Source organism: Nelumbo nucifera, chromosome 6 (genome assembly GCF_055504915.1).
Source record: "Nelumbo nucifera cultivar China Antique chromosome 6, China Antique-T2T, whole genome shotgun sequence".
NCBI lineage: Eukaryota > Viridiplantae > Streptophyta > Magnoliopsida > Proteales > Nelumbonaceae > Nelumbo > Nelumbo nucifera.
The window spans coordinates 26,962,560-27,034,648 of record NC_142654.1 but is presented as its reverse complement, the minus strand read 5'-3'; the positions used below and the strand labels follow the sequence as shown (position 1 = coordinate 27,034,648).

Here is a 72,089-nt window from a genome sequence, read left to right as displayed (position 1 = left end):
ATATTAAAAGAGCATGAAATTTTATAGGCTTTGAATTTAAATATTAAAAGAGCAAAAATTGGTCGAAATCCCTATATTTCTATGTCTCCCAAAAGCCTAGTTGTCTTTTTTTTTTTCACTAATCAGTTTCTATGAGATTTAATCTTGGTTAATTTTTGTGATTTGCTGCTGCCAACTTGGAACATGGATGGGAGACTTTAGTACATTGATACTACATATGGCAAAGGATTCAAATATTTTAACTACTAAAAGAAGCATAATCCAATGAGAACCGTTTTCCCTTCTTTGTCAAATAAGGCAATATATATCTACTATGCTGGAAAGGTATGAGACGGGAAGAATTTTGACCAATGAAACTTTTCATTAATTTTGATGAATAACGGCTGATTGGTTACTACTTTAATGTGATACGGATTTATTGGTTATAAGCTTTTTTTTTTTTTTTGAATAAGCCTTTTTGGTATCATAGTGGGACTTGCCAAGAAATTTAGCGTGGAACCTGCATCAAATTTTCTTTTATATTTTAAGTGTTTTAGCCTGAAGAATTGGTCACATTTGATAGATAGATGGAAGGAGAACTCCCTACAACTTGGTCAAAGAATAATTGTACTAGCGAGACATGAAATGAAATAACGCAAAGGATGTCAAAATCGTACAAACTATCCTAGAGATGACTTATAAATCTAGATTTGGTATTTTTGTTGCTTCATTTAAATCATTATTATCATCATCTAAGCCGTGTCAGCTACATATAAACCCTTATTTGTGTCATTCCTTTTGTTCAGGGTCATCTTCATTGTTAAATTATGAGAGCTTTTAAATCATTTAATTTCTTGTTACTTCAACCCACGTCCTTTTCAATCTATCCTTTGTTCTTTTAGGCCTTTCATATGTAATAATGGGTCAATTCTTATAGGTATTATGTTACTTTTGATCTATCAGAAATTAAAAATTAATTAATATTAACAAACCCCTGCCCATGGTGATTCACAATACCCTATTTACATAACCAAAAACTATATGTTTGTTATGTAGTTTTAATCTATTGAAGCAGAACTTTAGGAAAACTAATTCTAACTGCAACCTCGCAAACAATAGATAAGAGATTTCAAACCCATTTGACATATCACGACCAAGATGAGAGAGAGAGAGAGTCGGGCAGCTCAATGGGGGAGAGAGAGAGAGAACAATTTCAAACCCATTTGATTTTTGTAACCTAGCTAGGGACTCTCTCTTCTATATCTTATACAGTTTTCACTCCTTTTCTAATTATAAAAGGATTCATCCAACAAATCCTTATAATTGAAATTAGGACCCTAATTATTATAATTGCATCCCTCTACTAAGACTCTGCTTAATGAGTACACCCTCCTCCACACTTTGTTTGCATTTTGCCCCTTATTGTCTGTGGTCTCTTAGATTCAACACTATTAGGTAGTGGCTAATAATACCAAACTCCTACAATATCCTATATAGACCTCCTTCTAGTTGAATTAAATTAAAACTCTTTTAATTCTCTATTGAATGTAGGGGTGTAAATGATTCGAATTCGAATCAAATCAAGCAATATTCGAATTCGAACCCGATTAAAAAATTTGATATCCAAATTCGATTTGATATCTGATGGATATTGAAAATTAATATTTGAATTTGACTCCGATTAAATATTCGAATATTCGATTCAATTTGAATTTGACTAATTAATTATTTTAAGTAATTAATAAATGTTTTATTTATATAAATATATAAATTATTTATATATTTTAATTATTATATACATAAATTATATAAAACATTTAAATATTTTATATATTATATATAATAATTAAACAATTGATCGAATTCAGATATTTATCGAATCAAATCAGGTCATATCCGAATTTGAAATCGGATTTTCGAATACTGTTAACACCCCTGATTGAATGTGAATAATCAACCATTATTCACAAGGGTAAAACAAACTATAAGTGACACCTACCGGTATGTCATACAATTGAGTCTTTCTATCATACAATGTCTTAAGAGAGAGGAGGGTCATGGTGGATAATCTAATCATATTGGGCCAATTGTATGTCCCGTTGAATTGGTGACACTTGAACTCTTTCCATATACCATTATACTTTGGCCAAGGACTTTGTGAGTGTCATCAATTTCAGTCACATAGGACATTCTCTCTCTTCATGGAGAGTGATAGATTCTATGAGTGCATTCACATAACTTCATGTATGAGACACTATAGCTAATATGTACAAGCCTAAATCCATACTGGTTAGGGCATAAGTAATTGCACCATTAAACTATAATGCCTCATACAGAAAATATCCATGATCCTCAAGTCTAAGGATTATCTATATGATTGGAATAATACAATAGTTATTGACTAATGATTACATGTAACACGTTCTCTAACAGTCACCCACATATTTGCTTAGTATTTCTACACAAATGACTTGAGATTCATCACCCCATAACGCAATCATAATATTGCTAGTCAGTTTGGACCATCAAAGACCTCTTCATAGTCCTTTGACTATGAAAAATTTTAGGATCTTTGTATCAATTGAAACATTTATATCTTATAATTACTAACATACTTAGGAATATGTTTACTTAAACAAAGAAAGTATAGGCCATTCATATGAAAGTAAAAGTTACAAATATGAATGATAAAAATGTCATGTGAATAGTACAAAATTACCCCTCTACTGTGTCACATAGTTGGTTTTAGGGCATACGACTAACAGTACGTTTAATATTTTCTACACGTAATCAAACCATATCAGACTATTCAATTTATCACCTATCTGAGCTACTCCCAAGGTTACTTCAAATAACTTCATGTTTTTTACTCTGCCCTTTATTGTTTTACACCAGTCCTTCTCAATATTTGCATTGTTTTACACCTTTAGGCTGTGCTTGGTTGAAACCCTTTCTTTTCTTTCAAATCATACACAACCTTAATTTGATTCAATTTATCTCTTATTGTTTTATTGGTGGTCTCTATTTTTTATATTTTTCAAAATCTTAAAAACCAGATATTGCTTATATGACTCTACCTAGAAAATATTTTGATGACTGAGATGCAATTAAAAAAGAGACATATTTAAGACTTTGTGGGTGATTGTATACTTCATTTTGAGGCCTTGTTCATTTTTCAAAAGGTTATTTACCGAGGTAAGTGCACTTTCCTAAGTAAACGATTCTTGGTAAACACTCACCTGGGTAAGTTCACTTATCCATGTTCTTTGGATTGCCAAGTACAGTTATATAATGACATTTTTATCTATAAAAAACAAATGTGAGAATAGACAAATTTGTCCCATTATGTTTTGTAAATTTCCCCCCTCTCATTTAGGCACCTGGTGGATGGATGGATATTATTTAACTGGATAAGTAGTACCCAGAAAAAATAACTTTACTACAAGGCCCGGTGCTTACTGAAAAAAGAACACTGTAACAAAATTTCCACCCTCTTATTTCCCGAAAAAACAAACAGGGCCTGAGAAGGTAAAACACCTTTTTCAAGTATCAATGGCTAAAAGCGTGTTTCCCAAATGAAGTTTATGTTCATATCATTGGGGATGCCTTTTTGAGTCTTTCTGTGTGAGTGAAAGGCCTTCCATTCCATAGTCCATACAGACATCAGAAATGTATGCAAAAGAAAATAATGGCAAGTGATGGCAGGCAGGCAGGCCAATATAGAATCTATTTCGAGACACCCAGTTTTGTATTTGCAATGGATGTAGGAAATGATGGACGTCTACAGCCTAACTTGGCTGAGCCACCTCCAATTTATGCCTGGGCTGGGCTGGCAAAGTCCTACGCCTAACCTATCAGTAAAATCCAAATCTGCACTTAACCATCAAGCCCCTCAGTTTGTCACTTTCTCCCAAGCCAATCCCTGCTCATAGTTGTTATTGAATCCTAACTAACATGCATCTTAACCTCTTAACCATTAATAACCACCGCTACCCAATGCATACATACTAAATATAGTATTTGTGGGCTGGGCAGGACGTGTAGATGGGCCCGGTCAATTGACAAATAGTTTATACCCATGTGCTCAATTCCAGATAGAAGGTTATTTATTTATTTATTTATTCTTTTCTCTGGAGGCGAAAGCCAAATTCCTTTCAACCATCCAACATCCAAAGAATGTAATTACAGCGCTTGGGGAGGTAAGGTCAATAGACAAGTAGTCGGCCCACAAAGAAAACGGGAATGTTGGGCCACATAATGGGCCACACCAAGATAGAGTCTCAATTGCATCAGGCTCGGGCCCATTCAAAATTATATTTGACAAAAGCTCAACCCAATCCAACGCAAGTTGCAAACGGGACAGATAGATGGGTGGGTTGAAATTTGAAAATCGAGAAATTGTTGCACATGGCACCGTGCTGTTTGTGTATTAAATGGCAATTGATTGTCTCTCTGCTGTCCCTGCTCTTCTCGCTTCTCAAAGTGCCCACATTTCAAGTTATTTAAATGTTCATGTTCTCCGTAGGAGCTTCTTTATCCATAGACCATAGCTATCATATTAATATGGCTGGCTGTGGATTAATCACTTGCCCACCTTTACCTCTGACCATATAGCATGTTATTTCTCGGAACCATCCCCACCCCCATAAGCTTCCTTAAATTTCACATTTGAAAGTTGGCCAAACGGATGACTCGGTAGTTCAGTTGGTCAAATTTATAAAAATTTAGGTTTTAGGGGTTTTCAGGGTCCGATTTGGTTTGGTTTGAAGAAGATTTTAGACCAAATCAATTAATTATAGTATTGAAATATTCTCAAACCATTTTAATATAAATATAAAATCTAATACGGTTTGATCTGGTTTTTAATATGGGTGGAATTTAGAAAGTTATTATATTATATATTAATATATATTTTGGTTTACAGATTGGTTTGGTTTTTAAATTTCGGAAAACTGAATTAAAATCGTAAATTGGATTTTGAAATTATCCCAAACTAAACCAAACCATTTCTAAGTTGAGGCTAGACTAAACCACCAATTTCAGTTTGGTTCAGTTTGGTGTTTGGCGGTTGGGACCATATGATGAACACTCCTAACTGGCTCTCTACCTAGTTAATGCTAGTAGGAATGCAAATAGATCGGATTGGATTTGAATCAGGGTATATCCGAATCGGATCTGATACTATTCATGTTGGGTTCAATCCGATTCGAAGATCTGACCGGATTTGATAGGACTCTATCTGAATTTGAATTCTATCGGATCTTTGGATTTTCGGATTTGATTTGATCCGACTTATTTCTTTAAAAATTAATAAATTAAAAAAAAATAAAATATACCAATTTAAATAAAGAAAAAACAAAAAATATAAGTATTTTTTAATTATTTTCATCATATATATACATGTTTTTTATAAAAATAAATAAATAATATAACAAATTTATAAAAATACAATATAAATAATATATTTATATTTATAAATATATAACACATTGAATTGGATCTTCTCGAATCGGATAAGGGGGCTGGTGATCCGAATCCAATCCAAAGATCCATCAAGGTGTGGTCCGAATTCAAGCATGATCCGATCCATTTGCACCCTAATGCGTATCCTACCATAATCACATCTGCGCCACACAGACGCTCAACATGCACATCTCAGCGGGCATTGGAAACATTTCTCGAATCTATCAATAAGAGATATTCCCAATACACGGTCGGTTGGGATATGTTGTAGGGCACAGATGTGAATTCCACTAACCCGCTAATTGAGTCTAGGGTAAGACACCACACCCCTCCTTGTGGGGGTCAAAGCTGCATCACATGTGCCCAAAACAAATTGTCAAAATATGTGGACTTTTGAAAATGCTGATTAACTCATTCAAATCTGCATCACATGAAGCTTGGCCTCTCCAATCTCACACATGTGAAATATTTATTTTTTAAAATTAAAAAGTATAAATATTAATAATACTGATCTCATCAATTCCTCTAATTATTAAAACCTGTCTTTATACTTCCTAGCTCCATTCACCTCTAGCGTTACTCTCTAATTAACCTATTCTCTATCTCTCTCTCTCTCTAGGTTATTACTTATTTGTTATATATGTCAAATTTATATTTAAGTCATGCATTTAATGGGTCCCCACGATAGTAAACATATTTTAGATATCACCATCAAATACGCTATATTTATAAAAAAATCAGCCATATAACTGGTTACTGCCATTTATTTTCCTTTTAAATATTTACTGTAAGTACAATATGACAACGAAAACAATAAAATTTGGCTTGTTTTAGTCTTTGTTATCTCTTTCTCAATGGGCCTACCTTCCTGGTCTGGAAAAGGTAATCTGTCCTACATCCATACCATACCATCAATAATATGGTTCTGCTGATACTTCCATTTTTCTTCTGAAAAATCAATACCCAATAAGGTTGGATGGTGGTTGGTTCAGACCATGGATTGGTCGAGATTTAGAGAAAAATAATGACAAGCATATGGATTAGTCTAGACTCTAGACTCTAGAGGGATGCTTAATTATGTTGCTACTTGCTACCTCCATCATTAATGGAGTCAGGATCTGCTACCCACATGAGGAACATCTCAGTAGTCATATTCATGAGAAATATTCTCAATGCACCGCTGTAGTGCATGTCTTATGGATATGCATGTACTTAGCGTCTTTGTGGGTAGCAAATTTGAACTATCAATGTCCATTTGTTTATTTAGACTCTTTCTTTTCTTGTTTAAAAAGTGATGAATTTTCTCATCTCCCTCTTTATAAATATATCCTGATATCATATAATTAATGTGAATGTGCTTCACAAATTCTACTATGCATATATAGGCAAGAGGTAGACGAGATTCCTTGCTTGCTAACCAGCAAGTTCACTTTACTCTTTAGGATCCACATTGATGTTATGAGGTTATTAATTGATTCTCGACCCCTTTTTCTTCTCCATTGACAACATCACCACAATTTACTGTTTGAGAACAAAAAGGACATCGTGTACATTGCTTGTTAACGATTGTTAGACATGGTTTAAAGCATATCATATTTTTTGAAAATGATATGATCTGAAACGCCTGTTTTGGAATTTTAACTTTTTTAAATTAAAAAAACATGATTTTAACTTCCCAAAAAACCAAACTTAAAAAAAAAAACTAAAAAAAAAATATAATTTTAGGTGTTTCTAAGTATCGATATGACACTGTCGAAACGCATATCATATCAATACTTTGAACCTTGTTGCTAGAATGTTAGATTATATTTGTTTTCTGATCCAACAAGAAATTAGGACAGACCCTGAATTGTTCTTCTTTCTATTTCTTGTTTTCCAAACTCCAATGTTGCTGTATATGAGTTAGCAATATTTGTCAGGTGTAACCATTTGCTTAATATTTATTTTTATTCTCCAAAGAAAACTTTGGCATTTCTACTCCTGTTCCTTGTTCACTTCATGCATTTTCAATAGTTGAATGAGATAAAGTACTTTTGGAGTCATCATAGGGAAGGTATTTGTAATTTCAATTTTATCTTTATTGGAGAGATAGAGAGATGATACCAGGTATCAACGGGCCAGGTTTGGCATTGTTTGCCTCAACCCTAGCCCAACTCTCCAATGTTTTGATCCAACCAAGTTACATGCAATTTCAGAACCCAACCTGACCGCAGCCTTTCAATTATAATTTTTATAATACATTTTGAAAATCTAAAAACCATTTATTTAAATTAGAATTTAATTAACTTATAGGTTTTAAGGTATCACTTTCTCTATTACTAAAAGGAGAAAAAACAAAATAAACATGAAAAAAAATTCCTAGCTTTTAATGCTATAAAGTTAGAAACTAGCAAATTATAAGAATCTCAATATATATGTAAGGGTATCATGACCCAGCGGGGTGGATTAGTCAAAACCCAAACCCGATTCAAGATAAAAGAATCAAAACCCCAACCTGACCCTAACACAACCCTATATGGTCAGGTAAAGGTAAAGCTCGGTTTACCATTTAACCTAACTCATTGACATCCTTAGGTATTAAAAAGTTGGTTTTGGGAAAAAAAAAACTTATACATATAAACTTGTGTCATTTTCTGTTCTCTTTTATAGAATTTTATTGTGAAGAATAACATTGTCCAATCAATATATATATGATATATAATATTTGGATTTAAATTTTTATAATGACTGTAGACCAAGCCAAACCAGGTATATCAACCTAACTTTAAGGGCCCGTTCTATCTTTTTTCTAGATTTTGAGAGGGGGGAAAGTTGGTCACTAGAATTTTGGTTCCCATTGACTAAAATACTCATGTTCTTTTTTTAGATTTATGTGGGGTCCATGAAAAATTTATTTTTCACTTGGTGGAAAGTTGCCAACATTTAGATAGAATAAAATTAAATAATCTTTTCCTTATTTACCTGGGACCCAGATAAATTCATTTAGGCGGTGTTCGACACCATGTTCATTTTGGTCTCGCTCAAAGGATGAACACCCATTTTGTAGATTGTGGACGGGACCGGTCCCGTCCACACCCCAATTTCTCATCCATGGAAAATTCTCGTGGTTAGGGACCGTCCACACTTGATTTTTGATCCCCTACTTCACACTTCCCCTGAAAGGTTGAAACCCTATTGTCCGTTTCACATTTTAATATTTTTGTCAATAAAATATTAATTATTTTATTTAATTTATTTAATTTTAATGTTTTATCAATAAAATAATATTTAAAATATATTTTTTAAGTTTTTAATTATTTTACTATTTTTTTATAAAAGAATTGATATTTATTGGTTAATATTAATTCATTGATGCATTTTTCAATATTTATCATATAAAATGTAAAAATTAAATGTTTATGATTAACCGTGTAGATCAAGGTTTTTGAGCTATCGTTGACCCAGGCTGTCAGACCGTTCGGCTCAGGAACCATCCAGGCAAGCGATTCCGTTTTACCGTAAACCTGGTTTTTGGCCAAAAACCGTTGAAAAAGTCAACAACCCATTGACCCAAGCAATTGAACCGTCGACCCGTTCAACAATTTTTTACCGTTTTTTATTTTTAATTATTATTTATATTTCTTAATTTGTTTGTCAGAACGGACCGTTCGTTCGAACCGAACGGTCGGACTGTCAACTTGGAAACCAGTGGTCAGAGCGGTTCCATTTCCCGGTTGCTTTTTAAAATGTTAGTGTAGATCATTCATAAATGTATATGAGATACATGGAAACAAAAGGTATGGTGTGGACCGGTCCACACCACGCCTACAGAACGCTATTGTGGGTGTGGACTAGTCCAGTCCATACAATTTGTTCATAGTTTAAAACAATTGTGGACTATGGTATAGTGGGGATTAGTCCCTACTATAGGGTGTAGTGTAAACCAATCCACACCCACCAATTTCTCATACATACTACCCCTTAATAGGATAAATAACTTTTAAAAAGCGAATATGACCTAAAAGATAAAGCTCTATTATTTATATAAACAAGTTTCTGAAGGGAATTTTCATTTGCTGTAAAGAGCCATGTACCGAACGAAACCTCGATCGATTGATCCTATTCTTGAGAAAATACCGATTGGGTTCATTAATAACTGAATGACAAACCGGAAGCCGACGCAGCAATGGGTTAGTTTACGCTTGTTTGGTGGAGGATTGAGGATAATACATGTGGTATTATAACATAATTAATTATGTTTTGACTGATTAATCTGGAAGTTGTAACGTGTCTCCCTTCAAAGTAATATCGTTACTAGATGAATGAGATGATATTAATCTGACTAAATTAAAGGATTTTAATAAAAAAATTTATTTATTCAGCTAAATATAATCCATGAATCAAGAGGTTGAACCGTCACGTATACACACTGGGGAGTGGAGGAGACACATTAACTAATACCTTATCTCTTATTAATGTTGACTTTGAGTAAACCAATGAAATCAATATATATATATATATATATATATATATTGACATGCATGGAACGAGTCTTCACTCTTCAGCAGAACGCAAATCAAGGGTCCATGAACGATGGAACCAAGACATGCAGATTCTGGGAGAGATGGATTGCTGCTGATACGGATTTGTCAGTGTTAATAAAACAATTCCTGGACAAGTTGTCTGGGTGTGTTCCCTCAAACTTTTGTGGGGTATCATACTATCATTAATGGAAGAAGAACGGTCCATCGTCATTGATTGCTCCTTTTTTGTTTGTTTGTCTAGTGATCGATATCAGAGTCCAGAATATCATTTACAATTAAGCAAAGCATTATTTATTTCGTTTAGATTTAATAATAATGATGATGATCATAAAAGATGTAGCAAGTGAAGACAGCATGATTTGAGTTCTTGGAGTATAAATTTGTGGACAGAAGAAAGTTTAATTGCACAGGACTCAAGCCTTTGTCTTCATGTACATGGAATCTCCATTGTGTTTTTTTCGGTTTAAGCTAAGGAGGAGCCCAGCGTAGAGCACGATTCATATTATGCTTTATACTTATACATGAAAGCAACCAAGGGGACAAAAACCAAGAAAAAGAAAAAGATTTATGACCGTCTAGTTTAAATAATGGATGATATAATTAAGCATTGGAGTTGAGGGTGTGGATGGAGTTTGGCAGTGGCAGGCATCTGTGCTTAATCACTGGTTATTGGTATTAACTTTAAGAAGATTTTCAGGGGGAGGTAGCAGCCTGCAGGGAGAAAGGTTCTCAAGGTCAGGAACATTCCAGGAAACCGCGACAGATCCTCGTCAATATTTTTGAAAATCACTATTATGTGGAAGTCACAACAGTGCTAGTGCTAGAGGAATCAACCATAAAATCAAGAGGGAGAATAACGGCTCAGCCCAGGGTCAGAATTCTTCAAATAGGCTTTTTTTCAAGGATCAACATTTTTTGGTGGTTTCATAATTTCTAGCTGATTTCAATTTTTTGAGGATGACAAGGCATACAATAATAACTCCAATGCAAACGTAATTGACCCTTAAAAGCCAGTATCCAATAGATTTCTCAAAAACTGGTTTACATGAAAGAAACGAAACCAAAATAGAAAACTCTAGCCATTTTTGAGAAATCATTAATTTCAAAAATCATGACATTTGAAAAATTGACAAAAAATAATCAGTAAGGATATCAAACATCACCTTAATTTTTAAATAGTTTTTAGAGATTTTTATTGTTCAGTCCAGTAGTCCACCCCAGAAATCTGAGCCCATGGGATCAATCCTGACCATGAATCGATGTCAAATCCATGGCCAGGGTACGGTTTATAAGAGCGTGTAATTTCAGGTTTTGCAGTCTATTAATCCCTAGTTTTTAGTATTTTGGGTAAAATACAAAAATCTACCCTCAAGTTTCTGACAATCAATAAAACCTCCCCTATATTTTTTATTTTAAAAAATCCTCCCTTAATTTTTTAAAAAATTCAACAAATATCTCCCTTCCGTCACCGGTCCAAACGGAAAACGTTAAACCCATGCATCATATGTTTTTAAATACCCATTTTACCCTTTTTAAATTAGTTTATATATTTCTTGTATTTTGACACGACTAGTGCTGGCCTCACTCAGCTTTTCTTGCTCCCCATCACCACCTTCGATTCCGACCACTCTGAGGCCCTTGATCTGGTCCAGGGACAGCTTGGCCAAGGAGATTGTAAGGACGCCATCCTCCAGCTTGGTCTTCACCGACTCTAAACATTTTCTGTTAGTTGGAACTACCTCCAAAACTTGTGAATATGTACAATTATAAGAGTTTTCTGTCACGAATTGTCGGAAGTGCCTCCAGAACTTGCGAAGATGTGAAATTACAAGTGTTTTCTGTCACGAATTGTCGGAACTGCCTCCAGATACACATGTGGCTTTAAGAAATTGATAGTAATAGCCAATTTCGGTGAAGTTTGGTTGAGTAACTTTCCTAGCAAACTACAGGTTCCGCCGAACACTGATCGCTTCCAATGAAAATGAATTCAGCGAACCTTGAAGAGAAAAAGAGATGAGCCTCTGGCGACGATTAGCCTATGACTATTCTTTATGTTCTCTCACTCGTGGCCTTTACGTTACTATCGTTGAAAATTTGAGTGTCCTCCTTGGTAAAAGCGTTAACTCGATGTTTGTCCACAGAGACCAAAAATCAAGGCGGAACCCCAAATTTTCCAAAAATATTTCAGACGAATTCTAAGATCAATTTATCTTTTCTCCTACACAAAACACCCAATTCCTTGTTGTCGAGTCATCCCTTTTTTCTCTTATGTTCAGTGTCTTCTTCTTTTGCATTTTCAACCCCAAGGAGTTATTTGAACAGATGTTCCTCTCTATCAGTCAAAGATTTTGCTTCAAACGTTCTAATGTCCCCTAACAAATGGTTCATCCGTGGATTCTACCCAGTGGTCGGACACAAACCATACAACTTCTCAATCTAGTATACCATCTTAATGGTGTATGGATGGCCAACCGAGACAGACCCGCCAATGGTCATCGATCCAGAGTTTCGCTGCATAGGGATGGGAAAATGGTGCTTACCGATGCTTACAGCTTAATTGTCTGGTCCATTAATACATCCGATGTTGATGCTTACCGATTCCCGGTACCCGTCCAATGATGATACTAAGAATTTCGTTCAGCAACAAGAACTGTACTCTAATTTCTCGTTCATCACAGGAGGAAGCATGGTGGAGAGGTATGGGAATAAAATAAAAGAAAGAAATGCTAAAGAGGGGGAGATGGAAAAAAAATGTAAAGATAATGGAAGAAAAAGGTAAGAGGGAGTCTAAAGATTCAGACCTAGTCGACGGATGAAAAACAGAGGATTGATTGGTAGAAGCAAAGAGGTGGATCGCTTCAGGTTACAAATGGAAGGAATTGTGGGAAGAAGAAAAAGAGGGGAGAAAGAGAGAGAATGATTGAGAAAATGAGGACCATAGTTGCAGTAGTGGTATGAGGTGGTCATAGTAACTCAACCACTACTGCTATTCAAATAGATGAAATTGGTAATCAAGGTAACCGAGGGGGTGTTTGCAGTGATAGAAGACGATGGGGGATGAGGAGGAAGGGAAGAGATTAATTAAGAGAGAGAGAGAGATAATGAAAATGAGAGAAAGGATGGCCGGAGGTGGCGATTGAATTCAATCGCCGTAGTTGTGCATGAGGAAGAAGATGAACAGTCTTGTGATTATGAAATTGCTAAGACAGGATATTTTAGTAAAAATAGAATATTTTAATTCGTAAAGGGTATAATGGGTATTTTGGAAAAACTGATCATCGTTTTAACGTTTTTCGTCTTGGTCAATGAAGGAAGGGAAGTATTTATTGAATTTTAAAAAAATAGAAAGGAGATTTTTACTACAATAAATTATAATTATAGGGGAGGTTTTTATAATCAGGGGCCTAATATTTTTTCTCCTGGTCAAGAACGAAACTGTTTTGTTTTCTCTGGTACAAGAATGAAAACGGTTGTGTGTTGAGATTAGGAATTTAGGATTGATTTAGGCCACGTTTTTCAGCAGCATCAATGCTGGTTGATACTTGATGCATGTACGGCTTTTGCAACAAGGTTTGAACTCTTGGTTCGTGGCGTTCAGTTAATTTCCTAATTCTCTAAGAAGTGAACTTGCGACCGTACAACCCTGTTGTATTTGAATATGGACATGGGTATCAATTTGGAGTGGCACCGTTTATGACTCTACGGTGTTTTTCACGTACTAATTAATATATTTATGACTCTAGTCTAGGTGACAGACTGTGCCATGGAGGGTGAGGAAACTTCTAAACGGAACCGCAGAATGGGTAAAAGTGGAATTGAAATATTCAAGAGATAAAAATGTGTGATCACGATTCACGACGGAACGACCGACAAGTTCATTTCTTTCATTCATTACTCATCAGAGGGAACATCTCATCTCATCTCATCATCCTGTTTCCAATGCCTGCCACGTGTATGTACGGAGGATAGATGATGATTGGACTATCTTACCACTGTTCCTCATCTCAAGACTCAGGTTTAATGGCCGATATTTACTATTTTACCCTAGCAACGATTACGATGGTGTTTGGTCATGTCATCATGTGATCAAGATATTTATTAGATGAACGTTTTATTTTAATATTTTCTTCAAAACAACTTGTTTATTTATTGCTAATTCATATAGTGTCAAATGATATTTAATGACTCCTAATTATCAATTATCAAGCCATAATAATAAATATTTATTTTTATTTTTCAAGTCAAATTCCGTACATAAAGGGATAAACCCACCTCACCACCGTTGTTGATTCTTTGCATTGGTGCCACTTGGGCTGCACCAAAATCGCATGGCATTATAGCTCTTTAATTTGCTTGTTTACCAATAATTAAAACTATAGGTTCAACTTAATCCAGTGGCTGGGATTGTCCAATTAGGTTGACTACCCACAAGTCGCAACCTTACAGTTGGCCAATTGTGTACAAGTTTCGTGGAAACATTGATGATTCAACCTTACCGCGTTGTAATTGAATTCAGTCATGATGGCCCTATCCCGTAACCCAAACCCAAACACACGTAGGACTGACTACCCAATGAGGGCACTCTCGTCGGGTGACCGACATCCTGTCGGTACTTGGAAATTTCAACGGTCGGATAATATGTGTTTTATTTAGCTTTTCCCCGGTTTCCCCCAGTTGACTGGTTCGGACGGACGGATCGATCAGTCGACAAGTTTTAAAGAAATCCCCTGAATTTGAAAATCATTTCATTTTACGGAGGTGAAGGGAAAAAAAGGAGATTTGAGTTTGAGACGCTCTCCCTCAAATAATTACCAACAGTCAGTTTATCTATCTAATCCATCCCATCCATGCCCTCGAAAAATCCGAACCTCCTGACAATTTCACGCCGCTCAAAAAGCAACTAATACACAATTATCTCTCTTCCCACTTTTTTTTCTTTTTTATTTTTTCTGATTCATCCCCGTACAATTCAATTTCACTGCCTCGGGCACCTATAAAATGCTCTACGGCCTTGCGCAACTGAGGAGAGGAGTGTGAGGAACCTTATATTCTTCTGTTCCGATCTAAGAATCGGATCTCGCCACCACCTCCAACTACCCAACACAATCCGAGCAGGTTGAAATCAACTGAACGTCAGACAGAGGAAGAGGATTCCCAAGAGAAGGGAAAGAGGATAAAACTACAGAATCTGCGGTCCATTCCATCCATCGAATAGTTCGTTGTAGATCCGGATGAAACTATTCTTCTCTAACACACTTCCTCCTCCCTACCATGTCAAATATCCCCACCTCTCCCTCTGAAGTCCGCCTTACTGTCTTCCGTCTCGCCATGTCCAGCAGACCCATGGCCTTTCTCCTGAACCAAATCAATTCCAGAGAGCTTCTTCATACATAGTCCATCATTCTATCCCCCCCCCCCCATTCCTTTTCTCCCTCTTCTTCTCTTTGTACAGTAACAAACTATGAGAAAAACGAGAGGTTTTAAGCTGGGTCGCAAGCTCGTTACAGTGTTCAAATGGGTATTCAGGCGGAAGAGCAAGCCGGCTGGGTACCTACGGTTGGACCTTCCTAGCTGCAAAAGCAAGGCCATATCGAAAATTTTGGACTGGGGTCGATGCCTGAAGCGTGGAGCCAAGGGACTCTGCTCTTGCACCAATTTAGCTTCCGAGTACACTCGCTTCGATCGGGAGGCGTTGGACGAGAAGCCGGTGACAGTCCCGAAAGGGCACCTTGCGGTGTACGTGGGTCAGAAAGACGGCGACCCCCATCGGTTCTTGGTGCCGGTTATATACTTTAATCACCCCCTATTTGCACAATTGCTGAGGGAGGCTGAGGATGAGTATGGCTTCCACCACCCAGGCGGAATAACGATACCCTGCCAGATATCGGAGTTCGAGAGCGTGCAGACGAGGATTGCCGCAGGTGTGAATTGCCGTAAATCAACGTGGAAACGTCGATTGTGAATAGTTTTGTGATTTATTACAGTCAAGTAGTTGAGGATGACGATGATGACAAATTGATGATCATGATTTAGATAGCCCTTGGTTTCGACTGTGGTTCATATAAATTACTGGGTGTAACAAACAAAGGATTTAATTTTGAAGTAGGAAAGAATACCTTTTTTTTTTTTCTTTCAGGATTTTCTCTTTTATTTGCCTCTGTTTTTTCGTGTGTCTTTTCCTTTTTTGGTAAATAGAATTCTATATTCAGTATTCACTCATTGAATGGGAAGATTTTCGTCATTGTGGTCGTCAGCAAGGGAAGGCGTTGTTGTCAGACATGGCTTTTCTCTCACAGGCTCGGTGGAGTAGGGAAATGGGAACCAACGCGGCTCACAGACGAGACGGTCGTAGAAGTCCAAAGAATAAGGATCCACTCACCCGCGCAGAGAAGAAAAAATCTCAGACGCTGACCCACACCATACACTAACTTAAACAATAAGCACAGATAGGTGTAGCCGTGTAGGAGAGGTAGAGGTTTAGCGTGAGTGGTGAATATCGAGAGTGCCTATTTATTTTAGGGAAAAGTACGGAAACACACGATGCAGAATTCTAAATTCCAGCCCCCTAGCCCTGTCCCCCTATAAACTATATCCTGTCCGTGAATTTAGCATCAATTCACGGTCAGGATTGAGCTGCGCTGATTTGTACTTCTCCCTTTATTTTACTGTTCGAAGTGCCACTTATGTAAATAAATATTTCCCACATTTACAATGAGGCCTATTAGCTCAGTCGGTTAGAGCGTCGTGCTAATAACGCGAAGGTCGCAGGTTCGAGACCTGCATGGGCCAAATGTATTAATACTTTTCATTCTCTCAAACTTATCTCCACGTTGGATCTCTATACTTAGGTGGTATTTGATAAATCTGAAAATTAAGAGTACAACCTTTTACCATCTGATTTTACTATTTTACTCTTTAAACATACAATTTAGAAATATTGAATTCAATTTACATCATCTCATAAAAAATAATTTTTAACCTCAAAATAATATTAAACAAATACAAATAAAAAATAATAAATTAATAATTACTAATTAATAAATGAAACGATTAAAATTAAAAAAATAATTAATGATTATAAAAATATTAAAATAATTAATAATTACTAATTAATAATTTACACAAATAAAAATTAAAATAATTTTTAAAAATTAATGAAATAATTAAAATTTACTAATTAATAAAAAAATTATTATTTAATAAATAATACAAATAAATTTAATAAAAATAATTAATGTTTAATAAATATATTAAAATAATTAATAAAATTAATTTATATTTAATAATTAATAAAAGCATTATTATTATTCATCGAAGTATCGAACCACCACTGCTGCAACAATAGTAGCAGTGGCTGTGGTGGGAAGACAAGGGAGAGAGAGAGAGAGAGAGAGAGAGAAGACAGGGGGAGAGAGAGAGCTGTCGTTGCAGCGACGGTAGTGGGAATACAGGACGAAGAGAGCGAGAGCGAGAGAGAGGGAGTGAGAGTGAGAGCAAGAGAAGACAAGGGGAGAGAGAGAGCTATCGCTGCAAGTTGCAATGGTGGTGGCGGGAATACAGGGCGAAGAGAGAGAGAGTGCGAGAGCGAGAGAGAGAGAGAGAGAGTGCGAGAGCAAGAGAGAGAGAGAGAGAGAGCAAGAGAAGATCGGGAGAGAGCCGCCGCTACAAGTTGCAGCGGCGGTGGCGGGAAGATAGGGCGAAGAGACTGAGAGAGAGAGAGAGAGAGAGAGAGAGAGAGCAAGAGAAGATCGGGATAGAGAGCCGCCGCTACAAGTTACAGCGGTGGTGGCGGGAAGATAGGGCGAAGAGAGTGAGAGCGAGAGCGAGAGAGAGAGAGAGAGGTCGAATGTTTAGGTTTTTTAAGTTTGGGGGTATCAAGGGTAACTCGATTCATTTACAAAAAATTGTAAGGATATTTTGGACATTGGGCCAGTTCTAAAACAACGCGTCTGAGCACGTTAAGAGACAGGCCCAAGGTCTATAATTTTCAGATCACTTTCAGACCCAGTTTAAGAGGTAAAACCAAACAAGGGGTGAGGTCTGAAAAATAGTTTTTCAGATTCAGACCTCTAAAAAATGCAATCAAACGGCACCTTAATCACACTATTCCTCTGTCAGTCTAATCGTCATCGGTCTCCGCTGATGATTTGTTCATGGTAGCCGACGTTGATTGGTTGTGTGATATACTGACATCTGTACACATACATTACATCAATCTTCATCTTACATAGCCACGTGGACTGCTATCTCTACAGAAGTGCCGTCTTGCAAATTGCAAGCATCTTCGCCATCGTAAATGGCGGTCGCTATTTTTCACATTCAACATCATGACCATTCATCTTTTCTAAAGAAAGAGAAAAAATGAAAAGTCATGCACAAAAAGAAGCATGGTTGCGTCCCTTCATTCAACTTCAATCGATACGATATTTTGGTGGTGTGCAATTAGGAATAGCCATTTTATGGTGGCTCAGTTGCTATCATCTTTAGCTCTATATAGGTTGTACGTTGGTGATGGAACCGATCATCATCCTATTGCCGGTCCCAACGTAACCTTGTTACGTGGCTAGACATAGACCGTCAAATAATAATTCTTGGAGAGTAGTGGTTGTATTGGGAGGGGGATTTTGTAAATGTCAGATTGAATTTCAGTTGCTGGTATTAGACTGCTAGAAACAAAGTCATATAAGGATTACACAGATCCCCAATCACATGCATAAACGCCGCAGTTGCCGGTACATCTAACAGCACTATTTGTTTGTAATTGGAGTCTGAAACTCGTTTGCACACATCTTGTTTCTAGTAGATAGAGTCAATTTCCACTGCATTAGACAGAGCCAGAATCTGCTAGAAACAAAGGCATGTATAACAGGCTATGTAACTTTTATAAACATGAGCACTGGTGTGTTCACCCTTTCATCGGTTACGTAACCCGTTTTCCACGCATTTGTTCTCAGTGCAGTCCATTAGGCAATAGAGTTTACAAGTGAACTGGTTGCCATCTTTATAAAATAGAATCTCAATTTTTTTTTTTCCTTTAAATTTGTAGTTTTCTTCCCATAGTTTAGACATGTTTGTACGGGTGTTCATGAAAAATTGAATCGAGAAAATCGAACTGAAAAATGCAGTTAACCGAATAAATCAGTTCGGTTTCGGTTTGGTATTTTTGAAAAACCAAAGGACCGGTTTGATTTTCAGTTATCTTAGAAAAAAACCGATGATTAACCAAACCGACCGGTATATATATTTATATGTATATTTTATATACATTGTAAATATATGTCACATATTTTCTATATATTATATATAAATATATACATATATTATATTTATAATAATCTACTTACAAATATATTATATATACTTTATATTTTTATAATATTTATAATATATTATATCTCATTTATTATTTATATATAGTATTATACATATATTTATATAATATATATTATAAATATAAAAAACTGAAAACCCAAAGAACCAAATCAGTCAAAAATCGAAATTGAAAAACTGATAGGACCGGTTTGGTTTGCAAAAATTGTCCATGGTTCGGTTAACTGAACCGTGGACACCCTTACATGTTTGGGAGTGCTTAAGTTAAAAATAATTGTTTATTGAATAAGTGCTTATTCAAATAAGCACATTTGCATTTGGCACCGAACTTTTTCAAGTGTTTATTTTATATTGAGAATTTGGTACTCTTTCTCTCTAATAAGCACTTAAATAAGCATTTGTGACTATTTTGTTCTTCATTTTCTTTCAAATTGTCAAAATATACTCTTTGAAAGCACTTTTATAAAAACACTTTTATAAAACTACTTTTATGAAAGTACTTTTAAGAAAGTACTTTTATGAAATCACTTTTATAAAAGCACTTTTTGTGATTCATAAAAGTGCTTTCGTAAAAATGTTTTTATAAAGTACTTTCTTAAAAGTGCTTTTATAAAAGTACTTATATAAAATTCAACTAGGGATAATTTTACGGAGAAGTACGGACGAGCCTAATGCAGATTTCTGATTTCCACTACATGTCAAAAACCCCCACTCTACGCCAATGCCCGCCTGTGAATTGGCATCAATTCCGAGTTGGCACCCACCCCAACTATATTTTGGGCCTAAAAATTCTAACCCTGGGCTGAACCGTTATTCTTGATAAGTGGTATTTTAAAATTCAACCAGGGATAATTTTGAAAGAAAAAATTGAATAAGTGCTTATTGTATAAGCATTTAAAAAAAACTGGAAATTTCGGGCTTATTTCCCAAATTCCAATAATTGCTTAATGGCCCAAATAAGCACTCATTTTGAATAAACAGTTATTTTTAAACACTCCCAACATGCCCTTAGTATTGCTATTTGGCCCTTTGTTCTGTTTCGTTCAACTTTAGTTTAAAGCCTTTTTCTAGTTGGTTGACTGGTTGAGCCCTCTAACCTATTTCTATGTGGAATAGATCAAAAAATAAAACATTAATAGGTTATATAAAAAATCATATAATAAATCATAGTACCATTAATAATTTTTGTTTATATTTCTCTGGTTTAAATGAATTAGCAGTTTATCAAAAAAAAAAATCAAATTTTTTCTTCAACAAAAACATATTTCACATTCTTTTTGTTTCTTGATAAAAGAACCTGCATATATCAGGAAAATGATCTGAGGATCATTCTGTATTTGTTTTTCCATCATTCCTTGCCATTCGGCTACTTTAACTCCAATCCATAAGTTATTGACTTATAGGTTAATCCTTGTATTTCTTTTCAATGTGACTATTTTTCCACGCTCAAATGTCAATCCCAACACCTGCAAATTCGTCAATTCTGTCTAAATGCTATCTTTGCTGCCTTGGTTATAAGAATACAATGACCTACAATACTCTTCACTTTATCTCTTCCACTATTTGATATTTGATTTAGTAGCTAGGCTCCTCCAAGTCTGATGCTTGGTTAAGCTCTTTAGTCTGCGTTCGGAAACAATACAAATAAGTGTGAATGTAAATTTGTAGTGTAAAATGATTTATATAAATTGTAAAATTGGTTAGTTTTGTACAGATAAATTTATCTTCTTATTAAACCGATTTTTAGCTGTAATGGATGCAAACATGTATTCTAATAAAGTATATGTTTTTTTTATCAAAAGCCCATTTAAATACAAATTTACTTCTTTTTTATTGATGTATTTTTACATCTTATTATCAATATAAATATGCATTGGTCTGTCATTTGTCAGTGCTTAAAAGTAATGTTGTCAAATACATGCAAAAATGAACCAGAGTGCAAATTTACTCGGGATTTACACTCAATTTGCATTGTTTTCCAAATGCAGCATTAACTAACACTTGGGTTGCACTATTTAAGAAAATAAAAGCCCATTAACAGGCTTCTCTCTCTCTGAGGCTGTTGATTGTGTGTTAAAAAATCAGCTTCTTTTATTCAGTGAATGCCTTTGGATTTCAAGTTTGAATAGAGAGACAAACTCTAGACTAACATAAGCCCAAATAGAAGACTTAAATCATAGGGCCAGCCTAAACTCTTTAAACTCCAAGTTGACCAACCCCAACCTAACGTAAGCTAAATTTAACACAATTGGGTTAAGTTCAGGATTGCACAGGCTCAGAAAGACGGGGCGAGTTGGTCAGACGTTAAGTTTTTTTTTTCATGGTTTACATTTATACCTTTCATTTGTGTCTTATAGCCCAATATAAGGATAAAATAAAAGAAAATAATAGATGTCAGTAGATACATCATACATGTATATACATAACATACGTATACATAATATAAGGTATGTGAATTTATACATGTTTGTGCATGAGCGTAGATAGAATGATTATATGCATATAAATTGCATAAAAACGCAACTTACATGTATAAATGGGGTAAATGTGTTACAGAAGATGGATGACCGGGCTAGTTGTTCTTGGATTGAGTTAGTACATTATAACTCCTGGCTCAGGTTACCTTTGGTCTCAACTCAAGCCCAATACTAGTTGAGAGCAAAACAAATTTTCTGCCCCAATCCTAACCCTCACAAGATCTCAGGTTGGATGTCAGGCTTGGGTTAAGCCTGCCCACGTTACAGCGGTGAATATTGGCAGCATTTGACAAGATGTATGTGTATAAATACTTAAAAAGACCTAAAACGCCAAATTTTGAAAAACTTCAAATGAAATTTTATAGTCTTGTTTGCGTGATAGATAACATCTAAGCACATTTTTAAAACTTCAGTAGACCGAACTACTTATCAAATGGTCTTTATCTTTACTGACAAACCCTCAAAAACTTAATACGTCTTTTGACCAGATAAGCTGCTGGAAGATCTTTCTAAAAAAACCTACCAAATGGCACCATTGTATAATTACCATTTCAAAGCTTATATAAGCAGATGGGGTTTCCTTTAATCCAAGGTCCTGGCCAACAACGTATTAATTGAGAGCATGCAGCTTCATCAGAGGATCGTTTGAACCATAAACCGGCAGCCAAAATGGTTTTGGGTTGGCCGTTCCATAAACATGTTGGCTTGGAGAAACTTATCATAGCTACATGTATCAATAGCTATTACAGCTTCTCATATTTACTTATTTTGGTGTAAAATGCTCATGTGGAGGCTTCTGATCTCACATCAGCTGCCTTGAATATGGTAATAATGAGCCTTGAAGTAAAAAAGCCAGATTCAGGCCCAAATCAAAAAGCCCTTTGATATCGCATCTACCATAAGCCCATCCCCCATACCCATACGCCCTCCGATCCTGGTGGCACCGTGGCAGTCGATTTGATGCCAAATCTTCACTATAACTGACCAAGAGAACTTATCAATTTAGCCACCATCAATTGATTCTTATTTAATAATTTTATTTAGAATTCAGCCACTTCATCCATTATCAAGTAGTCCCTAAAGCTTTTCTCAGAGAAAAAAAAAATTCCCTGAACTTCTGCATGTATTATGGCACTCACTCTCGTGTCTATAAAATTACTATGTATTTTGCTAGCAATGCAATCAAAAGATATTCACCTAATGTTTTGAATGTAAAAGAAAGGACCATATCCTTGTATTATGGGGGGTAGGGATATTCTATCCAAAGTTTAAAGTATCGACATGTATTGGTCCGTATTGATTGATATGTATCATGTCGGGAGTTTTCTAATACACCCTTACAGAGGGTGTATCGGGGTTCTGACCGGTTCAGGGTGTGGAGGAGCCTTAAACCAACCCCCCTGAACTGGTTTTGAAAAAAATAAAAAGAAAAAGTATCGATATAGCCTGATATGCCCCTACCGGCGTATCGGGTGTATTAATATTTTGAACCTTGATTCTATCAACAAAATGCTCCAAACACCATCCCAACTGGCCACTGTAGCCGCACATTGGGGTAGGGAGATATTTCCAATGTGCAGCTGCAATGACCAGTTTGTTGGGAGCATTTTATTGGTAGCAGATCCAAACTCATTTTATTGGGCTGTCACAATAATTGTTTTATAGGACAATGATCGTAGCAGATGTCTATCCACGTTTATGTTTCCTGAAGGCCCCATTTTACATCTGCCCCCTACAGAATGCATTCCAAAAACGTCTCACATACACATCTCAGCATGCATTGAGAGCATTTCCCGTACTTGTTATTGGGAGATATTCCCAATACACAGTTGGGATGTGCTATGGGATGCTTTTGGGGCACATTCTGTAAGGGGCAGATTTGAACAAATTCATTTGAGGGTAAATTTGTGGGGGGTAGTCATTGTTCATAGGGTCATTTTAATTGCGAAAAGGTGATAAGTCTTTAAAATCAGGAATACCAAATGCAGTCTTTAAACATTTAGGAGAGATTGTCAAACTATGTAAGACTAAAATGCACTTGTTAGAATAAAAAAGTTAGGGGATATTTAAAAATTTATCACTTACCCAACGAACATTTTCTAGAAAAAAAAATGATAAATATAGTAACACTTACGGACTTGAATAACGAGCAGCAGAGCCCAATATTTCTGCTCCAAATAAGCCGTGTAGAATATACTACATTGACCAAATTATGAGTAAACATATAAATCATCAATGTAATTTTCTTTCCTTGTTGTCGGTTTCAAGAAAAAATCAAAACTATCTTCTTTTTTTATATGAAAAAACTATCTGATTTCAAATACATTGATTCTCAAAACAAAAACATAGAAATAGGTCCTTGGTTGTATGTGTTTTTGGTTTTCAAATGTTTGAAGGGTGAAAATTTATTTTTGTTTTAAAAAACATAATTATTTGGTTTTAGAAACAAAATCATCTTATTTTCAGTTAAAACAAAAACTGACTTAGGGAACATATTTTTGTCTTTTTATTGATAGGGGTGCAAATGGAATGGATCATCATCAAATACGAATTCTAATCTTATCTGATTTTACTGGATTCGGATATCCCTTGTCAGATATTAGAATTGGGTTGGATCACAAAATAGGATCTGTTTCGAAATTGGATCGAATTCGATTCACCCGTTATCCGATCGAATAAAATGATATTCGATTCATTTTGCAATATATTATATTGGATATATTGAATCAGTCCTTATTGGATATCTGAAAAAACGATCCAAATCAAATTCGATTAAAGTGTTTGAGAAACCCAAGAATTTGAATTCAAATTTGGATAATATGAATTTTCTTTTAAATCAAATTCGGATATATCTTGATTCAAATTTAATATACAATTTTAAAAACAAGTAAAAAAAAAAAAAAACATTTACATTGTCAAACACCCCTAGAAAGCAATTCAAATGGAGATGGATTATCAATCCCATCCACAGCAGTTTCTCATATCCAACAGATCAGTTTTTGTTTTGATAAGTGCCAACAGATCAGATTTAGCACAGGCCACCACAATCTGAATTAACCCGACCCAGTGACACCTCTAACGTAGCCTGTTGTATAAGTCATTTTAATTTGTAGCAGATCTAAATGAGCTGAGCTTCTGGGTTCAGGCGTGTGTGGTAAGCAACCAATAAATTGGTCAATCGCCCCCTCACTAACTAAATTCTTCGACAACGACATTTATCGAAAGCATCTGTGAATGACAATTTCAGAAGATATTTTCAATGCATGTACATGTGGGGCGCCTGTAGGGGCAGATGTGAACTCTAGGAAAATAGTCTTTTTATTATTTTAATCCTTTATTATGGAAATTGCCAGACCGGATCTTTTACCCATAAGACAGATTGGGAACACCTCCACATGAACAGCAACATATAAATACCGAATATATTCTCAATACACGGCTGTATATTATTTGTGGGTTAGTGTGGGCAGAGCTCCCGTGGATAAGAGATTCGAGCGCTTATTTTGGATACCATGCTTTCTTTAATTCTTTTCTTCTACAATTAGTTTAAGCATGAGGCCTGCTGGAATCAGTGGCAACTTGGCAACGATAAGGGCCTGTGGCCCTTGTTCAGTGATACATATCTGCATAGATGAAGCTAATCCAAGATCATTGAGTCTAAGGAATTCAAGTTCAAAGTAGAAAAGCTAGAAATTCATATATATAACCAAAAAGTAACTCTTCTGAAGCCCCAATTGTTGGATGCTTGATGCCTATAAGTTAAGAGGAATCTTATTCTCTATAATATTCTTTATTCTTGTACATGCACACATGTTCATTCATTTAATTAAAATTATCTCCAAATTTTTTAAATTGGGACATTGTAGAATGTCAACTAACAAAAATGAGATGTTCTCCATGTGTGGCTGCAATGTTATGTGGGTAGATGTGGGCAGAAAATCTTAACTCATCAGTCATATGTATGGTGGGATGTGTGGATATACATCAGTGTTGGAATAGTTTTTTGGTTGGGAGAAAATCCCAACCAAAGTGTTGGTATTGCACCAGGTTCTAGGGGTGAGCAAAAAAAAAACCAAAAAACCGAACCAACTGAAAAAACCGACCGAAACCGAACCAAAAAATCGGTTAATCGAATCGGTTGATTTGGTTTCGATTCGGTGTTTTCAAAAAAACGAAGGTACCAGTTCGGTTTCGGTTAACCAATATGACCGGTATACATATATTTCTATATATTTTATATATATTTATGTATATTATATATATTTTTATATTTTTTATATATTATAAATTAATAAATATACATCATATATATATTATAATATATGATATATTATTTATTATTTAAAATATAATATTTTATATATATTTATAATTTTTATTATAAATTTATATATATTTATAATAAATATTATAAAAACTAAAAAAACCGAAAAGCCAACGAATTGAACCGACGGTTAACCGAACCGGTCAACCAGTTAACCGATAGGTTTCTGTTACCAGTTTTCTAAAAACCAGTACTACCGGTTCGGTTACAAAATGAGCCCCACGGTTTGGTGAGCACCCCTATCGGATTCAACAATTAAAAGAATCCATTGCCTCAAAGTGTTGGTATTCATTTTTAGGTTAGTATTGTTAAGGATAGAGTGGTACTATGGCTCAAGCACCACATTCATATCTACAATGACCACTAATGTTTTAATAAATGACTTGGAACCGGAACTGTTCTGGCCACTGGTTTTTGGGTCGATGATTCTATTGTTCGGTTTGAATGGATGGCCCATTCTGATAATAAAAATTTAAAAAAAAATAATAAACAACCAAAATCGTTGAATGGATTAAATGGGTTGATGGTTCGACTACTCAGGTCATTAGGTCATTAACCGATTTAATGGTTTTTAGACAGAGACCGAATTTGGAGTAAAACGAAACCGATTGCTTAGACAGTTCCCAAGCCGAACAGTCTGACCGTCTGGGTCAAGGCAGTTCGAAAACCATGATGATCATAATCAGCACTCCAATAAACTCATTAAATAGCAACCTATCTCAACTCAACAACTAAATTCAAATTCATAAATCTTGTAATTTCTGTAAAACACATGTAACAACTAAAAAAGTAATAAATAATCAAACTAAACGGCTGCTCTCCACAAGAGGTGAGAGTCATTCAACAGCTCGCTCGTTCTTTTATATATATATAATGGTCGGATCGGAAAAACTGGGGACTAGTTTCATTTTCACCAAAACTGTTGATTTTGGTCAGTAAATCGCTGAATCGGGCGGTTAATCGTTCAAACGGTTTTGACCATTTTTTATTTTTTTTAATTTTTTTGTCAGAATGGACTGAACATTCGGTTCGAACAATCAGACCATTCGACCCAGTAATCGGACCCCTGACCGATTCAATCACCAAATCGGTTTTAAAAACCATGATATATATATATATATATGAGAGAGAGAAAGAGAGAGATACATCACTCCGAATCTGCTATGCACTAATTATTTCCACATCTATACCCATACTGTATTGGGAATACATCCCTATAAAATGAAAAAAAAAAATATTCTCAATGCACACCTGTCCAATGGGTAGGAATGTGAGAACAACTAATGGGTAGCAGATCTGAGCCCTGTATACATAATGCAGGGAGTTAAGAGAGTATATATCACCCCAATATTATATACTATCCAAATTGTTCAATATTCGAAGTTAGTTATTTTCAGAAAATGTTGAACTTCTTATTAATCCAGGTAAACCTCAGTAAACCGTCTGGATTTTAGTAAATCAACCGGATGGGTCACTAACTCACTACTTCATCATCTGTTGTGAACTGACAACAAGAGGAATCAAATGTATAACCTCTTCTTTACAAAGAATTGTAAATTATCATTAAACTGCAACACCATTCATATTTGTGTAATTTATTATTCCTTTGACATCTTTACCAATTAAACATAAGAATGAACATGAAACAAGCTTTTTATGAGCTATTGGAGTTTGGCTTGTCAAAATTAGCTCAATCCAGATCGGTTTAAATTGAACTTTGAATCAAATTCAAGTCTATTATACAGGTTCATTTGCCAATTTAGTCAAGCTCGAGCTTAATCGAGTTTATATTATATATTTTTTTTTAATTATATATAATAATAAATAATTTTATATGTATAATTTTTTATTTTTATATGAAACTAGCTTGACTCACTATCGAGCTTGAGCTGAACCAAGTTCAAACATACGAGCTTTTGAGTCAAACCTAATTCGAGCTCATATTATCTCTAGCTCAAACTGAACTTGATCCTACACTCGAACTTAATGTTTTTCTGCTGAGCCAAATTCAAATAATCAGATATTTGGCTTGGCTCAATTTGAATCCACCCCTAAAAAAGACATAATTTACAAGACTTGAATGGTTGAACCCACAACACTTGAATGAAAAAAAAAAAAATGAAATCATACAGAGCACAGATGTTGAAGTGTTAATAATAATATATTATATATTTATATATATGTATGTAAGGGTGTCAATGGACCGGTTTTGGATTGGACCCCATCCAGTCCAAAATCAATTTGGATGGATTGGACGGACCAACAAAACATATTGGATTGGACCAATCCGGTCCAAAATATTTATTCGGTTGGATTGGACCTGGTCTGTCCGTAATAAATTTATATTGGATTGGATTGGATTAAGCCAATATCTGATCCATTGATATAAGATAAGAATATAGGTGTCAATGAACCAGGTTTGGGTTGAAACCAATATAAATCAAAACGAAGTTGAACAGATTGGATGGTCCGGACATTAAATTGGACCGGTCCAAAATAGTCTAAAATATTCATTGGACTGGATTGGACCTGGCCCATTTATAATGGACTCACATTGGACTGGATCAAATTGGACCAAATCCAGTCCAATTGACACCCCTATATGTATGACGTTGTTGGTCATTGGATCAACCAATGGTTAGACCATTGAACCCATGAACCGATAACCTCTCCTATTTGATAAACGATCTAGGCCATGTTTGGAATCAATGCCATTACCTAAGGGGTGTTTTATGAGAAAACAGTGCTTCATTGACTCATAAAACATTTATTTATTTATTTTTATTTGGGACGGTTGATGGTTGCTGCTACATAGGCTTTTTTCAATGCCATATCAGCATATTCTTGTTAGCAACAGTATAAATAAAAAAAGAAAAAAAAAAACACCAAAAAGAATGTTTTCTCAAATCATACATTTCCCGATTTTCAATGTATGATCTCACAAAATATTCTTCAGAAAAATCCATAACCAAACATCAACATTAGGCGTGGTCTAGAAAAATGGATTTCAGGATACTGAGGTGAATTGTGATGCCGTTTCAAAAAAAAACGGCATCGGTTCCAAACACGGGCCTAGTCTTACAACACTGGTTGGGTGGGCTTGTGATTAGTTAAACCTAAGCTTTGGAATGTATGGTTTGTAGGGAATAGTTAAACCTAAGCTTTAACATAAAAAATCAGAATGACATTTTTGACCGTTGACTAATGATTTTTATGAGAATGAAGTCAATCAACAATAAGGCTTTAAAATCATAATTAAATAACAGATCGAACGGCTCAGATGAAAGAATTCATGACCCACAACGTACGACAATGAAGCAGGGTTAAAGAGTATAATCAAAATATAAAGTCCATCTCTTTCACCTTCCCCTTTATTATACACTACGTTTTCCTTTTAACATACAGATAGTGAGATGGGATCCCAACAACAATACGATTAGGGTTGTAGATAGATATATATATACGCTTACTTCACTCTTCCGCGGGAAGGATCCGCACAGGAAAAACACCAAAAGGTCTCCATCCTTCGAGCTATCTAAAAGATCACACAAGCAAAAGAAAAACTAAATCGAAGTTTGAAAAGAAAGATGTGGAGGAACCTTAAACAAGACTCGTCCCACAGTACTATCTCAATAGCTCTGAAAATCTCCTCTCTACTATTCTTCCTCCTCTCATCCTTCACCAACCATGACCGCCTCTTTGTCAAAGCTCACCCTTTCATCTATGGAGGATGCTCTCCAGACAAATACCAGTCCACCTCAACTTTCGAAGCCAATTTCAACTCCTTATTGTCTTCCATTGCCAGTTCCGCATCTCAGTCTGATTACAACAGCTTTGCCGTCGGCAACGACAGCTCCACACCGGCTGACGCAGCAGTTTATGGTCTGTACCAGTGCAGGGGCGACCTCAAGACAAGTGACTGTTCGGGGTGCATCCAAAACGCCGTTAACCAGATTACTTTGGTTTGTCCTTACTCGATAGCAGCCAGTTTGCAGCTAGAAGCCTGCTACGTAAGATACGACAACGTCAACTTCCTGGGGAGGCTCGATATGACGCTCGTGTACAAGAAGTGCAGTCGAGGAACCAGTAATGATGTTGAGTTCTTTAAGCGCAGGGACGACGTTCTTGCTGACTTGCAGACGGCAAATGGTTTCCGAGTTAGTAGCCTGGGGTCAGTGGAGGGTTTTTCTCAGTGCTTGGGGGATTTGAGTTCAGGGGATTGCTCTTCTTGTCTGGCTGAAGCTGTGGGGAAGTTAAAGAATGTATGTGGATCGGCGTCGGCAGCGGATGTTTACTTGGCCCAGTGTTATGCTCGGTACTGGGCATCTGGGTACTACGATTCCTCTTCAGGTTCTGTTCATTTTTTCCGTTTCAGTTTTTGTTTTTAATTTTTTTGGTTTACTCATATGTGTTCTATACAAATTTCCGATCGATTCTACCACACAAGAAAACATTGGAAAAAATGAAAGTAGTAAAGCCATAGGCCATGTAATTAGAATATTTTCACCCACTGAAGAAAACTCACTGAGGTTGTCCATGAGGTTGTGTTTGCTTTGATGGAAAATAAGAAAAACAAGAAGTTGAGGGAAAGTTATTAATCAACAAATTATGTAAAATTGTTCATTTTTCTATTTAACCAAACACGCCCTAAGGGTCAAAAACTTGCTTCCTATTATGAATTTTAGACACTGCTTTACTCAGCTTCATTGTTTTACTTTTTCCTTTTACCACATTTCCATATTTGGTTGTTAGACGCTTGCTTAGTGCACTCAAATTTGGCACCAAAACTATCCCGATTGTCTAATTTTTTTAGAAGTTTCTTGATTCGTATAAGATCAAAAGGAGGAACGTCGCCCACCAACCACCAAAGCAAAAAGAAAAAGATCAAAGGAAGTTACGTCTACGGTCTATCATTTAGGTCCTCGTGAGAGAAAGTGACCCATCTCTAGCTTCATTCAAATATTTATATAAATTATCCTTTCAGACACATAGATATGTCTCTGCAATTTCTTTTACCTTTGAAGATTTGCTTTTTGATTTCTGACTCCACCCGTAAGCTAAAGTATGAGAGATAAAGGCACCATGTATTTGTCAGTGGGAAGCTTGATTAGTACAACAAATACCCATTGCTTTTGCTTTTGTTGGTGTATTCAGATTCCTCCACCGATGACGACGTGGGAAAGACGGTAGCTATAATCGTCGGAGTACTTGCAGGATTCGCTCTGGTCGTCGTCCTTCTTTCCTTTCTGCGCAAAGCAGTCGGTAAATCCTCTCACCACCACCACCATTTTCTTACTACACATCTTCTCCATGCATACTGCATATAATCTCCTTGTACCCAGCTTTCCATATAACGTAGATTTAATTATATTTATCGTGTACACATACTGCAGGCTAAGAGGATAAGGATGAGGCAAAGAGGAGGATCATCTTTTTGGCAAGCTATTAAAGATCGATGATTGTTGAACATTATAATTTTAGTTCAAATCTTCTTTTTGTTTATTCATTCAAGGCAATAATACTCTGGTGCAATAAAAGTTAGGATTGGCTCTCGTCTCTAGCATAAATAAAGCCCCCAACCTCCACTCCACTAAATACCAAAAAAAAAAAAAAAAAACACTCCACTCCACTGACTTTTTAAAAAGGAGCCTCGAGAAGCTTGAAATTCCCACTTTACAATGGCATTTGCAGCCTGACTTTACTCTTTCTTACATTTCAAAGTTCATTAATACAATGTTATTTTTCATCCAAAGGAGAGAGCGCCATCACAATGATCTAAAGCTTATATATAATCGTATAATGCCATAATTAATCACAGAAATGCACTTTGAAAAGACTCCGACCAGTCCCTTTTCATCCACTAAAAGGTAGTGAGTGCCACACTAACACTTTAATATGCTAATTAGATCATCCATGGCAAATATATATGTACACGGGCCGAGCCGGGCTTTGCCTCTTTATTAATAAAAAATGTTCAGACCCGAGTCTGATCTTGAATCCTGGTCTAAATATAAAAAATCCTGCCTATAGTATAATTTAATAAATTAATATTATAGAGAGGATCAAATCTAGGAACCTAATCAATCAGTAGCTTCCTCAGCATTCTCGAATCGAATCTCAATAGGAAAGTATATATCAAATAAAACAATTCCCAATGAATACATTTGAATAGGAGAACCACTGTTATCATATTTGATATTTCCTTCAATATGGCCATTTACCAACATGGGAATTTTTATAGCGTGGACCATCAGAGGACGTGTTGCTGACCCATTTCTAACACCCTAATAAGAACCTAGAATATAAACTAAACGACTGGAATAACAGCCACATAATTAAACACGCAGTTTATAGTCTTGTAGAAGCAAAAGAAACAACACAGATTTTACTTCTGCACTCTAACTTGTACTAAGAAATCTTTGGCACTTATGCTACATTCAAGCACCATAACCTCGGGTGGAAGGGCTCCACACCGCTGACGGGTCCGCTACAGGCAGCCCTACATGCTGCCTCTATTCCATCCTTTGACATTCAACCGTTGCAGATGTTTGCAAATGCACGCATGTGCCTCATAGAGTCAATGACCCGCAGTGATATTCAAACAACAGACCTGTTCGCCAAGTTCAAATGTTAAAGGTGGGCAATGCTTGAAATTAACCAAAAATACATTACTAAGTTGGGCAACCCACATTGATTCAATCTCAATTTTCAAACATTACTATTGCTTTTAGGCAACCTCAGTCATCTACAAAGGGCAACCCAGATGGCCTCACCGCACACTGAGCATGGAAGCAGCTCTTTCTGCTCCAAATAGAATATTGCCAATCAGTTCCACACTACCATCAATATGGGTCCTATGCGTTTACTGTCTGCTATTTGCTTGAAAACTTCTTTCTTCTTTGGTTCATCCTCTGACTTCTTGTACTGCAGAGAAGCAGAAAATTCATGGATGAGAGAAAACAGTAGGAAAAGATTCTGAGAAAGCCGACTATCAATATTTATGAACCTTTAAATAGTTTTCCATTTCAAATAGTTGCAACATGTGTACATAGATTATCATGAAAAGCAGATCAATACCCAAAGGAATACTTTCTATTGGCAGTGAAACTACTAATAGCAATCAATCAGAAATCCTAGAGGCTAATATCAAGTTTCTGAAAAAAATGATAGTCAAAAGGATTATTCAATTTTGAAGAATCTGAGCATTATATGATAAATTAACGTACGTTCGATGAGGAAGCTATATGCAGAAGTGATCTACAAGAACAAGAAGAAGAGAAAGACTTAATGTGGGATAAAAATATTGCGGATAATGAAGATGAAGACGTAGAACTTGATGTGGAAGATAATGATGATGATGAAGATGTTGATTGTGTTACTAATGATGTTGGTGGATTCAATGGAGGGGTTGTGGTTTCTTATTTCTTAGACACTCAAATTAATTAGATATTTTTCTTTATTGATTGTACACGATTTATCTAAACTTCATATTCTATTATCCTTTTGTGAGAATCGGAGATGATTTCTACTTTTTTAGTTTTTTATTATATGTTCTATAATTTAGGTTCTTAGCAGTTTGATACTTTGATACTTTGATTTGATTACTAAATAGATGAGTTGGTATTGCCATTTTTTGTTATGGTTTTATTCATTGGTTGATTTGGTCCTATTAAACGCCTAAGTATCAAGCTTTCAATCAAGGTATGTGTTTGATTCCCTTGGGGTTAATTTGTTGAAATTTAATTATTATTGGATTGGATTTTTTATTCTTTATGCATTTGTTATAAATTTGTAATGCTTCTTCTATTTGTTTAATCTATTATTGATTTGTTTTTGTTAAAGGCAAAGTTGTGAGAAAAATGATAGCACTCAAGGAGGACAACACTCAACATTCACCTCAAAGGTATGAATTTGTGAACTTAAAATACTTTTAATATTTATTAATTTATTTTTTAACGTAATTGGTTTTGATTCCTATTGAAAATAATATATTTAAATGATGAACATGAATACATGATAATATTTTATGTTTTTATATAAAATTTATACTCATTTGAATGATTCTAGTGTTAATAATTAGTGTACACGATTGTTAGTCAGCATACAAAACCAATAAACTAGCTTAAAGAAGTGTAGGAAAAGTAAAAATTTAATAAAACTAATATTTTCAAATTCCATCTAGGCACCTAGGCACCTGGGCGCCTTGTGGTTGCCTAGCCTCACTTAGGCACCTTGAAAACTATGGCTATAAGGAATCACCCATTATAAGCATAATGTGAACCCTCATCCATGGCTTACAATAGACCTTTCACAGCTAAGTTCTGTAGAATCCTCATCCTTGGATCCAAATGATTCAAGACCATGTTTGAGAACAGAACAAGAGAGGTGTGGATGATCAGAACAATTTGTTGTTAATATTTAATAAGTGATTCTATTGGTTGACAAGGTTTTGTTGGATGAGACAATCAAACAGTGAGCCTGAATTTCTTCCAAATTCTGTTTTAAAGATGGAGGGGAGAGATTGGAAGAGGTTTGAGGTTTGAAACTCTCTGTAACCAGCATTTTGAAACTCTGTAATCTATTTTATAAATTAGAAGGCTTCTAATTCAGATTATCAATTATAAAATGGAATCATACAATGCACATTCGAGCAAATTTCATCTATATTGCCTTAATCCACAACAAGGTCCCAAAATCATTATGTAAGAAAAGAATGTCATTTGTGATGCTTAAATTGAAAATGCAGAAACATATTCATTATGAATAGCTATTTGATACTATATTCTGGACTGCAACATTCTTTTAAGTTTCCGAACTGCAACGGTACTTCCTATAAATCCCCCTAACTAAATTAGGTGCGCACAGAGAAGGTTCTAGCTTTCAACTGTTATATGGTGGAGACCTATAAACGAATGTAGATCTTCCGACAAGATAGGCAACCTAAAAACAAAAACAAAAAAAAAAAAAAAATCAAAATGAGATACCAGATATCAAAATAATAGAGTTACCTCTCAATTTTCAAAGATCAAAGAAGGTAGAGATCACTACAGTTGGAAGAGAAAGATAACAAATTTTACTTTGATTTTTTTTATTTTTGAAGGTAGAGATCACTATGGTTACCTCAATTCTCTCTTAGAGGGCAGAAGAGATGAGTCCGGATCTTATGCTCACAAACCCTGCCCACCTCTAACCACACAGCATCGCAGCCACACATGGAGAACATCTCATCCTCCTAGGGGGAGATATTTTCAATTCACGGTAATATGTTGTGGGTAGACGTGGGCAGAGTCATCATGGGTAGGAGATCCGGAGTCAGAAGAGACACCCCGAGAGTGGATGCAAAACCATGTTCAAAGATAGCAAATTATACTTTTGACTTTTTGAAAGCAAAGCTTCCTCTTATTTGCGATGCAAACCCTGATCTATACACATTTTGGTATAAAAATTTGGTGTATTTTTAAACCCTTACCAAACCGATGAAAAGTTTCCTCCAACCAAACGCAGCCTCATATACAAATATAAACACATGTTAACTTCAGACTGGGTCAGCTTTAACCCTAGCCCAACCCGAAGTTGGGTTGATATTTTTCAACATTAAGCCTAACCCAACTTCAACCTTTTGGGTTGGATTGGGGCTAATCCAGCCCAAGCTGCACCCTTATACAAGGGTACCATCAATTACCAAACAGAGATGATCATGGGCATGGCCGGGCTGGTCGGGGTTTTTACAGTACCAAGGAACGTACCACACCTGATACCACATTTTGTTCCACATGATCGGTGGACAATAGCGAACAGTAGCAGCCACAGGCTCATAGATTCATTTCGATCCATAAGAAAACAAATATAAAAATTCATCAAATTACAGTAATTATAATCTAGACCTAAATACATCCACTACCCATTTGGATTATAATCTCTCCTCTCAGTCAAAGGGTCTACAATTCCTTGGCTGAAAATGTACGAGGGAATCAAATCCAAGAAATTCCCATTCCTGGTCCACTAGCAGGAAAAAAAAAAAAAAACATAAAAAAAGAAGATAAAGCCCCACCCAAGTGTGTGCAAAGAGAGGGTAAGATTTAGATGATATACAGTAACCAAATTTATCTTGACAGATGCAATTGAAAAAGTTGTGTACGTTCATCCAGCCCTGCTCTAGAGCTGCATTCTCATCTCCTTGTGGAAAAGGAATGTTCAAGAACCAACTGAGCTAACCTTTAAACCTACGATATAAATTAACTTCATCATCCGCACTGCAAGCCAAAACAGGAAGCACATGAACAAACAAGAAAATATGAGAGGATATAAATAGGACCTTTTAGGGGGAAATCTCAGAAGGAACGAATGGGAAAGAAGTAAGAATTATTACCCAACTTGTATCAGGTTGGTCCATTTTTCTTGGAGCTTTCAGTATGAACTCACACTGTCCTTGAAATAGCATAAGAAGGGAAAAGCTTGGAGTCCTAGGAGAATATGTCTGAAATCTGAATCAATCTGCTGAAGATTTGGGAAAATATTTTGAAGAATAGCAGAGTAATTTGATGGAGTTGCCTGCAAAACAAGAGCAATCGTACCATTGGTGCAAAGGAACTATCAAAGACCAAATGAGCCTTGATATGTACAGATTGTGCATAAGTGTTAGAACCAGTTCATAATTAAGTATGCTAACTAAGGTCCCAACCCAATAAATAAATGTGCAGAACCATTTCTTAACCAGATCCTATAGGGTCTATAATTGGGGCTATCAGGTCTGACCTGATAAGACCTTATTATAATTGACAACAATATTTTTAACCTGTAATTTGACAATAAACCTTCTTATTTGTTAAATTGAGACATATAGACATCATAATATGATAACATTAGAAGTATATCATCAGAAAATAAGTTTTTCCCTTCCACGCACTGTTCTATAAATATAAGTAATATACCGATTCTGAAGAACCTACTAAGAAATGAAATGTTTAACAGTGGCTGGTAGGAATGTATCTCATATCTGATGATTGTCCAACTAATTTAAGCCCCCAACGAGATAGAACTGAAGAAAGCTATAAATAGAAAGTATTTGAAGTAGGATATGCTGTGGCAGTGTTAAGTGAGAAGAATAAAGTAGACCTGGGAAGCTACTCCAATAAGTTTGGTTCCTTTTCCTGGTTGAGCTATCCATACAGAAAGTAAATTGAGAATGATGTGGCCAATTGAAGCAGATTTGGCCAACAAGAGAGAACCTGGGCTTCTAATTGTGCAACATAACCTATATACACTAATCAAATTCAAGCAAAACATAATGAGATTATATCACGATTACATGCCCCTTTTGTTGTGAGATATTTAACTATCAACAAGCATCATGTTCATAGAATGGCTGATATTGAGACTCTCAAGATGGATGGAGCAACCATAGGTGATATAATAAGGAAAGATGATTCTGATGGTTTTGACATATATAATAATCAAAAAAAGACATATAGTGATAAAAAATAAAAAACTAGAACACCAGTGGAAGGTGGCCCCAAGAGTAGGGTCACTGGTGCTACATCAGATTCAATACAGGTTTAGAAACTTGAATGAACAGGAAATGGCCCTAGATAAGTTGCACCCACAAAATTTCTATTACCAACTCTAAAATTTCTATTCCAGAAAATTTCACATTCATGGTATATTGCACTTAGGAATAAAACTTCATAAACATATCAGAAATCAGAATCAGATAAATTAATAGCTAAATCAATAAAAAAATGAAAATAAATTGCTAGTTACTGGCAGAGAGAGCAAAATAAGCCCAATACTTGATACTAGACCTAGCACAACTCAACCAGGTTCAGTTGTAGTCAAATAAGTTAGATTTTGGCTGAGAACAGGTTGAAAAACTCAGGTTGATCCTTGTGGGAGGTGAGGTTGCAGTTCCCAGTTCCTAGGTTTGGCCCCAGGTTGGCCCACAACCTGACCTGCCTTAGTTGTGCTTCTACATTGAAGTGGCTTTTGCAAGAAGTACACGAAGAATGACCAAAATTGGCAGATTTGCCACCAGGAATAGGGAAAAAGGCAAAAGAAAACTTCAATATGCTAGAAAAACAGACATAACCAAGAGAATGTATAACCTTTCAATAGAAATAGCAATAGACCAATAGTAAATTGGAAATAACATATATGAGCAATTGGTATTAAGTGAAGAACAATTAGAGCCTTGTTGAACTTAGGAACCATACAAATGGATTGTGCTCAAGATAAATGGTTGTGAGCTTTTGCCTTGAACCTGTGACAGCTACATCAGTGCCTCCAAGTTATGCTATTTGGTTGTCACTGAGCCACAGATCCTCCAGCCTGCAAAGTAAATCCTTGATATTACTAAAAACAAGAAGGACCTAACCTGATCCATGTAAGACATCCATGCATAGCATACCTTGTCAGGTGTTCAATGTCATCTGGTTGTTAACACGTTTGAAAAAACATCCAGAACACGCAGGTTAACCAAGGTGGATAGCCCTTCCATCTTTGAAATACCATTATGGCTCAAGTATAGCTCTTCTAAAGAAACACAATCCTAGCAATAGTGAAGAAAATTGAAGAAATGAAAAAATGAATGCATGTAGATTTGTTATACAAAGTCACAAACTAATTTATTTGCTTGGCCTTTCTATCTAAATGTTTCCATCAAACAAACTAAGTTCAACAGTGGCACACCTGAAATCCCAACATGGATATCAAGCGGTGATCTGCAAGCTAATCTTCTTGATGCATCTTAGTCCACACAGGTTTACCATTTGGATGTGATTGCGTCCAAGCCACAGCTCTTGTAAAATGTGTTAAGTTTTGCAAACTCTCCATTACCTGGAGTATAAAAGTGAACATTTAACCATTTCTCCATCCTGATATTAGTTTTGCAGCAGTAACATTTTTTCAAGCAAAGGTACTCCAGGTTCAGGAGTGTCCTTGTAGGGGTGAGCATTATTTGGCTAAAACTGAAAAACTGAACCAAAATTTTCAGTTTCAGTTTTTTGGTTCAGGTTTTCAGGTTTTGTATAATTTGGTTCGGTTGGTTTGTTTTTGAATATTTTGTTTTAGGTTTTGGTTTTGGTTTCAGTTTTTAGAATTAGAAATTTGATTAACTGAAAAAACAAGTTAACCAAACTTTGCTATAGAACATGTAATATATAACATATAATATATAATATATAATATATAATATATAACATATAATATACATTATTTAATATATTTATAAATAAATATATCATATAATGAAATTTGATTTCATAACATATATTATAATATATAATATAGTATATATACTATTGAAATTCGGTTTTAACTGAAAACCAAACCAAAAATTTTGGTTTCAGTTATTTCAGTATATAATATACATTATTTAATATATTTATAAATAAATATATCATATAATGAAATTTGATTTCATAACATATATTATAATATAGTATATAGTATATATATACTATTGAAATTCAGTTTTAACTGAAAACCAAACCAGAAATTTTGGTTTCAGTTATTTCAGTTTTTCTATAATTCAGTTTCGGTTCGATTTTTTATTTTTTAAGTTTGGTTTTTTAAATTTCGGTTTAGTCTGTTCAGTTTTTAACCGAATAAACCAAATGCTCACCCCTATGTCCTTAAGTCATTAAAGAATGCCCATGATGATCAGCATCTATTACACAGTTCCTAAGAGCAACTGGTTCAGAAAATCATATCAGAACAACACCCATCATGAATGCCAATCAAAAAGATCAATAACCAATGCCTGGAAGAGGCTTCAATTTTTATAGCAAAATATATTGCTAGACAACATGTTACATGAAAAGAAACCTTTTACTTCAAGAGTCCTAGTCCACAGGATTCATGTATAAGAAAGGAGAAACAAATTTGGACTCTTATCACATGCACAAAAGTTCAATGATAACCAGATAAAAATCTCTCCTAACGTCCTTTCTCAAATCCAATGCGGGTTCTACCAGAACCTCTGTCATAGCCATCACGCATTGAAGATCCGGCACTTGCACTCATGGTCCCTCCGCTCCCAACTTTTTCCATGGCCTTCTTACCCTTCTTGACCTCTGTCAAGAACTGTTCCAATCCAAATGGATCAGCCTCTTCTGCCTGCTTCTCAAACTCCACTGCACCACTTCTCGGAGCTGCACTCTCTGGGGCACCAGTAAATGCCCTATCAGGCTTGAAGCGATCAGTCTTCATGATCTTTTCAAGTTGCTCATCTGCACCTCCATACATATCAGCATCCGCATCCTTCTTGGGCCTGTACAAGCTAGACAGGGTAGACTGTGCAGTAAACAGGCCCTTATCATATATGTTGTACTGATCATCAGTTGCGAATCCAGAGTCCATTCCTTTCTCCTGGTTGAACAGCCTCTGGTCATACATGACTTCCCCACGACCTGCCCCTGTACTAGCCATACCAAGTGCCACTTTTTCACTAATATCACGGTCTCTATCACGTGTGATCTTACTCTTCTTACCCATTGCAGCATCCTTGGCCTCCAATCTTCTCTCTCGCTCCCTCTCCCGGCGTCGCTCCTCACGAATCTTTTCTCGCTGCAGACGCTCCTCCCTCTCTTCTTTTGTCTCCTTCACAGGGTCCTCTTTTTCCCTCACTCTTTCATGATCCCCTCTCACATCACCACTATCCATCATTGTTCTATCAGTAAGGATGGGAACAGCTGCAGGGGGTGGTGCACCCCCAGTCCTCTCAGCTCGAGCTTTCTGAGCCAATGCTCGCAGCTCCTGCTCCTTTCTTTCCTTCTCCTTCAACAGCATCTCCTTTTGGACCTTTGATCTCATTGCAACAGCTTCTCTAGCTTTCTGTTCTGCTACATATAGTGCCTCAGAAAGTTTGGCGAAGTTGTCATTAATCTGGACTTCTTGAAGACCTCGTCCATCTGCTGCAAGACGTTTATCAAGTGGGATTGTATAACCTTTGGGGTTCTTCCAATTAGAAATGCAAGGTGGTATTTTCCAATCCTGTTGATCCTTCACCGTCACCGGACGAGGTGGGGAATGCATAACTGGCACAGGTGGGGACCCCGAGGCTTTTGGGACTCTCTTGTGCTTGAACTTTGGCGGCTCAAGTGGATCAACTGGCATCTCTACCATTCTAATTATTCTCTCTTTTGCACCTGAATTGAAAGCTGCTGCCTGCTGTGATGGTTTATACTTAATGAACTTTGAGTCAGATGACTGTGTTGGCACATTCTTCGGTTGTGCCGCACTCAATCGGACATTGACAATTTTTTCAAGAGCTGCCTTTGTGCGCTCTGTTGTTTCATCTATCTCTTTCTCCAACTCCTCAGATTCTTTAACTTCTTCTGTCAGAATTTTGGGGATGAGATCTTTATGCTGCGAGTATACAATTTTTGAAGCATTCTCGTTCTGCTTGACAATTGCATCGAAGGCAATGTCGCCATGGGAGTCCACACTCAGTGGGAGGATTTTTGAGCCTGGCTTCTGATCTTTCCTGCCCATGCCAAGAGGGTACTGGGCGACATGAATCTCAGGAAAAGCACCGCCATCTCCAAAATCCTCGGGCTTTCGGGGAACAAAACCAGCACGTTTCAAGTATGGAGGTACCGGATTGGCTTTGGCAGTGGTGGTAGAGTGTTCTGCCTCAGAACTAAAACGTTGCTTGAACCATGGGTCATTTGAATGGTCGTAATACGAAGTGGTCGACGATTTAGCAGGTGGAAGCAGGTCTTTTAGAGCAGCCATGGCGAAACCACCAAGGGGAGTACAAAGCACCGGTTTTCTCAAGCCAACAACTGATACAATAAAAATACAAAAAAAAAAAAGAAGAGAAAGAAAAGCAATTAATTTACCGGTGGAGAATATCAAACAACGTGCATAGATAAGTTTATGCTCTATTTCGAGATCAGATATTGAGTCATGAAATCTTCAAAACAGGAGAAGGTGCATTAAACGACGAAACCCTAACCCTATAACCTAGAATGATCTAACCCCAGATCGAGATTTTTCATTAGATAGAAAAAAAAAATCACACAGACAGAAGAACAATTCACGTACCAGATGAAAATGAAGAATAATTCAAATCTACCGACTTTCCTTCTTCCTTCTATCGAATATCGTTGCAAAATATAAAAGAGACAGGCGGCGTCGCGGCGAGGGGAGAGGGAAACGCGTTGAACTCCATCCCCCTCCCCCTCCGTATCTTTATCCAAATTCGGGGATCGGGCTAGCCGCTAGGGCTGTCAACGGATCGGGTCTGGGTCTTTTACAGGTAGAAATAGACCCGAACCGGTCTAGAACCATCCCGGTTAATAATCGGGTCTATCCGGTCTGATCCGATAATACTGAAAATTATATTTTTATTCAAATAACTTAAAATTTAAATTTTGATAATATAATCTTAATAAAATTGATAGAAAAATACTAAATTATTTATTTATATGTTAATAAACTAAACATTTTTAGATAGTACTATCTTATATATTATCTTTCAAATTTATCATTTCGAACATAAAATATGATAAAAATTATAAAAAATTAATAAAATATTATATATTCAATAAAATTTTTGAGTCTGTATTAGCAAAACTGAAACCAACCCAATTATTAATCAGGATAGAATTATAGAATTAGAACCATTATAATCAGTTCGGTCCGTTCAGGTCCATCGGGCCTACCTGATCCATTGATAGCCTCAGTTTCATCCCACCCGTGCATATATACGGTACCACTTTTACCGTTGGATTGGAAGCTTCTTTTTGCTTACGACTAATTGAGACACAAATCTCTTGACTCTTGTTTTTACTTCCTACAAAAAGATTCCAATCTAGTAGCTATCATATGTCTAATGAACACTCACACGTTCGAAGGTACATTACTAATAGATACAACAACGAAACGTGTCTGGATCTGCTACCAACAGCATCCCAATACGCTACAAAAGCGCTATGTTTTCCGGTTTGGATCCTGCAATCCTTATTCTTGTCGCCTGAAAATCAAAAGTCTTTACAACCCGGATCACCACCTGTTCACGAGAACTCTGCCCACGTCTACTCACAATACACTACTCCCATGAATTGGGAGCATCTCTCCGTGCATAATATCATGTAGGAGAATGAGATGTTCTCTATGTGTGGCTAAAATGTTATGTGGGTAGACGTGGATAGAGTTTGTGTGGGCAGGAAATCCGAACTCCCTCAAGACCTCCTTCATGGATGGTCACCCACTTGGTCGTAAACCTTGGGGAGCCCCATGATTTTATCTTGGAGAGTTCCCACCTCTAACTTTGATTCATTGCAAGAGGTATTCTAGTTTTCGATCATTGCCATCCCCACATAATTGTTCACTGTGGTGATTTGCTCCTGAGCGCTACTCATGTGTCAAGAATAGCCACATATTCTTTGAATGCATGGGATAAGGATTGCTTTCTCTTTCATAGGGAAGGTTTCCATAACACCACCCAAGACTTTTTCCCGGTCTCCAACTTTCTTGGCCACCCTCAATACCTTCCTTTTTTGCCATTCCTCTAGTTTACCATCCTCCGTCAGTTTCAAATAAAGTGAAGTTCCATACAAGCCTTTAACAAACCTTGGTTTATAGATAGAATAACACAAGAATGGAAAAAGTGTGTTTTATATTAGATATAAGAGTCCATATATATATAGTTGTGGTGTCGATTTGATAAAGATTACAAAGAGATAAAGAATAAACAGTTTACAACAAAAAGATAATGGCTATCATTAGCTATTGAACAGAGTGATAAGGATTATCTTCATCTATTATCGAGCTATATAGTTGGCGTGGCTTCCCTAACATCCTTTGCAAGTTGACGGGTCGTTTGGACACAGTAAGCTTGAGCTTCAGGTCATGAAAGCATCCGAAGGGAAGCGGTTTGGTCAAAATGTCTGCCACTTGATCCTTGCTAGGGAGGAAGTGAAACGAAGAGTGAACCATCAATCACCTTCTCGCGAATAAAGTGAATGTCCAAATCTATGTGCTTAATGCGAGAGTGAAGTACTGGATTTGAAGCAAGATATTTGGCACTTAGGTTATCGCACCATAAAACAAAAGAGGAGGAAAGTTTCCAACCCAATTCAGTGAGTAACATGCACAGCCACAAGAGTTCAGCAGTGGTGAAGGTGAGGCTACGATACTTGGATTCCGTACTAGAGTGGAATATGGTGTTATGTTTGCGAGAACTCCATGTAATCAAATTGTTACCAAGATAGATGCAAAATCCTCCTTGGAAATGCCTGTCCACAGGGTAATTGGCCCAATCGATGTCCGAGAAAGCCTCAAGTGTGAGGGACTGAGAGGGATGAAGAAGAAATCCATGATCTAAGGTGGATTTGAGGTATCGCAAAATCCATTTGACAACTGACCAATGAACATCAATAGGAGATTGAATAAATTGGCATACTTTATTAACCGAGAAGCAAATATCAAGATGGGTAAGAGTGAGATACTACCACACTCCAATACATCGACGGATCGTCAAGAGGAGATCCAAAAGTAGAATCTAGCTGTGTAAAGGCAGCTATGGGAGTACTAATGGGTTTGGCCTCATGCATTTTGGTGCAAGTGAGAAGATCAACAATATATTTCTTTTGGGACAAATGAATGCCATTGGCATCGTGCTGCATTTCAAGACCCATGAAATAATGGGCTGGCCCAAGATCTAGAATAGCAAAGTTTGAAGAGAGTTGTTGGACTAGAGATTGAATAAAAGTGGAGAAAGAGCTCGTAATGAGAATATCATCCACATAAATGAGAACGAAGATAACTTCAACATTGCAATGTCGTATGAAGAGAGAACAATTTGCACGGGATTCAATGAAGCCAAGAGAAAGAATAAAATCCTTAAGCCAAATAAACCAAGCTCTAGGAGACTGTTTAAGGCCGTAAAGAGACCGTTTTAACTTGCACATATAATGGGGATGATGAGGATCTTCATGGCCAATAATAGGTTGACTCATGTACACCTCCCCAATAAGTTGTCCATGTAAGAATGCGTTACTGACATCAAGTTGGCGTAAGTCCCATCCAAAGGAGGCAACAAGAGAGAGAACTAATCAAATTGTAGTGGGTTTGACCACCGGACTAAAGGTCTCATGAAAATCAAGCCCCGCTTGTTGAGTATACCCCTTAGAGACCAATCACGCCTTGAAGCACTCAACAGAACCATCAGCATGTCTCTTGATCTTATAGACTCATCGATTGCCAACAATATTTTTGTTGGGTGGAGGGGGAACAAGATCCCAAGTTTTATTAAGCAACAAGGCTTTGAACTCATCTTGCATTGCAGAAATCCATCTTGGATCTTGCTTGGCTTGTTTGTATGAAATACGCTCAACCTCTGAATATAAGGATGCATCAAGATCATAGCGGGGGTTAGGTTTGAATATCCCACGTTTGGACCTAGTCATCATGCCATGAGAGTTAACTGGAGTAGGGTCGGACTCTATTACTGGTTTCAGAGTGGGTTCAGTCGATATGGCTGCAACTGGAGAGTCAAAAGCACTTGTGACGGCGGGTGAAGCAAGAGGATTTTCAAAGGTAGAAGGAGTGTGTGCATACCTTCTCTCATTCTTAAGTGGGTAGGGGAAAGTAACAGTTGGTGGGCCGGTGGGCCCATCACATGGAAAGTTGGGTTGTGCAGGGGTATTGGAGCGTACAGTCATGGGAAAAACACGTTCATCAAATAAAACATTGCGTGCAGTATAAACATGTCCAATTTCTAAGTCCAAGCACCAATACCTCTTGTGATGGGGATTGTACCCAATAAAAAGACATCATTTGGAGCGAAAATCCAACTTAGAATCAATATATGGTCTCAAATTGGGATAGTAAGCACAAACATATGTTTTCAAAAATAAATAATCAGGATCTGAACCGAATAAGCGCCTCCAAGGAGAGACCATGTTGAGAATAGGTGTAGGAGGTGATTAAGTAAATATAATGCTATTTCAAAGGCATCATACCAAAAAGTCTTAGAAAGAGAAGCGGTAGCCATAAAAGTTAAGCTAGTCTCAACAATATGCCGATGGCAACACTTAGCTGAGCCATTTTGAGCGTGTGTATGTGGACAAGAACGACGTAATGTAATGCCAGACTGGTGCAAGAGAGGTTGGAGACGATTGTACTCAGTTTCACCATCAATTTGTAGAAATTTGATTTTACATTCAAGCAAATTATCAACATTCTTCTAAAAGGTTTCAAAAATAGTAGGTACTTGAGATTTATGAGCCATGGGAAAGATTTATAAAAAGTTACTAAAGCCATTCATAGATAGAAAATAACATTGATATCCCTGTCTAGATAAAATGGGAGCTGGTCCCCAAACATCAGAATATAAAATTTCTAGTGGATGAGAAGCAACAAATTTACTGGGATGAAATTAGTAAGGAATGACTCTTGCCTAAAGAACAATCAGTACAGAAGGTACTATCTTTATTAGAAACAGGTAAATTAAAGGAACTAATAACATGTTGGGTAATCTTCGAATTGGGAGATCCAAGTCTGTAATGCCAAATAGAAGAGTCGGTTCTTTCTCCAACAAGAGCTGAGAGTTCATTCTTATTATCCATTGCACAGATCTGGTAGAGACCACCATTATTCTACTCTTGAAAGAGAGTTTTCCCAATCATATTGTCCTTTACAGAGAAACCAATAGAGTTAAAAATGAAAGTAGCATTATTATCACAACAAAATTGGCTAACCAAGAATAGATTCTTAGAGATATGAGGCACTTGCAATATATTATGTAAAGTAACAGAATCAGAAGAAGTATAACATGTAGAATACCCAACATGAGAAATGGGTAGACCTGTACCATTGCCCACTGTAATCTGGTCAGTGCCATGATAATCTTCATGAAGAGAGAGGTTTCTTAATTCGCTGCTTGTTATTGAACATGGTACCAGCTAGCTCAAGATACCGACGACAAGTTGCTACAATGTGCCCTTTATAACCACATAACTGACAAATAACTCCAAGGGTTTGGATATCAGAATTGCCATTGTATGGCTTCCAATTGTTGGAGTAAGAAGGCTTTCCATCATAATCACCACCATGATCGAGGCTTAGTCATTTGTGATGGGGGTACTGTGGGTCTTTCTTCTTGTGAGCAATATTTGTAGATGAAGTATCAAGAGAATGTTGCACATGATGGCATGCTAGAGCAACTAAAGAATTAGAGAGACATTTAACTTTTTGAATGTAATCAGATGTTGGCAGATTTCCTTTCTTAAGGTTGGCAAGTTCAAGTTTAAGATCATGAACTCGAGATTTACTGATTAAAGAAAAAAGAGAATGTAGTCTACTCTATACCTGTTTGGAGGTAATGCATCCCACAATCTAAGCCAATATAGGTTCAGTTATTGAGGATAATAGCCAACTCATAATTAATTGATCTTGTTCATGCCATGCGATGAAGTCAGGAGTGATCCTTCTTTTAGAGGTTGAACTCAAATATTCTGATGGGCATGGAAATGATCCATCCACATACCCATAGAGTTGATGGCCCTTTAATGTTGGTGTAGTTTGCATGATCCAAAGTAGAAATTTTGTGCTATCAAGCTTTACTGAGATAATATTCATGAATCCTACTAGGGAGATGGTGTTGATGGTTCGACCATTGCTTGAATCAGACTGAGTTTGTACTGAGGACATGGAGGTATTCTGAAGATTTCCAAAAGCCATGGACGTTTGTCACAATGTTGGCTCCGATACCAAGATAGAGTAACACAAGAATGGAAAAAGTGTGTTTTGTATTAGAGATAGGAGTTCATATATATACAGTTGTGGTGTCAATCTGATAAAGATTACAAAGAGATAAAGAATAAGCAGTTTACAACAGAAAGATAAGAAATATCCTTAGCTATTGAACAAAGTGATAGGGATTATCTTCTTCTGTTATCGAGCTGTATAGCTGACGTGGCTTCCCTAACATTTATCATCCTCATTTATACTCAGTTTCTTGTCCAACCTTAGTAATTTCCACAATGACTTACAGGGATTTGGTCATTCGTTCCATGAACCATCTTCTCTGTGCAAAGTTATCCAAAGCTCCAACAAACATTAACCAACCATGCTTTGCCTTCCATTCCAAAATACAAAGCATTTGTTGCTTGCCATTCCTAAACACCTTGTTCAATTGAATGAACCTACCTCTGTTATTGATTTTTATTTCCACAACAACTTTCTTCCCATGTGAGCATTAACTCTCCTTTCCAACCTAGTTCTATGATTGCATATATCATTCCATCAATGAAGTCTTTGAGCCACTTTGTAGCCTCTCTATTCAAAACCACCATAGCTCTTTTGTCTTCTTGCATTTTAATTGTTGGTCCTTCCCTTGATTATTCCAATAGAAATATTTTCTTTTCCATATCAAGAACCTTCCTCCACCTAGTTGTCAAAGTAAAGACACAATCAAAGCGGGCATTGGAGCTTAAGAGGGCTCAAAAAAAGCTACAATGAGAAAGAAAGATGAAATGAACAAGGTGAAAAGGAGAATGTAAAATGATGGGGAAAGTCATCAAGGCTAAGAAGAAGATGGAAGAAAATAAAAGGAATAAGGAATTGAGAAAGATAAAGCATGAAGCAACTCTATGTAAAGCAAGGAGGAACTAGCAATATATGGCACTTGTATGGGCCAACATGGTTTGGAATAAAAAATTAGCAATTGTCCTTGGGTTTGTTTTCTTCATCTTTTACAAGATTGTTGTTTTAAACTATAGGAGGCAAAGGAGAGGAAGAAAATGAGGGAGCTAGAAAGGGAATTGAAAGGAATTGAGGGTGAAGGTGATGGGGTAAAGAAGGGGGAAGTGAGTGGAATCTTTATCTGGTGTAGTTTCATAGAGCAAATAGTAAAAGACTCCATCTATGTTTGAACATAGGTCTTCATGTGAAGTTTTTAGGTGTTGTAAAACTTAGTAAAATATGTCTTGAGCTCAAGGAGATTGTTAAGTTTTTTACACATGGAGAAATGTATCATAGGGAATGAGTAAAAATACTAGGTCAAGTTTCCTTTAACCCTCATATAATTGTTTCCTTTGAAGTGTTTTTTATTGGTATTTTTTTTTCTATTGATATTGATACTTCATGAATTCAAGCTCAAGGGTAAAATCAGTTCAATTACATATAGGGTAACATGGCACACAAATGCATGGTCCATTAAGGGGTTTAGCAAGTAGATTATTAATCCTTGAAACTTACTACTTTGTAATTTTAGTGGTATTGGCACAACTACACCTATTCATGACCCAAGTAACCCAATAGGCAGGCCCAAATTAGCCTATTCTAAATCGGGTTTAGACAAAGTTTTAAGCCCACAGGCTTAGGCTCAAGCTCTAAACATTAGGTCCGACTATTTTTTCAGGGTAGGCTCGAGCTTTCCCAAATAAGCCAGCCTGACCTGATTATATTATATATAATTAAAAATATAATGTATATGAATAATACATAATATATAATAGTATAATAATAGAATATTAATAATAATGTATAATTAATATAACTTAAAATATCTATCCAGATTGGGCTTTGAGCTTGGGCTCGGGCTTAAGATATAGGCCCAATGGTTGGTCAAGCTTAGTCCTTTTCTATTTACGAAGAGGCAAAGCCTGGCCCAAACCTGGCTGATGAATAGGTCTAAGCACAACATTAGTTTTACAACTCATCTTGGTGAATTGTTATATATTTTGTACACGAGTCTCGACCATTTAGCTCTTTGCATATGGAGCTTGGACCTTTAAATATACAAACCATCCTTAGTCTTATCTACAAAAAAAAAAAAAAAGAAAAAAGAAAAAGAAAAATGGTATGTTTTTGTTTCATCTAATAGGTCCAATTCATAATAATACTAAAATGACATCACATAATAGCATGATACAATATCAAGTATGAAAATATTTTAGGATTTAAATTATTTTAAGCAATTGTTGAAAGGATTTCCACTGCTAAGTAGCAACCAGAAAGATGGGAAGATGTTTCAAATATTTTATACCTATTACAACCCTCTTAATTTCTTGCAAAACCTCTTAAATATAAATGAAACAAGTCCACTATGTGTTGGCATGGATTTTGATAACCTACTAACACATACAGGGAGCTTTTAACTTATGTCACCTTCAAATAAGCCTTCTAATTTACCAAATCCCCTGAGTTGATTAAAGGATGAGCTTGTTCAATTGTATTCAATGGATTACCTATTGTTTGTCCTGATCAAAATATAAGCGATAGGTTGTATTTCTAAATTTTTATGCACTACCAGCCATGAAAAAAGATAATGCCTTATGACTTGATCTAATGATGATACTTTGTTCTTATATATCATAAGTTTCCTCTCCCTCCAAACTATCCATATGATCACCAGTGTTTGTATGCTCTACATTGTTCTACCTCTTTTATTCAAGCCCTTTAAATTCCACCCAACACTTAACTCCACCACTATCCTTGGGCTGCACCACTTAGAAGTTTCCCACCTCACAAAAATTTGCCTAACTTAACCAACATGAATGAGCAATGAATAACCCAATGATCTGTTGTTGGTAGCCCTCAATGTGAAAACACATTATGTTGAATGGATATCCATTCCTCTTAAAATCAATGTGTCTTTAGATAGAAACTTACATAGCGAAAGGGACTTTAATTGCAACAGGAGGAGCCTATATTGCCTTACTTGGGAATCCCCCCCTCTTTCCACTCCAGATCTAGCTGAGCTACCTTCAATGGAGTTAAATTTTCTTAGAATACACCCAACTTCAAAAAATGTAAGAGTAGGAAGCCACCCATCTTTGTACAATATTTTTATGTTTATGGTCATTTATTGAAATGGACCCTTGAGGTTTTTCATTTAGATTCTAATTTTTGGTTACTTAATAATAACATTCTTCTTGTTCATCTCAATTTTGGGTCATTGTTACAACTTACAAGTTCATGCCCCCACAAATATTTGGAAAATCCATCTTTCTATAATATTTTTTATGTTTTTGGTTAATATCAAGGACCCTTAGGGTTTCTATCTAGTTTTTATTTTGACTTAGATTCTAATTTATGGTATAACGCTATTCTTTTGGTTCATCTCATTTTTTTGGTTATTGTGACAAGCATTTGTGTTGTGGTACACTTTAGTTAGTTCATATAAATATAGCTGCAACAAGTACGAGAGAATTTGAGTTTCTTTTTATGTCAAATATCATATTAAGCCTGGCATTTGCTTTGTCCATTTTTGTCATTGGCATTAAGCTTTGTTACATTATATCATAGTGATTCTTTGTAGGTGATTTAGCTTGAGTTGAACCACTAGTATTATGATGATTTTCTTAGGTGGCATACTTCTTTGTGGTTCCCCTAGAGTGGGGAAGACAATTACTAACAAAAGTTGTGGCTAGTGAGGCAGGTGTTAATTTCTTTTCAATTTCTGCATCGCAGTTTGTGGAAATATATGCTGGTGTTGGTGCTTCTTGTGCCCGACCACTTTACCAAGAAGCAAAGGAGAATGAAAGTACTCTGTGGAGTTCCTTCATTTTAACTAATTTTTCTTTCTTTACTTGTGCAATTTGGTAACCTACCTTTTGTATAAGAATATAACTTATGTTATAACAATTAATTCCACCATTATATCTAATGTCAGCATCATATTGCACATAATTTCAAAAATTCCTTCCTTGTTATTGTTGTTATTGTTGTTACTATTGTTAGTAATTAGTAATAGTACTAGTAGTCTTTATTTGTTACAATTATACCAAATTAGTCATGGATTTAGAGAAGGAAAATAAAGAAAAAGAATGAAGAAGAATATGCTTAGGAGGAAGAGAAAGAAGAAGAAAAGGGATAAGAGCGGAGTTAAATCATCTTTCTCTCTCTATATAATAAAAAAGAAACAAAATTACATGGGTCCTAGTTATGTGGCTGACCCAAAGCACATAAAGAAATAATAAGTTTTGAGGCCCACAAAGAAGGCCTATTACAGCTGAAACATAGTTATTAAATAAATAAACAAAACTAAGGCTCATTTGGCCCAATCTCTCTAAACTCCCCTTCAAGCTGAGCATAGATGTTAATTATGTCCAATTTGCTTACATAGTTACATGGTGTTAGAGCTTTGCCTTGGGACTCTCTTGGTCAAGATATCAACTAGTTGTTCCTCTAAAGAAGTGAAAGGACTACATACTTCCCCCGAGGCCACTCTTTCTTGTATGAAGTGTTTATCTACCTCAATATACTTATTTCTATTATGTTGAATTGGGTTATGAGTAATGCTAATGGCAATCTGATTATCATAATACAACATCAGTGGCCTATCATAAGCAATGCGCTTATCTTCTAATAGAGATGTGAGTCATAATAACTCCGGAACCCATGGGATTAGGCACAAAATCATACTCTACACCTCATTATTTAATATTTATACAACCAGGGTAGTGCTTCAAAAAAAATGAGGGTAGAGGGTAGCCCATTCCCCATCCACAATGTTTTAAAACTAATTGGAACCAGAACCACTTTGGCCACTGATTTTTGGGTTAGTGGTTTAACCATATGGTCTGAATGGATTGGTTTATGACAATTTAAAAAACTAAAATAGTAAAAAATTGAAATAAAAAATTACCTAAGTCAACAAATTTTAGGCAAAAAATGGTATGAATTACTAGTTAGGTTTTATGTTTAGACTTGGGCTCACCAGACTTGCAAATTTTAGGGTAGGGCTTGGGCCTAATACTTTTAAAGCTAGACACAATATATAATACAAAGGTTTGGCCCATGATCACCCCTAATCCCAAGCTTCCACTAGGGGCGCAAGTGGGCAGGTTGGGCCGGGTTTATGGTCAACCCAAGCCTAGCCCTACGGATCGAGCCTGAGGTCAAGCCTAATTTTCCCAACCCAAGCCCAACCCACATTATAATTTGATGCATTCGAGTTGGGCTCGGGCCCGGGCCGGACTCGGATTGGTCAATGAACCCAATCTAAAATATATATATGTATTTATACAAATATATATGCATATATTTGTATATATATGTAAATATGTATGCAAAATATTTATTCAAATATTATATATAGTATGTAATATATATGTAAATATACACATATGTATGTACTAGTAAACATGTACGTGCATTTGCACGTGACAGTATTTCCAAGACAAAACTATTTACAATTCATGGACAATTTTTGAATAGTTACAAGTGGACAGTTTCTTAACTGTTATAAGTGAACAACTTTTGAACTTATAAGTGAACAGTTTCTTAACTATTATATGTGAACAATTTTTAGAGTGAGAATAAAGAACATATATACCCTTTTTATGCCCGTTATATATTGTTTAGATAAGGGATAAAAATGTCTAACAAAAAGTCAAAAAGATGAAGTTATTTGCTCTTTTATTAGTAGTATAGGTAAATGTATATAATTGGGCGGGCTCAAACTGGATTCGGGCTACTAGGCCCGCCCAAGTTGCACCCCTAACGCTGCAAGTACAAGGAGTAATAAGACTATAAGTCTACAATCAGAGGACCAACCAGCAAAAATTAACGATGGGGTGAGAGAGGCTTGAACTCTCGACCTCAGGATAACTCAGAAGCTATGAGACCTACGCGCTAGCCAACTGCGCCATCACCCCGATTGAAACTTTGTGCAAGTTAATAGATTTAACTCGAACTCTAGGCTAGCAACAACCTGTCAATAACAATGAAGTTTATAAGTTTATAGCCAGTGGGCTGCAAACAACAGATTCCGTCAACACAGGCAACAATGACTGAGCTTCTTATTTTCATCTCTCTCTCTCTGAGTGTGTGCATGTGTGAGAATCACCAAAGATGCTTGGTTTCAACCATGAAGAAACTTAAAAAAAAAAAAAAAGACTTAACTAATTGTAAGTGCTATAGGCCCTTGCATAAGTCACATTCTCCAAAACATCAGATCCACCCCATTCAGTAGTAACCAGCAAACATAAGAATTATTATTAAACCCTATCATACAGGGTTGTTTTGATAACAGCTGAAGTGACTTAATTAAAAAGCTTATTTTAACAACTTTCAGTTCAACAATTTCAATAGTTTTCAAATGGTCCCAAGTAGATTTAACCTTCAGGACAATCGATGCTTCATGCTTGAACAGTACAGCCTCCTGAAAACAACTTTGAAATTCAAAAGGCTACATATTTCCATGATGGAAAATGTAAATTTCATTTAACAAGCAATGAATGATAATTATAATACACAAACCTTTTATGTTGGATTTTTGGCTCTTGCGAAAAAGGCCAATTTCAAACACCCTAATAAGAACCTTGAAGGCTTGAACATAAACTAAATCACTGGTATTAATAACCACATAATTAAACAGGCAGTTTATAGTCTTGTACAAGCCAAAAAAAACAAAACAGTTTTTACTTTTGCACTGTTACTTCTTCTAAGAAAATCTTTGGAACTTATGATACATTCAAGCACTATAACCTCGGGTGAAAGGACTCCACACTGCTGACAGGGGTCCGCTACAGGCAGCCCTACATGCTGCCTCCATTGCATCCTCTGAGATTCCACTGTTGCAAATGTTTGCAAATGCACGCATGTGCCTCATCCCATATTGAGTCAATGACCCGCAGTGATATTCAAACAATCGGACCTGTTCGCCAAATTTAAATGTTACTGGGTGGGCAATGCTTGAAATTAACCAAAAATACATTAAGTTGGGTAACCCGCATTGATTCAATTTCAAACATTACCATTGCTTTTAGGCAACCCCAGTCATCAACCAAGGGCAACCCAGATGGCCTCACTGCACTGAGGATGGAAGCAGATCTTTCTGTTCCAAATAGAATATTGCCAATCAGTTCAACACTACCATCAATATGGGTCCTATGCATTACTGTCTCTGCTATTCGCTTGAAAGCTTCTTTCTTCTTTGATCCATCCTCTGACTTCTTGTACTGCAGAGAAGCAGAAAATTCATGGATGAGAGAAAACAGGAAAAGATTCTGAAAAAGCCGACTATCAATATTTATGAACCTTTAAATAGTTTTCCATTTCAAATAGTTGCAACATGTGTACATAGATTATCATGAAAAGCAGACCAATACCCAAAGGGGTACTTTCTACTGGCAGTGAAACTAAGAGTAGTCAATCAGAAATCCTAGAGGCTAACATCAAATTTCTGAATAAAATGATAGCCAAAAGGATGATTCAATTTTGAAAAATCTGAACACGATATGATAAATTAACGTACGATCTATGATTCTTGAATATTCAGGCTAGCTATCCCATAACTTGTTCACTAAGAAGCTGCTGCCAGCTTTGCAGATAAAGAGCTTATGCATTTTCACTCACCCTTTGCCACAAGAAGAGGAGATCTGCATCTCTCTGGTTAACAACTTCCATATGGGGGTGAAGGGTATTCTGATTAAGGTTCTCATTGGCAGGATCAAAACCTTGATACAGATAGAGCTTCTCAGTTTTGATGCTTCTGTTCCCATATTCCATCACATGAGATCCAACAAAATACGTGTTATAGTTGGAAGTTCGGTCTTTTACCTGGACAAATGAAGAGAACATTCCATTTTAGCTATATGATAAGAATTAGCTATTTGAGTACACATACTAATTAAAAGATGATCCTATTCATAGAGCATGAAGTTCAGAAAATAGTTTGTGATCTACATCTTACATTATGATATTGTTGTCGTAATGTTTCTTTCTTCAGATTGTGAGTTTCACTGCAGAAAGCAAGAAAAAGAAAAATAAAACAAAACCAAATATGAGTGCTACATATCAGATGACTGCCTCTCACTACTTCTCACTCTGCACTTCATGAATTCAGATAAAGTTGTTGAAATTGAAACAATGTTAGTATCCTTCCCTGAGTAGGGTCCATGCTGAGTCACCCTAGTCAACAATACATTACTAAGATTGTTAACCGAAGCTGCAATTCTTCTGTAGCTCCAGGAAACAGTCAACTTGATACAAATACAAGAACAACAGCACCTGGAAAATACGGAAAGCCTAGCAAAGTATTTCCATGGCTTTTGCATGCACACTTAACTGAACCATCTAAGTCACCATTTCCAGGGGCAAGTTCTGCAAAGTTTAGCAGAACTGTTCCACCAAATGGCCTCAAACTGAACTCCTACTCAACATGAATTCAGAGAACAATAAATAGGGCGACCAGAGTGCAATGTTCAAGAACCTTAATAGTTGACATAATCTCAATACACCACCCAAACGTTCTTTCAAGATAATGGCATGGGAAAAATGAAAACCAAATTAGATGATAGTAACAAATTAATGTACCATATAAAGCACTTAGAGAAGACAATGAAAAGCCCACCAAGGAGGGGGAGAGGGGGCACAAAAGAAGAAACAAAGAGTAGAAGTAAATTTTGGAAACTTAACCTGAGATTTGTGAAACTTTTAGAAGCCTGTCCAGGAGTTTCTCCTCAGGTATGACCTTCACCCCTTAACATTTTAATATCAACACCAATTGCCTCCCTTATTAAGAGCTTGTTACTTAAGATGACAAAGATATCAAAGGTCATTTGATGAGTGCATTTTAAGTAATGTTCAAAAAATTCTTTAAATCAGCAGTGGCCAAAATAGAAACAAATATTGATTTAAGATGTTTTTTCATGAAGGGCATTTGATGTTTTGTCACCTTGAATACACATTGTCAAGAGAGACAGGTAACTGATGCTAATCCCAAAATGTCAGGGGAGTCAAGGATATTTGAGAAATCCAATAGAGGTTTTATAAGGGAGGTTGCTGAAATATACTGAGAATAAAAAGTTCTCTACATTGAATCATAACAACCCCGGGATTGGACCAAGAGTTATGCCATAGGGCAAATTTTCAACTAAAGATCTCCTGTGACAAGCAAAATAGATCACTGTACACAATACAGTAACACTCAATTGTTTAAATTCATGGTAAATATCTCTATAGTTTTTGTACAATTAATAATAAGAGAAAGTTAATGGATACTATTTAAGAAACTCAAGAATCATAGAATCACTAGCTAAATAGTGGGACAGCATAAAAAGAGTCAAATCAGTTCAATCAGATAGCCATGTTTACAAACTGCCACCAACTTCTCACGTTAGAAAGTGATGGCAAAGTGTACCTGTCTTCCATCCATGCTACGCTGTACAAGTCCCCTAAACAAGTTAGGAATTCTGGGGATGGAGAAGGTTCCATTCCAGGACAATAAGTGCCAAAGCTGCTCTCCTCAGCATTTGATGCTGTTGTTACATAAATATTGAGATCTTCAGGCATCATACCTTCAAAAATACTCCCACTCTCACAAGCTTCTACATATATAACCTGCATGTACACAACATAAGTATCATTGTAACGCACAAAATTCATGCCCTGCAGTTGGGGTGGGGGTGGGGGGGTAGGGTGGGGATGTTTCTCTCACCATCTCTTTGTAAGTTCCTGCTGCATGTTTCTTCTTCAATACCTCAATGAAATCAACAGCATAGAGGAAAGGCATATTAGGCATTCCTGAAATAAAATGGGAAGGGTATTATTAGACTTCTAAGGCCGACCACTAGTCTATATTTACATTAGTACAGGATGCTTTTACAGTGAATGGTGTATAAAACTTCTGGTAATTTATTGTGATACATGTGCAATTTTCTGTTCAGAACATCAGGTACAATTCCAAAGCAATCTAATTAACAGTTTTAATTATATCAAATATGTTATTATGTTATATATGTAATAACATTAAAAAAAACTGTAATCCCTAGATACTGTGGCCATAATCGCCTGTAGTCGACTTGTCCACAATCATTCTCAAGGCTTAAGGCCTTACTTCATCAAATGTTAGGTAAAACTGTGGTGCATAATCAAAACTTTAAACAAAATTTTGTAAAGAAAAACACAAATTTCCATTCTATTATACCCATAAACTTGGATTGAAATCAATATGCACAATGTTCTATAAGAGTTGTTGTAGATGGAAAAAGGAAAGGTTTCTCATACTAACCAAGCACACCTGGGCCTCCGTGGTCGGAGTAATACAGGAAGATTCTGTCATTTGGTTTGCTATCAATAACCTTACCACTTCCACCTTGTACAGCATTCTTATCGCCAAGAAGTACTGCATATAGGTTATTAGCAGTGACATGCTTTCCAGTATAGTCCTGCCATTGCAAAAATACAACAAAATAAGAATGAAATATCAAGTAATTTATCTTAATCAGAGTGGGGAAACAGATCACTATATATAGAGGGTCTAATCAACCACTAAATGAATTGGCTAAGAAATAAATTTATATTAAAAGTGGCTAAAACCAATAATTCAATAAATTGGCTGAGAGTGAGCCACCTTATGATTCTGAAAATGAAATGGCTTCTTTGAACTTTTGTTCTCATGATGGTAAGGATCCTATTGTCCCCACAAGCAGAAGATATTATTACTATTTAAGCTGCTTATCAATGGATATTATCTTGCAAGTCTATGCATAAACTGATAGACATCTCTACTTTCAAAGTGATTTCCTGGATGTAGGGGTATCAATTGGACCGAATTTCCAATCCCATCCGGCCCAAAATGAGTCTATTACAGATGGACCAGGTCCAATCCAATCCGCTGAATACTTTGAACCATTTTGGACAGGTCCAACTCAATGTCTGGACCATCCATTCTGTTCAAATTGGTTCCAACCCAAACCTGGTTCATTGACACCTATCCATCCATCCAATCCGTCCAAATTGATTCAATTTGGACAGGTCCAACACAAAACCGGTCCATTGACACCCCTACCTGGATGCATCAATGCTATTCACTCTTTTTAGGCTGTGTTCCACAGCCTCATTCTTCTCATAATAAAAGCTTAAGAAATGAGAGCCAGTTTATTCAGTGAGTGGTTTGAAGAGACCAACATTTGGCAACATGTGAAGGATTCCTGCTCTTTACGGTCCTTCACTTCTCCATACAGCTCGAGTAGCAAGTAGGTCTGTCATCGGATTCAAAAAAGTCCGAAATCCAATCCTCTCATACGATCCGATTATGTCAGATTTGGGTAATGGTTTACATAATCGGATCATAGGCAAATTTAACCCCATCTCCGATTATTTCATAATATAGTATGGATGGGGACAATATATACAATTTAACTCACGTATAATAAATTCATAGATTTCATATTTATATTAATTTATGATAAGTAAATTAAAAAGTAACTAGTTTTTTGTGTTTAAAATTTCCCTTGTATTTTTTAAATAAAATATGATGCAAAGTTGGATTAAATCCCAATCCGACCGATTTCGGATTGGATTCGAATTTCAGTTTTTATTAGTCGGATCAGATTTGGATGTTTCCGAATGTGATCCGAACAGCCCTAAGCAAAATCATGTGTCCATGCCCCTTTGGCCCTTTCTAATCAATATATTAACTTGGCAAATGGTGATACCTAGGTCTAGGTAAGAATCAAATATACATTAAGAAATACAAACGGATTACTCAATACACTGAAGTCATTTTTCAAATATATATATTGAATTCACAAACAGTTTAATGGGCCACTGACTCGGTGGCTTGGTGATCAATTGTAATTGGGCTGGGTTTTGATCCATATAGTAGAATAATAAACGCATGCTACCTAATTGAAACAAGCTCAATATATTTGCAATTATATTTGTTATTTTATTTTAATAAGAAAGAAAACATCATCCATCAGCTTAAAAAAACACATTCTCTTTGTAAGATGGTAATAATTCCAATCCAACGGTTCAAGGAACCTTTGCGTGATTGGAGTAAAGTGTACTACCAATACATACCTTAGGAACGCCAGCATAGACATCAGGACCTTGGGGATGGTTGATGATGACACCTGGCTTGGGATTGAACTCACTGTAGGCAATGTCATCGTACATGAACACCACTATGTTCTCCTCCTTCAACCCTCCTTTCCTCAGCAGTTGATAAGCATGGCAGACGTCCGCCTGCATCCATACGCCACACACGTAAGCCAAACGCCAACACTCACACGAACTCTCACTACTCAGGCTGCGATTCTACAGAGTAGTAGCTTAGCTTCACTCGGACGCTTTCCTATTTCCTATTTCCTAATCCCCTTACCTGGTGCCGATAATTCCCGAAACCCGAAGAACCGGCGACGAGAACGGCCCAAGTCGTGCCGACTCCCTCTCCGTCCTCTTCCCCCTCTTCCCTCTGCGTCGACATTTTGATCCCGGAATCCCACCTTTCCAATCGAACTGCTCCACCGCCTCCGATGCCTTCGAATAGCATTAGCAAGAGCAAGACCGCCACCGAGCTGACATTTAAAACAAAGCGATTATTTGCCGATGAATTCGCCATTGAAGAATGGGTAAGCCAGAAATGGAGTAGGGGTTGCACGGACTATGGATTTACTAAGGCCGAGACTCTACTCATAGAGTCATAGGCAAGCAGAGAGAGAGACAGAGAGATGAAAAGTGACAACGGAAACCATGTACCGCATCTTAAAATGGGTGTAAGCGCCGAACAGTAGCGTCAGGGTCAGGCGCCATGCAAGAAGGATACATGTGAAGACAACGCGTGTACAAAAGGCCTTGAAACTGGAACAAAAACGTGGCCCTGGGTGAGTGTGTTCCGATCAGTCGGCGTTAAGCACTTTGAGCTTGGCCTGTTGGGATTTGGGATTGCCTCGGGTCTGAGGCCACACGGCTGGACAGAAATTGCCTCTCGGATCCCAGAGTTGCCAAGTGTTATATAAAGAGAGAGAGAGAGAAAGAGAGCCATACGAAAAGGTATCAACTATCAAGTATCAATCCATCAGAAAATGCCCAGACAGTCAGACTAAGATCAGCATGATCAGTAGATTGATGTCCTGAATGCAATTCAGTGAAGTGATCTTTAGTATAATGTGCCAAGTACACCTGTTCATGTATCGGACCGGGCCGAGATTTTGTGCAGGTCCGAGCCTGAGCCTGGCCCGACCATCGGGCTTAGAGGTTGAATCCGAGCCTAAGCCTGACATTTATATAAAGCCTCAGCTTGAGCCCGAGCCTGACATCTATATAAAGCCCGAAGCTTGAGTTCGAGCCTGAAGTTTGATCTGAATATAAAATGTTTTATTTTTAGTGTATTTTTATAAATTCATATTATATTAATTTAATAATAATTTAATAATTAATAAATTAATTTATATTTCCTAATAGTAAATTAATATGTATCAATAATTTAAGAAATATATATTTATTATATATAATATATATGTTCTTTTGTAATATGTAATAGTATTGGGCCGAATTCGGGCTTGGGCCCGGGCCGTACTTATTTGAGAAAGCTCGAACCTGAGCCTATGGGCATAAAATTTTGTCCAAACCCAAAAAATAACGGGCCGGGCCAGATTGGGCCATCGGGCTACTCGGCCCATGAACAAGTCTAATGCCAAGTGACTCAATTGCTAAGGTGAGACTTCGGGAATGAATGCCACCTTTCACCCACTCGGGATTTCCTACTCACTTTTCATACCCACTCTCTACTTGCTGTAAATTGAAGCCACACATTTCTATTATGAATTGAGAGATGTGTGACTGTAATTTACGATGGGTAAAGTGGGTAGAAAAAAAAGGGGGTTTTATAGTTCAATCCACCCTTAGGGTGGAGCTAAAATTTCAAGGATGGATTAGATCCTGCCCGTGGATTGATGCTAGATTCACGGACAGGATGCGGTTTGCGATTTATCGAAAGACTACTAATAAACTAGGAGGGAATTGCAATTCAGATTTCTGAGATAGATTGCAGTCTACTTATCCCCTAAAAAAATGAGTTAAAGGGTTATGGGTTTGGAGAAGCGGTTATTACTTATTTGTGTTCGTGCCTCAATAAAGCTAAAAAAAGCGAAGCATGTTTTCGAAGTTTGAATCATCTTTGACTCGGACGGTTGAACCTAGAACCGTTCTAGTCAGTGATCCGTTGATTCAATTAGTCGAATTACCGATTTGTTCAACACGGAGAATCATAAAAATCTTTCCTATAATTTTATTGTAACAAATATTTTTCCTGAACTTTTGATAAATTTGACAAAAACCACCAACCTCATTGATCCATACAAAAAACGTTAGTTGATGCATTAATTTTTTAAATACCAATTTTATCCTTCTATCATTGTCAAGTCAAACATCACCAATAAAAGGCACATCATTCCCCAGTTGATCAATCCTCTGAGAGGATTAGAACTTTGGGTACAAGGTGAGGAACTTGGAGAGGATTCGTGAAGGTCAGGTATGGACTCTTCAGTTTCAAAGCTTCGCTCGGCAGCAAGGGATGTGGCACGGAGGAATTCTTTCTGGGAATGGAGCCTAGCAGGAGATCTTGACCTCCCGAAGCTCCCATCTTTATTGGAGAATGCATGGGAATCTACGTCTTGCGATTTAGAGGGGACCCATCTTCTGATGCCTCTTCGAGTGTTGTTTTCCTACAACTTCCGGAGGATCGAGGGCTTTCACTTTTCTTCCTTTATCAAACCACAACCATCTCTTCTTCTACTCTTCTTTTCCAGGATTAGGACCACACAGTGAGATATAGGTTTCCATAGTGAAAAATGCATGAAAGCTCCCCTTTCACAAACCAATCCATAGAAATGAAAACAACCCGAGTTCACCAAGGCTTTAGCCCATTAAACAAAACTTTAATAAAATGGGTTCAGTTTCAGACCCTACCAGGTTCAACAGAAGGCAAAATGGTATCAGGACTTTCCCAAAACCAAACCTCTGTTTCAAAAATCAAAATCTTGGTGCAAGGAGGGAAGATGACAGAAATTTAGCAACATTCCTGAACTTTAACTGGGCCGAGGGGTCTTTACTTTTTATCCAAAGTATTCATACAGACCCAAAATATTCTTCCACTACCACAATTTTAACTGGATAATGAATACTTATGTGAAGACGATGGCGCCAGTGCCATTGCCGTTAAGAGTGGCAAATGGGAGGGTTGGGTTGGATTGGTTTAGGGTTGAACATCAACCCACCCTATTGACTCACCAACCCACACAGGACACATCATCAATACTAGTTAAAGGGTCATAACCCACCCTAACTCTAATTCACCCTGACCCATCCATAACTCACTTGACCATCATATTGACTTTTAACCACCCTCACCTATACCAACTCCCCCACCTTTCATTTATAAATACAAAAATGGGTAGGGATGACCCGTATATACAAAATATTAAATTCTGAGAGAATAATCTCTCTCAAGACTATCATGTGACAAAAACGAGTCAGGTCAACCTATAAACCCGAAAAAGCAAAAATAGAAGATAAATACAGAAAATTGAAGAAAATTTGCAGAAAATGCAAAAAAATATAAAAAAATATAAAAAAATACAAAAAATACTAAAAAATTATAGAAAATGCAAAACTTTTGTAGAAAAAATCAGAAAATATGCAAAACAATACCAGAAAATTGTAGGAAATGCATGAAAAATGCAAAAAAAGCACCAAAAATTGTAGAAAATGCAGAAAAATACTTAAAAATTACAAAACAAATGCAGAAAATTATAGAAAAATTGCAAAAAATGCAAAACTTTTATAAAAGTGCTTTCGAAAAAGTACTTTTATGTAAGTACTTCTATAAAGTTTTATGAAAGCGCTTTTGTGTAAAAATACTTTTGTAAAACTGCTTTTGTAAAAGTACTTTTGTAAAAGTGCTTTTATAAAAGTGCTTTTATGCTTTCATAAAAGTGTTTTCATAAAAGTACTTTTATAAAAGTGCTTTCATAAAAGTAGTTTTATAAGTGCCTCTATGCTTTCATAAAAGTGTTTTCGTAAAAGCACTTTTATAAAGTGCTTTTGTAAAAGTACTTTTATAAAGTGCTTCTCGTAAAAGCACTTTTATAAAAGTGCTTTTGTAAAAGTACTTTTCGTAAAAGCACTTTTATAAAGTGCTTTTATAAAAGTATTTTTGTAAGTACTTATCTAAAAATGCCTTCATAAAAGTTCTTTTCATAAAATTACTTTGTAAAATTGCTTTTGTAAAAGTGTTTTTGTATAAAATTGCATGTGAGCGCGAAAGGTATTAAAATCTATTTTATTTCGCTTTAATTAACAAAATGAAATTTGGCATAATAGTTTGGAAGTGGAATCAAATGTTTGCACATTAGGGGGTTTGAGTTTGAATCACCATAGCTTTTAATTTTTGAGATTTGGCGAGTATAGGTAGAATTGACTTTGACCCAACCCATCTTGACCTGCATGACCCAACCCATCCTGACCCTAATGGGTACCCTCAACCCAACCCACCCTAACCCTTTTCCACTAATCCTAATGGGTTGCTCGATACATATTGACCCATCAATAGATTGGGTGGGTCAAATGGGTTGGGGTCAAAATTGCCAGCCTTACTTGTCGTGTGGGTGGTTAGTGACATTTTCAGTCTCGATAGTGACAGAATGGTAAAATTGGTATTTAAAAGAAATTAATGCATCAGTTAATGTTTTTCGTTTGGGTTAGTGATGGAGGGGAAGTTTTTATTGAATATTTCAAAAGTTTTAAGGGAAATATTTGTTATAGTGAAACTGTAGGGGAGATTTTTATGATTGTCAAAAATTTTAGGGGTTTTTGACAATCATAAAAGCCTCCCCTTTATTTTTAAAAAAAATTGACAAATACCTCCCCTTAGGTGTCATTAGGTCAATTTGCAAAATTCTATATTTGCCCTTAATAACCCTACTAGTTATACAATGATATTACTAGATATATTCCACCATCCGTTTTTCCGACAACTGTACTTCACCGAAGACAATCATTTATCACCATTCTTCATCGAAGACTATTATTCTATTCATTCTTTGAGAAACTAAATCATTTTTCGCTCTCTAAGAATCTAGAACTTTCTTCATCAGAGGTTATCATCATTCTTCATTAGAGACTATTTTGTTGTTCATTCGCTGAGAATACAAACGGTTCTTCACTAGAGACCTCCATTCTTTCTCTGTTCTTCACTAAAGACTATTGTGCTTTATAGAACCACACTGGTACCACCCTTTTGGGAATAGACGGGTGAAGACGATTGCCCGATACCACGTGCTCTCCCAACAATAATGACACTGGATGAGAGAGAGAGAGATGTGGGCACTGGAAAGAGGAAAAAAAAACAGGTGCCCCATCGCTTCCTGACTACAAAACCAGAAGTGGATTCGGAGCTTTCGGGTACCAAACCAACAACTTTGGCTTTAGTTTGGACCCACATTTTACCATCTTAATTAATGCATTCTCAACAATGCCCCTACCCTTACCAATAATTTGCAATGCATCTCTTGCTACAGGTCTACTATTTCACACAACTTCGAGGGTTTTTGTTTATTCTTCTCACCTTATAAGGAATTGGTCTATCCGTTCGACGCTGTTCTAAATGTACCCATCCCCTTCCTCCCCAATCCTCTTATCCTTTTGTTGCTAAAGAAAAGGTCAAAGAGATCATTGGATTTTGTTTTTCAATCGGTGATAGCTATTTTCTGAGTGGTAATGGATGTAATGTCGCGACCAAGGATTAAAGTGTCGGTATTAGGTATCGTATTGGACCACTCGGATACGGATATGCTTTGGAAATGCATGGATACAGACGAAAAAATATGGATATGCCAAAAAATGCATATAAATTCCATAAACATATTAATAACATTATTTTTAAAATCAAAATAGCCATAATTAATGTATAGATACATAGAAAATGTATATTCTAAAGGTATATATGAAGAAATATACTACAATTAATATAGTGGGATGCATAGAAACCATAAAACTTTATTGATATTGTATCAATCAAGAATTCCGGAACATATTATATATATATATATATGTATGTATGTATATATTAAAAATTAATACATGCACAAAGCTATTATTGTGTTATTTTCTATTGAATTTCAAGGCACAAAACATATGCAACTATTATATGTGAATTATTATGTCGATTACTTTCTATTTTACTATTTTTATTTTTAATATTAACCAAAATTCAACTAAAATTAATTCTCAAATGTTTAGTTAACAATATTTTTATTTTTGTAAACAATAAACACGTTATTATAAAATGTAATTAAAATATAAATTAAAAATTATAATAATATATAATATTAACTTAAAATATATCAAATATATTAAATTTTCTAAGATACACATCATATGCAAATTCATAATTTTTAACTTCTAAAATAATTATTCCATTATTAATATTTTTATTTCCATAAATTTTGAGATAAAAAAATCATTTTTTTATGTAAATGTAGATTGATGGATTTGACAAATTCAATTTATATTATATTCTCAAGGTTTTTGTAAATAATATATTTTTTTATAAATAATATATATATATATATATACTTTTATTTAGTTCAAATTAAAATATTAATTAATAATTTATAAAATTATAAGATCCATTTCATGTTCAAATTTATAAATATTAAGTACTAAAATAATTACTGTATTATTAATATCTTTTTTTCGTATAAATTTCTTGAGATTAAACAATTTTTTTATATAAATGTGGATTTAAGAAATTATTTATTCTATTAGTTTATAAAATATTAGTTTTGAATATTATTTTTTTTTTTATTTTGCTGGAATTGTTAAACACAAATGTAATTTTTCTACATTACATGTGGACACTAAAATAGAAAATGGCTATTTTATTTCATTAAATTTCATAAAATGAAAATTGGCTTAGTAGATCGAGTGTGCAGTTAAGACTTGATTCCAAATGCGGCATACCACGTCTTCCTTGAATCCAAACACTCCACTATTTGTTCCATTCTGGGTGGGAGCTGGTCCAGACTTCCTTGGTTTTGCGATTACTAGCTCCTAGAGTGCTTCCAAGAGCCTTCCCTACATTGGTACCACCGAAGACCTCCTTGGTTTCGCACACCCTTCGTTCTCAACATGACTTCAATGAGCCAACGTCTTTCTCTGTCATTAGACTTTGATGCGGATTTCGACAATAACATTGGGGGAATAGACGAAATTCGACATAATGATCTCTTCGATACCATCTTCAAATCATAACAAATCACCAGCCAATCATCATCTGATCTCTCCAAGATCCAAGCATTCCTCACCTCGTCCTGATGCATATGCCTCGAGAGAATCCAAACCTTTGATCTTACCTAGTCCTACATTAATGGCAGTTTCATTGTCTTCAACCTCCTTTGTATCCAAAGTTGGGCTTACCAAACTTCCAATCTCGTCACTGAACAAGCCATCACTCGCCTCTTCTGGGAACTTTTCCCTTTACCCCACTCTCTGCAACTATTCTCAATCCTCAAACCGGTACTCTCTGCAACTATCCTCAATTATCAAACCGGATAGTTGCCAGGAACCCACCTGACCGGAATCCTTGGTTCGTTCTTCTTGAGTTCATTGCCGTAAGTTGCTCCTCTTCGGAGTATAAAATGTTGATAGGGGTATTTTAGTGAAAATCAGATACACATTAATTCGTAAAAGGGTAAAATAGGTATTTTGAAAAAAAAGTGGTCATCAATTTAACATTTTTCGTCTTGGTCATTAATAGGAGGTATTTGTCAATTTTTTTAAAAATAAAGGAGAGGTTTTTGCTAAAATGAAACTATAGGAGAGGTTTTTATGATTTTTAGACACTTCAAGGGAGGTTTTTGTATTTTAGCCAATAACATATGAACAGGGTTTTAAAAATATTTAAAAGAATATTTAATGAAGCTAACTTACAGAATGGTCCCGCTTTAAAAATAATTAAAGAAATATCATAATGAAGAGATCAAATCAGCCCCCCACAACGTCCCACTGTAAGATAATACCATAAATGATGATATCGGGAGATGTTTCTAATACATGGCCGGGATGTGCTGTGGGATGTTATATGGGGGCAATCTTGTGTGTGGTGGGGTGGGGTGGGGTGGGGGTCTGATTTGGAGTTAACTTTGGCTGTTGGAGCCCAACAGCATAGGCTGTTGAGAGAGTTTTGGACTGGACAGGTTCTGGGTAATTCACTTATTCACGCCTATGCTTTGGCAGTATGCTGTTGGCCCCCAACAGCTAAAATTTTTCCGCTGATTTGAATTCCATAATGACAAATTATTGCAGTGGCAAAACAACCACTTGCCACTTGGACAGCCGGCGGCAAAAGGAACTAGTGATGTCATGATGTAGGATGAAAACAGCAAAAAGACAACCGCTTGGGTTGCTGATACCCTATTTGTTATGGGATCAAAAGATGCTCTTGTTTCCTGACAGCATGTAGCTATCAATTGGGTGATTCAAAGCGTATGATGCGGTATCCATTGCTTTTACTCTTGCAGTGAACTGTTATGATCTTTTAGGAGGTAAGGTCCCCCAACTTCCCAGGTTCCAATTGTATTTCTCCTCTTTGTTTCGTTTCGCTTCTTAATATGTTTTAGTTTCAGGTAAAAAGAAAATAGAGCATTTTTTTTTCTTAAGTACTTGAAGCTTGAATTTTAGGATGTTTGAACTCAATTAATCCACGGAATGAAATTGGGTAATTCATTGAAACAAGATTAACCCTATATTGGGGAAAATGATATTGGATGGTCCGACCGTCCGGATCAATGGCTGTTTGAAAATACTAGGTTGTGATATAGAAGAGCCTTTAAATTCCAATAAGGATAAAATTAAACACCGCATAATCCATGTATTTGGACGGAGTAAGGGAGCCCATGAGATTTTTTGGTATGAGGCAACTCTATAAATGTGTTATTTTTTGCTTTTGAGCTTTAGGCTGCGGAAAACAGAGAAAAAGTTTGTTAAAATGTGTTTGGACTTTGGAGTATTTGATAAAAAAAATGATTTTAAAAACATAATAATCTAAAACTAAAATAATTTTAAACCTCAAAGTATAAAACTTAAAATTTGGGTTTTGTACTTTAAGGCTGTGTTTGGAAACGATGCAAATGAAGTGCAAATCTCGGTTCAGGGTAAATTTGCACTTTGGTTTATTTTTGTTTGACAACATTACATTTACGCATTGATAAATGACAGATAATAAGATGTAAAAGTACATCAATAAAAAAGAAGTAAACTTGCATTCAAGTGGGTTTTTGATAAAAAAAAGCATATGCTTTATTGGAATTCTTGTTTGCATCCGTTACAGGTAAAACCGTAAAAATCTGTTTGGTAAGAAGGTAAATTTGTCAGTGCAAAATTAACCCAACTTTGTAATTTATATGAACCGTTTTACACTCTACATATTTGCATTCACACTTTTTTGCATCGTTACCAAATGCAGTCTAAAGTATAAATCCTGAAACTTATCTGAACTGTGACCTAAATAACTAAAGTTGCAAAACTGAAGAGGGCGCAAACTCGTATAAACAATGAAGTTTAATTCCACTATTCATCTGCAGAATATGTCAATATAGCATGGTTTTGAAAATTGGACTGAACCGGATGGTTACTAATTGACCTGGGAATCAGTCAGGCAATTGGTTTCGTTTCATCCTAAAACTGTTCTTGAGCCAACAACTGTTGATTTGGTCAGTGATTCACTAATCTGGGCAATTGAATTATCGATCCATCGACTCAGACGATAGTTTTTAGCCATTTTTTATTTTAAATTTTCATTTTTTAAATCATAACAGGCCATTCATTCAAATCAGATGGTTGGACCATTTGATCCAGGAACAATAGCCAAAACGGTTCCATATCCAATCCGATTTTTAAAACCTTGTAATATATAGCTTGAAAAAGTAAGTAGGATTAGATAAAGGATAATTTGAATTGTACTTGTCCTTTTCCTATTTAAGCAACACCTTGACCAAACCCACATCAAATAGAAAAATCCAAACCTAAATTATTGAAAAATCAATCGGACTGAAAAGGTTCGGTCAAAAGTGGCCAAAACCTAATTAAGCGCCATAACAATTTCTTGTTCTAAACCTGGACCATTGCACCAAACCTTGAATATTATCCCATCCCAACATTTAATTGTGGATTTATTGGAAAGAGGCTAAGCAAGGTCTCCATTGAAATAGATCTACATCAAGCAATTAAAGAAATCAACGATTTCCACGACATTGGCTTACTCAAGTGCTGCAACAAGAGGAAGAAGCTAGGTGCTTAATTTCTCCATCCCTAACTTGTTCAAAACTTGGTTAATTAATTGTCAAAGAATTTGTAAATGGTACTACTACTACTATCCTGCACACCCTAAAATAGTTAATGATAAAATTTAACAGGGGGCCCACTTTTCTTGGAGTGTCTAGGTAAGTTTTGTTTTGTGGACCGAATGCTGTGTTGTGGTGGGTTATGCCCTGTTTGTGCAGTGTTAGCATTCCGTATGGAGTTTGGTCGGATTGCTCGTCTTCTTTTTATATTTCATTTTTCTTTTTAATATTAAAAAAACTATCATGTGGGATATATGATAAAAGTAGGGTAATTATCCAAAACCCTTTATTTTGTCAATAATAATTTAATAGGGCGGTCTACAAAACAAAAACAAATTCTTGGAGTTCAAATCAGCTTCCCACAAAACTGTCCCTCACAACGTCCTAGAGTAATGTTATCATCGAAAGATATTTCTAATACACGGCACGGATGTGCTGTGAGACGTTGTGAGGGACAGTTTTGTGGGGGGCTGATTCGGTTTCATATTCTATCATATGTCCTTGCTTTTTAAGTTTGTGTTCATTTGAGGATGAGGCCAATAATGTCAAGGCATTAGTTGAACTAACGCTGTCTTATTCATAAGGTTGAGATTAACCGTTGTAGTTCCTGCTCAAAATTGGAAACTCGGTAGTTACCTTTCTGACTTAATTTTGAAACTTGATACTTACCTGCCAACTATTTGTTTTGTGAATTTTTCTTGTTTCTAGTTTAAAAAATAAAGCAAAATCAACTGGTTTGAAAAAAAAAAATGGTTCATAAAACACAAACACTGAAAACATGTTTTTGATTATTATATGTTTTTGGCTTTCCAAATTTGAAACAACAAAAAAAACATGCATTCTGTTTTCATCTTGCTCTTTAATATAAAACATGCGTTGTTTTTTCAAAATAAAATCAATTTATTTTTGTTTTTCAAAATAAAAAACACAGTTCAAGAATATATTTTTATGGTGTCGCAATTTCAAAAACAAATGAAAACAAAAATATTCATATCGTAAAATGTCCCTGCCACATTAACAAAAACAAAAAAAAACAAAAATACACGTTTTTGGAACCATCAAAAAACAGATTTTTTAGTATAAAAATTATATGGTTCATGGGATGTGATATTAATTAAAACAGATGAAAACATTCTTTTGAAACTAGAAATAGAAACTCAAGAGCATGTTTTTTATTTCAGTCTTGAAAATAAAAAACCACGGTTTTCAAAACCGGATCGGACAGTCGGACTGGAAAACTGGGAATAAGTCAGGTGATTGGTTCCATTTTTCCCCAAAATTGGATTTTTACCAAAAACGTTGATTTAGTCAACAAACCGCTGACATGTGCGGTAAAACCACTCAAACCCTTTAATGGTTTTGACCGTTTTTATTTATTTTAACTTTTTTGTCATAATGAGTCAACCATTTGGTACGAACCATCAGACAGTTCAACCCAAGAACTGAACCCCTGACCGATTCACTGTACGAACCTTGCAAAACACACATACACGAACATGTTTTTATTTTGAGAAACAATCTCTTTTGAAACCAGATGGCTTTAATTTGTTCTTGAAACTAGCAAAAAGAAAAAACAATTCATCGTGTAGAATGCCCCCTTGATTATTAGCTTTAATCAATAACTTGGACTCAATGCTGGAACTTTTGGTTAACTAGGTATACATCGATCTCTGATTATCTTGGTTAAATATATGCTAGAAGACAGCAATTCCCAAAAAAAAAAGAGAAAAATTTGTATTTTCAGCCATCCTCTGCCATGTTTTTCCAACAAATATTAACCCTACAAAGTCATAATTTTAATTAGAAAATATGCCCCAAAAGAAGAATATATTAACACATGGCAAATGCTATATGGATGAAATATGATATTTACAGCTGTCTTAAAATTGTGTTCGAATCATTTCAA

General features: G+C 36.0%; 4 protein-coding genes and 2 non-coding genes across 6 annotated transcripts; 3 read left to right on the top strand and 3 right to left on the bottom strand.

Annotated features, from left to right (window-relative positions):
- The first annotated feature begins 14,734 nt into the window (after positions 1-14,734).
- LOC104598585 (SAUR-like auxin-responsive protein family) lies at positions 14,735-16,180 on the top strand. The gene has a single exon (XM_010260727.3). The coding sequence runs from the start codon at positions 15,427-15,429 to the stop codon at positions 15,925-15,927; it is 501 nt and encodes a 166-aa protein (XP_010259029.1). The 5' UTR covers positions 14,735-15,426; the 3' UTR covers positions 15,928-16,180.
- A 500-nt stretch (positions 16,181-16,680) lies between these two features.
- TRNAI-AAU (transfer RNA isoleucine (anticodon AAU)) lies at positions 16,681-16,754 on the top strand. The gene has a single exon. It is a non-coding gene; the product is annotated as a tRNA-Ile (tRNA).
- Positions 16,755-29,457: 12,703 nt separating this feature from the next.
- On the top strand, positions 29,458-31,705 carry PDLP8 (plasmodesmata-located protein 8). The gene is made up of 3 exons (XM_010260728.3): positions 29,458-30,446; positions 31,251-31,358; positions 31,490-31,705. The coding sequence occupies exons 1-3, from the start codon at positions 29,684-29,686 to the stop codon at positions 31,492-31,494; spliced, it is 876 nt and encodes a 291-aa protein (XP_010259030.1). The 5' UTR covers positions 29,458-29,683; the 3' UTR covers positions 31,495-31,705.
- Positions 31,706-39,838: 8,133 nt separating this feature from the next.
- On the bottom strand, positions 39,839-42,324 carry LOC104598589 (SNW/SKI-interacting protein A-like). The gene is made up of 2 exons (XM_010260729.3): positions 42,141-42,324; positions 39,839-41,878 (listed from the first exon to the last, which is right to left on the bottom strand). Exon 2 carries the CDS (start codon positions 41,826-41,828, stop codon positions 40,029-40,031), a length of 1,800 nt encoding a protein of 599 aa, XP_010259031.1. The 5' UTR covers positions 41,829-41,878; positions 42,141-42,324; the 3' UTR covers positions 39,839-40,028.
- An 11,298-nt stretch (positions 42,325-53,622) lies between these two features.
- Positions 53,623-53,707, bottom strand: TRNAM-CAU (transfer RNA methionine (anticodon CAU)). Its single transcript is given in 2 exon segments — positions 53,623-53,658; positions 53,670-53,707. It is a non-coding gene; the product is annotated as a tRNA-Met (tRNA).
- A 681-nt stretch (positions 53,708-54,388) lies between these two features.
- LOC104598590 (vacuolar-processing enzyme-like) lies at positions 54,389-60,521 on the bottom strand. Its single transcript, XM_010260730.2, has 9 exons — positions 60,163-60,521; positions 59,862-60,026; positions 58,066-58,222; positions 57,493-57,578; positions 57,196-57,395; positions 55,747-55,795; positions 55,410-55,613; positions 54,809-55,012; positions 54,389-54,708 (listed from the first exon to the last, which is right to left on the bottom strand). Exons 1-9 carry the CDS (start codon positions 60,400-60,402, stop codon positions 54,526-54,528), a joined length of 1,488 nt encoding a protein of 495 aa, XP_010259032.1. The 5' UTR covers positions 60,403-60,521; the 3' UTR covers positions 54,389-54,525.
- Between the last annotated feature and the right edge of the window lie 11,568 nt (positions 60,522-72,089).

Coding starts and splice junctions, on each gene's coding strand:
- LOC104598585 (XM_010260727.3), top strand. CDS start 15,427: ATGAGAAAAACGAGAGGTTTTAAGCTGGGTCGCAAGCTCGTTACAGTG.
- PDLP8 (XM_010260728.3), top strand. CDS start 29,684: ATGTGGAGGAACCTTAAACAAGACTCGTCCCACAGTACTATCTCAATA. Junction 30,447..31,250: donor GTACTACGATTCCTCTTCAG/GTTCTGTTCATT, acceptor TGGTGTATTCAG/ATTCCTCCACCGATGACGAC.
- LOC104598589 (XM_010260729.3), bottom strand. CDS start 41,828: ATGGCTGCTCTAAAAGACCTGCTTCCACCTGCTAAATCGTCGACCACT.
- LOC104598590 (XM_010260730.2), bottom strand. CDS start 60,402: ATGGCGAATTCATCGGCAAATAATCGCTTTGTTTTAAATGTCAGCTCG. Junction 58,223..59,861: donor TCTATGCTGGCGTTCCTAAG/GTATGTATTGGT, acceptor TTGCAATGGCAG/GACTATACTGGAAAGCATGT. Junction 57,579..58,065: donor CGGAGGCCCAGGTGTGCTTG/GTTAGTATGAGA, acceptor ATTTTATTTCAG/GAATGCCTAATATGCCTTTC.